The sequence below is a fragment of the Apodemus sylvaticus genome, chromosome 20, assembly GCF_947179515.1.
Source record: "Apodemus sylvaticus chromosome 20, mApoSyl1.1, whole genome shotgun sequence".
Taxonomy (NCBI): domain Eukaryota; kingdom Metazoa; phylum Chordata; class Mammalia; order Rodentia; family Muridae; genus Apodemus; species Apodemus sylvaticus.
Window position 1 is genome coordinate 4,558,238 of NC_067491.1, and position 69,798 is coordinate 4,628,035.

General features: G+C 48.2%; 3 protein-coding genes and 1 non-coding gene across 8 annotated transcripts; all 4 read left to right on the forward strand.

Moving 5' to 3' along the window:
• Nucleotides 1-12,883: 12,883 nt before the first annotated feature.
• Nucleotides 12,884-35,817, forward strand: Erbb3 (erb-b2 receptor tyrosine kinase 3). The gene is given in 29 exon segments (XM_052165720.1): nt 12,884-13,026; nt 13,028-13,082; nt 16,268-16,419; nt 17,384-17,570; nt 18,171-18,296; nt 18,871-18,936; nt 19,081-19,199; nt 19,307-19,448; nt 20,805-20,918; nt 21,024-21,144; nt 23,660-23,733; nt 24,110-24,200; nt 24,583-24,788; nt 24,960-25,092; nt 25,900-25,990; nt 26,169-26,323; nt 27,106-27,159; nt 28,836-28,971; nt 29,967-30,086; nt 30,218-30,316; nt 30,661-30,846; nt 31,047-31,202; nt 31,649-31,724; nt 31,890-32,036; nt 32,151-32,248; nt 32,346-32,534; nt 32,668-32,739; nt 33,096-33,396; nt 33,547-35,817. Coding segments are annotated over 29 exon segments (4,020 nt in total). The 5' UTR covers nt 12,884-12,999; the 3' UTR covers nt 34,074-35,817.
• Trnak-cuu (transfer RNA lysine (anticodon CUU)) lies at nt 23,145-23,217 on the forward strand. The gene has a single exon. It is a non-coding gene; the product is annotated as a tRNA-Lys (tRNA).
• A 1,317-nt stretch (nt 35,818-37,134) lies between the features above and the next one.
• On the forward strand, nt 37,135-45,428 carry Pa2g4 (proliferation-associated 2G4). The gene is made up of 13 exons (XM_052165198.1): nt 37,135-37,603; nt 39,554-39,682; nt 39,892-39,997; nt 40,087-40,156; nt 40,364-40,456; nt 42,121-42,184; nt 42,402-42,480; nt 42,920-42,998; nt 43,080-43,213; nt 43,640-43,734; nt 43,815-43,942; nt 44,057-44,110; nt 44,200-45,428. Exons 1-13 carry the CDS (start codon nt 37,516-37,518, stop codon nt 44,263-44,265), a joined length of 1,185 nt encoding a protein of 394 aa, XP_052021158.1. The 5' UTR covers nt 37,135-37,515; the 3' UTR covers nt 44,266-45,428.
• Nucleotides 45,429-50,987: 5,559 nt separating this feature from the next.
• Nucleotides 50,988-56,589, forward strand: Zc3h10 (zinc finger CCCH-type containing 10). Of its 5 annotated transcripts, none has more exons than XR_007974572.1 (4): nt 50,988-51,144; nt 51,459-51,481; nt 51,728-52,467; nt 52,606-52,620. XR_007974572.1 is itself a non-coding variant. In XM_052164797.1 (4 exons), exon 4 carries the CDS (start codon nt 54,654-54,656, stop codon nt 55,959-55,961), a length of 1,308 nt encoding a protein of 435 aa, XP_052020757.1. In that variant the 5' UTR covers nt 52,397-52,467; nt 52,606-52,991; nt 53,296-53,359; nt 54,605-54,653; the 3' UTR covers nt 55,962-56,589. The 5 variants fall into 5 exon arrangements, 4 of the variants coding, with proteins under 4 accessions (XP_052020758.1, XP_052020757.1, XP_052020759.1 ...); XM_052164797.1 differs by lacking the exons at nt 50,988-51,144; nt 51,459-51,481 and adding exons at nt 53,296-53,359; nt 54,605-56,589 and having other exon boundaries at nt 52,397-52,467; nt 52,606-52,991; XM_052164799.1 differs by lacking the exons at nt 50,988-51,144; nt 51,459-51,481; nt 52,606-52,620 and adding exons at nt 52,735-52,991; nt 53,296-53,359; nt 54,605-56,589 and having other exon boundaries at nt 52,398-52,467.
• The last annotated feature ends 13,209 nt before the right edge of the window (nt 56,590-69,798 follow it).

Here is a 69,798-nt window from a genome sequence, read left to right on the forward strand (position 1 = left end):
ACTCTGTAGATCAGGCTGGCCTCAGATTTGCCTGCCTCTACCTCCTGAGTTTTGGCCACAGACCAAAGACTTTGTAATCATGCACATTAGTTCCTAACTGAAGGTATTGTGTCACAGGGGGAAGGACTGTCACCCTAGGAAAGGCCTTCGTTAGCCTACCTCCTGGAGCTACACTGCACACAGCCCTGGATTAATTTGCTAGGGTGATGGAGAGGAAGAAGGATCTGTGCTGTGCATAAGGTTCAGCCTTTGTTTTGTAACACCCGAGCTTTAGATTTCACGAGGTGATTGTGTGTGATAAAAAGTAGAGATAGCGGGTTGGGATGCAGCAGGGCTAGCACAGCACTCACTTAGCACACACAATGCACAAAGCCCTCGGCTGACTCCTGGCACGGAGTAAAGTCATGCATGGGAGGGCACAGGCTTGTAATCCTAGCACTCACGTGCTACAATCAGAAAGACCAGACGCTCAAAATCAAAGTTCAAATGTATGATGTATGTGTGCTACAGTGTGTCAAGTATATGGAGGTTAGAGGACAGCTTTGGGGAGCACGTTCTCTCCTCCTGTGGTGAGTTTAGGGACTTGATGGGGAGCACGTTCTCTCCTCCTGTGGTGAGTTTAGGGACTTGATGGGGAGCACGTTCTCTCCTGTGGTGAGTTTACGGACTTGATGGGGAGCACGTTCTCTCCTGTGGTGAGTTTAGGGACTTGGCGTTGGATCATCAGGCACATGTGGAAAGCTCTTTACTGCTAAGCCAGCCCTGAGTTTTTATTAAGTTCTCTGCCTTCACAAAATTTTATTAGATATTATTAGAGATTAATATCTAATATTAATATAAGAAATATATTTAATTTATATTTCAATAAAAAAAGAGTTTTATTGCCTGGCATGGTGGTACATGGCTATAATCCCAGCAGGTAGGAAGTAGAAGCCAAAGAAATCAGGCATTAGAGTCTAGCCTCTGCTACAGTAGGGGGTTCTGAGCTTGCCTGGGCTACATAAGACCCTGAAAAACAAAACAAAGCAATAGAAGTTTTTTTTTTTTTATTATACTCATATCCAAAAGTATGTACACATAAAGCATTTACCCTTTTATATCTCTAGTATAAGACTACATTAAGGGCTGGAGAGATGGCTCAGGGATTAAGAGCACTGACTGCTCTTCCAGAGGTCCTGAGTTCAAATCCCAGCAACCACATGGTGGCTCACAACCATCTATAATAAGATCTGATACCCTCTTCTGGTGTGTTTGAAGACAGCTACAGTGTACTTATATACAATAAATAAATCTTTAAAAAAAGAGCACATTAAATATTTTCTGGGTCAGGTTGTTACCATTACTGTTCATACAGAATTGAAAAGCGACTCTGCTCACCACTATCCTCCCAATACTGCCCCTCATTTATATACTACATTGATCAAAACAACCTAACCAAAATCTGTTAGAAAAAAGATTTATTCAATTTATTTATTGATTAATGTTTCATCTGCGTGTATATCTGTGTACTAAATACTGTCTGGTTCCCTGGGAGGCCAGAAGAGATACTGGATCCTCTAGGACTTTTATCGATAGTCGTGAGCCTCCATGTGGGTTCAGGGACTTGCAGCCAGTGCTCTTAACTGCTGAGCCATCTCTCCAGCTCCTATGGTTTCTTGTTTTGTTCTGTTTTGTTTTAATTTTCAGTAAGTACGCATGTCTCTGCCCAGGCACAGGAGCAGAGGTGCCTGAGGAGCTTAGCCGAAGAAGTCAGATCCCCTGGAGCTAGAGTTGCTGGGAACTGAACTCAGGTCCTCTAGAACAACAAATACTCTTGCTGGCCAGTGGTGGTGCACGCCCTTAATCCCAGCACTTGGGAGGCAGAGGCAGGCAGATTTCTGAGTTCGAGGCCAGCCTGGTCTACAGAGTGAGTTCTAGGACAGCCAGGGCTATACAGAGAAATCCTGTCTCAAGAAACATTATTTTTGCATTTTGAAATATATGCCTCTATATAAAATATTTGTTGTGTGTGTTATCAGAAGTTCTTGCTTTTTTTTTTTTAATAAAGAATTTAATTGGGGGCTTTCTTATAGTTTCAGAGGTCAGTCCATTACGGCTCCATATTGCGGACATGAAACATATTCCTTTGTTCATAATGAGTCCTGTTTGTATTAATAAGATGAATTCTGCAGCAAAGTCTCTCCATAACCACAGAGCACTGGCCTATTTCCAGGGTAAACAACCAGGTAATTAAAGGTTGGGACGTTCAGTCCCAGCCTGGAACCTCCAGGAAGGGGAGAGGCACTACAGTTAACTTGCTCATCAATGGCCAACAGATGAAACTGATTGTATGAACCTGTGGCTTCGATAAAGCTCTGTGGCACCGGCAGTCTCTAGAAGCAAGACTTTATTTGAAGTTATGGTTCCAGGGGGGCTAACAGTCCATGACTCTCACAGTGGGAAGGTGGCGCTGGGCAGATGTGATGACCTAGACCAAAAAACCAAACCAACCAAACAAAAAAACCCAAAGGTCCTGAGTTCAATTCCCAGCAACCACATGGTGGCTCACAACCATCCATAATGAGGTCTGACACTCTCTTCTGGAGTGTCTGAAGACAGCTACAGTGTACTTACATGTAATAAATAAATAAATCTTTAAAACAAAATGGTTTTAGCCAGGTGTGGTGGAGCATGCTTTTAATTCCAGCACTGGGGAGAAAAAGAGAATTCTTGGCTGGACTGGTTTACATAGTGAGCTCCACGCCAGCAAGGCTACATAGTGAGACCCTGTCTCAAATAAACCCAATAAATACAATTTAAAAAATTAAAACGTATTAAATCTATGTAGTTGTGTGTGTGTGTGTGTGTGTGTGTGTCCATACACTCCCGACATGGCTTGTGTGTGGAGGTCAGAGGACTTCCTGCAGGATTCGGTTCTCTCCTCCACCTTGTGGGTCCAGAGATGAAAGCCCCTGCCTCAGGCGTGGCGGTGCCATCTCACTGGTCACAAAAGCCAGCTTCTTCTCAGGAAGAGTGTCACACATCTGTGCTCTGAAACTCTGCAGAAACTATAAATTCCAGAGTAGCCTGGGCAAGATGATAATTACCCCCACCCCAGCCCCACCCCCACATGTACAAACACAACTTCTCTGGGAATGCTGGAGATGAAATGAAGGGCCTCACACTAACGCTAAGCAAGAGTTATAGTCCTGAGCTGCCTCCCCTCACCCTTCAGTCCACCCCACCCCAACAGATAGATTCTCACTAAGTTGACTGGGCAGGCCTTGAACTTGTGACCCTCTTGCCTTAGCTTTCCAAATAGCTAGTATTACAGGTCAGGCTTTATAAAAATCTTTGCTATCAGAACAAACAGCTTTGTCCATCTTAGGAATTATACAGTTATTTTGTATTTTGTTAGTTTCTTTCTCTTCCTCCTGACAAAATGTCTTGCTGTGTGGCCAGGAGTTTAAAGACCAGACTGGCCTTGAACTTGCAACAATCCTCCTGTCTCTGTCTTTTAAGGGCTGGAGTCATGGATGTGGGCTTTGCAACTCCAGCTATGGTTTTACTAGTTCCTGCTCTTTGTTGTTTGCTTTCTTCTAGTTTCTTCAACTATACTTTACTCTTAAATGTAGCCCAGGCTATCTTGGAAATCATCATGTAGCCCAAGATGCTCTAGAACCTATAATCCTCCTACCTCTGCCTCCTAAATAATGTGTTTACAGTCATGAGCCACTACCTTTGACTCTCCAGACCTATCTGATTTGATTCTCAGCCCAGCCAGTTAACACAGAAGACCAAACTCTGTCTCTATTCCACAGAAAGCAGCAACAGTTCACATTCACTGCAAGAGACAACAGACCTCTGTGATCTTGGCCCGGGCTCTGTGAGCTCTCCTGTCCCCTACCTTAAAATGACCAGAAGGCAACTGACCAGAAGGTCATCTCCCAGAACCTAATTGATAGTGATAGCATCACACCAAGTACAGGCTGAACCAGGACTGCCAGACTCCTCAGATAACTTGGTAAGGCGTGCTGCGGAAGAACACCCTGCGGTCAAGCAGACTCTGTTCTGGTTTCTTCCCTCCTTTACTGTAACAGTTGATTCTTCCAAAGGCTCTTGTTCACGAATGCCCTGCACCCTGACTTTCCCCTGGGGCTGGCCTCCAGGAGCCTCCTGCCGTGACCAACAGAGAGCATCAAGCAGGCAGAAAGAATCCAAAAGAAAGTTGGGACTTTAACATGTGAGAAAATTAAGGTTAAGAAAAAAAAAAAAAAAGAAGTGCCAGGCGGTGGTGGCACACGCCTGTAATCCCAGAACTCTGGGAGGCAGAGGCAGGCGGATTTCTGAGTTCGAGGCCAGCCTGGTCTACAGAGTGAGTTCCAGGACAGCCAGGGATATACAGAGAAACCCTGTCTCGAAAAAACCAAATCCAAAAAACCAAAACAAAAAACAAAAAAACAAAAAAAAAAGAAAGAAAGAAAAAAAAGAAAAAAGAAAGAAGAAAATGTATGGAACATGGGACGGAGATGCCTCAGTGGTTAAGTTTACCACCAAACCTGAGTCTGATCCCTGAGAGCCGTATGATGACAGGAAAGAACCAACTCCTGGAAGTTGCTCTTGGGCCTCCGCATACTTTCTCTCTCTCTCTCTCTTTCTGTCTCTGTCTCTCTCGCTCTGTCTGTCTGTCTGTCTCTCTCTCTCTCTCTCTCTCTCTCACACACACACACACACACACACACGCACACGCACACGCACATGCATACACACAGATGATGCTCTCAAATGGACACACACAGGCATATACTCTCATACACACACCACATACATACATACACATGCACATACACCACACACACACACACACATACACGCTCTCGAATACACATACACATGCACATACAACACACACACATGCACATATACCACACATACATACATACATACACACACACATACACATACAGATGCTCTCAAACACATACACATGTACATACTCACAGACACACACACCACACATGCTCTCAAACACAAAACACACACACTAGTTATAATTTTTGTTTGGTTTTTTTGTTTTTGTTTTTGTTTTTTTTGAGACAGGGTTTCTCTGTGTAGCCCTGGCTGTCCTGGAACTCACTCTGTAGACCAGGCTGGCTTCAAACTCAGAAATCTGCCTGCCTCTGCCTCCCAAGTGCTGGGATTAAAGGCATGTGCCACCACTGCCCAGCATAATGTTTGTTTGTTTGTTTTTTATTTATTTTTTTGAGACAGGGCTCTTCTGGGTAGCTCTGGCTGTCCTGAAACTCACTCTGACCAGTATGGCCTCAATCTCAGAGATCTGTTGCCTCTGCCTCCCTAGTGCTGGGACCACAGGTGTGCCCCACCACCACCTGGCAGATCCCATCTCAAAAACAATCTAGGCATGGTAGCACATGCTTTTAATCCCAGCCCTTGGGAGGCAGAGGCAGGCAGATCTCTGTAAAATTGAGGCTGGCCTAGTCTATAAAGTGAGTCCAGGTCACCCAGGGGCTACACAGAGAAACCCTGTCACAATCAAACAAAACCAAATAAACAAAAAACACACAAAATGCCCAGAGGGGAGAGAGGATTTTCTAATGCACTTTACCTTTTTAAAGATTTATTTTTTATTTTGTGTATATGAGTACACTGTAGTTGTACAGATGATTGTATGGTTGCTGGGAATTGAGCTCAGGACCTCTGCTCATTCTGGCCCTGCTCGATCTGAGCCCAAAGGTTTACTTATTATTATATGTAAGCACACTGTAGCTATCTTCAGACACACCAGAAGAGGGCTTCAGATCTTATTACAGATCACATGGTGAGCCACCATGTGGTTGCTGGGATTTGAATTCAGGACCTCTGGAAGAGCAGTCAGAGCTCTTAATGACTGAGCCGTCTCTCCAGCCCAGCATTTGTACTTAATGGGAGCTATTTTATATAGAGAAAGCCAGAATATGCAGGAGAAGGGAGCACCCAGGAAAAGATCCTTGTGGACTGCCAACAGTAGAAGACACAGACAGTTCTTGTTTTCGTTTTTGAGGTGCTGGGGACGGAAGCCAGAACCTCGTGCCTGACAGGCAGGCACTCTACCCGTCTATGTACCTAATCCTCCTTTTCGGTTTTTAAATCTGTAGGAGTGTGTGCCACTGCATGAATCTGAAGACGGGACTCAGTCCTCACTTTGTACCCAGGAACTAAACTCAGTCGTGGTTGGCAGCAAGCACTGAGACATCTCTCTCACTGGCCCCTGTTTTTACTTTTAATTTTGAAACAAGAGTGACAATATGTTAATCAATTTACTCCACACACAAGGAAGACCTGAACCTGCAATCTTCCAGCCTAAGTAGCTGGGATTACAGGCATCCCAATGCCTGTAACAATTCATCTAGCAACCTAGGATGCCCACTGGCGTCCGGCTGCACATACACCTTATTTTCACCCTTGAGGTAAGTTTCTCCTCTCCTGCCAGCCATCAAGAACTCCCCCACCCCTTTGAGCCAGTAAATTTGACAAGGAGTTCAGTCCTCGGGACCCCACAGGGCAGGAGGTGAAAACTGACTCTTGAAAAATCATCCGTAGGCTCCCATGAGCACGAAATGAATGAACACACACACACACACACACACAATGATTAAATAAATAAATAAGTGTAAAATACTTTAATAAAATACTTGTAGGGACTGAAACGATGGATCAGAGGTTAAGATCACTGGCTGGCTGCTTTTCCGGAGGACCTGAGTTGCATTCCCAGTTCTTCCACAGTAGCTTACAACCTTCTACAACCCCAGTTCCTTCTCTGGCCTCTTTGGGCACCAGGTATGCATGTGGTACACATATTATATACAGACAAAACACCTGTAGACATAAAGTAAAATAAAAAATGTAATACCCTTTTCAAGGATAATTTCTTTCTTTCTTCCTTCCTTCTTTCCTTTCTTCTCCTCCTACTTCTTTTTGTTTTTTTATTGATTTTTTGTTTGCTTGTTTATTTGTTTTGGGACAGGGCTTTTCTGTTTAGTCCTGGCTATGTTTGATATCAATTTGTAAGCCAGGCTGGCCTCAAACTCACAGAGATCTACTTGCCTCTGCCTCTCCAGTTCTGGGATTAAAGTTCTGCACCATAACACCTGCATCATGAACAGTCCAACATAGTCTAGAACATATCTGGGTACAGAAGATAGACGGCTGACCTGATGCACACACACACACACACTAGTTTTGTGTATATGCCTGGTAAGTCAAGCTAGGTCTGCTCTCTGAGTGAACTGTAGAAGAAATTTTTGATTTACCATCTTATGCCTACGAATAGTTGGATGTGCACATGACTCAACTCAGACACATCAAGGGACGTAAGCAATAGGGTAGAGCTTATGTAAATTGTCAATTAAAAGAGAAAATCACCAAAATTATACCCCGTACCATTGAGCCTCTCTTTTCTTTAGACCCATAAAAGAAGCCTTCAGGAGCCCTGAAGTTCACCAGGAACCCTGAGTACTTTCACCCACAGGAGCTCCCTAGCTGTCCTTAGCAGCATTTCCGACATGAGCCACCACCTTGCCTTTGACTAACGAGTCTTCTTTATTATTTTTCATTTTTGAAATTATAATATAATTACATCATTTCTCCCCTCCGTTTCCCCTCTCCAAAACCTCCCATATACAACTCCTTGCTATCTTTCAAATTCATGGACTCTTTTTTTGTTACTTATTGGTTATTGCATACATCTATGTATACATATGTACATGCATATCCCTTAATATAACCTGCTCAGTCTGTAAGATGTTATTTGCACATACGTTTTCAGGGCTGGCCGTTTGGGATTAGATAACTTGTTCTCTAAGGAGGTTTCTCCCACTCTTGGCATTCCTCGGTTGCCTGAGGTTCTTAGAGTAGGGTTGAGGCTCCCTGACTTTCCCCTATTCACTTCAGCATGGCCACTGTTCGTTGTTCAACTTGTATTTGGGCCATGGTGTTGTTGAGACTGCAGATCCCAACATTACTAGGAGACAGGATTTCACGGTAAATTACCTGATCCCCCGGCTGTTATAGTCTTTACTCTTCCCTAATGGCCCCAAGCCATTTTGAACATGTATCCATTTCCAATCTGTGTGTACAACTGTTTAAGTTAAGACACTGTACTGGCTGGTTTTGTGTATCAACTTGACAAAAGCTGGACTTGTCACAGAGAAAGTAGCCTCCCTTGAGGAAACGCCTCTAAGAGATCCAGCTGTAAGGCATTTTCTCAATTAGTGATCAAGGAGGGGGGGCCATTGTGGGTGGTGCCTTCACTGGGCTGGTAATCCTGGGTTCTATAAGAGAGCAAACCTAGCAAGCCAGGGGAAGCAAGCTAGTAAGTAACATCCCTTCGAACATTCCTCCAAGAAACATCAGCTCCTGCTTCCTGACCTGCTTGAGTTGAGTTCCAGTCCTGACCTCCTTTGGTAATGAACAGCAATGTGGAGGTGTAAACTGAATAAACTCTTTCCTCCCTAGCTTGCTTCTTGGTCATGATGTTTGTGCAGGAATAGAAACCCTGACTAAGACAGACACCAAGAACCTGGAAACACCCATCCAGACCCTGACTATCGGTAACAATGATACTATCCTGTACAAGAGCTGAGACAGTAGGATTGCCATGATTTTCAGGTTTCAAAAACAAAAACGGGGGAGGGGGTTTGCTAATAAGATAGCTGTGTCACACACACACATCAACAAGTAAATGGAATTTAAAAATTAATAAAACAGGAAATAAGGTCTTGGGCCAGTGAGACAGCTTAGTGGGTAAAGAACCTGCTGCTAAACCTGACAACCTGAGTTTGATCCCAGGATCCTCAGTGTAGGCAGAGGTAACTGATTCCCCCAATCCAAGTTGTCCTCTGATCTTGTCGAATACATATGAATTTATGAGAGCGTGTATACACACACACACACATACACACACACACACACACACACACACACACACACACACACACGCCAACCATAAATGTCAGGGGGCTAGCCAGGCAGTGGTGGCACATGTCTTTGATCCCAGCACTCAGGAGGCAGAGGCAGGTGGATCTCTGAGTTCGAGGACAGCCTTGTTGTGTACAGAGTGAGTCCAGGACCACCAGGGCCACACAGAGAAAGCCTGTCTCTAAAAGCTAAAAGGAAAAACAAATACGTCAGGGGCAAGAGTGGGGAAAGTTAATGGGATGCAGGGCAAACAGAAAGCATTCACCAAGCCTCCCTCCTTTCAATTAATGTATTCATGGCAAGGATTAATTTATTCAAGGAAGCTCTTAACAAAGCCAGTCAGCAGTATGGCCGTTTTGTGCACTGTTTATATCCCGGATACTTAGGATGTCGCTTCACTTAGAGCAGAAGAATGAACTGGAGGGCCCACAGCGCATCTATCTTGGATCTAGCTGGGAGGGGTGGGGTTGAAGGTAACACAGCTAGCATTCACTAAACTGTTGGGAACAGCACAGTTACTGAAGACTCTTGGCTTGCCTCTTCCTCTTTTTATTTATTTATTTATTTATTTATTTATTTATTTGAGACATGATTTCCCTATGCGTAGTCTTGAGAGGTTTGGCACCAGCTGACTAGCTGTGTAACCCGGGCAGGCCTGGCAATCTTTCTGTCACTACCTCATCAGTGCTGACATTATAGGTGCGAGCCATTACATCCACACCTGCCTCTTCCTCTTAGGTCCAAACAACGACTGTATGAGTAGATGGCACAGGTTGTTTGTTTGTTTGTTTGTTTTCTCTCTTCCTGGGCTGTGAATTCAGGGCCTTGAGCATGCTAGGCAACCTCTCTCCCTCTGCTCTACACCCCAACTCTACAACTCCTTTTGAACAAGCAAACCTCTTTGAGAGAACAGGGCCTTGAATTGAACTGTCTTGGTTAAGGTTTCTATTGCTGTGGTCAAACACTGACCAAAAGCTAGTTGGGGAGGAAAGGGTTTGTTCAGCTTGCACTTCCAGATCCTAGCTTATCACTGAAGGAAGTCAGGACAGGAACTCAGGCAGGGAAGAATCCTGGAGGCAGGAGCTGGGGGGCGGGGGGGAAGCAGGAGCCATGGGGAGGGGGGAAAGCAGGAGCTGGGGGGGGGAAGCAGGAGCCATGAGGGGGGGGAAGCAGGAGCTGGGGGGGGGGAAGCAGGAGCCATGAGGGGGGAGCAGGAGCCATGGGGGGGGGAGCAGGAGCCATGGGGGGGAAGCAGGAGACATGGGGGGGGGAGCAAGAGCCATGGGGGGGGAAGCAGGAGCCATGGGGGGGAAAGCAGGAGCCATGGGGGGGTGCTGCTTACTGGCTTGTTCCCCATGGCTTGCTCACCTCACAGTGGGCTGGGCCCTCCCTCATCAATAACTAATTAAGAAAATGCCCTACAGCCTGACATTGTGGAGGTATTTTCTCAATTGAGGTTCTCTCCTCTCTGATGGTATTAGCTTGTGTCAGACATAAAACTATCCAGCACACTAAACTGAGGTGAATGTGTGGTGATGTGAGAGGCTCTTTGATCAGGGGATATATATGTGGAAAAGTAGACCCTTAAGTAGTCAGCACTGGGGGAAAAAAAAAGTAAAAAAAAAAAAAAGCTGGGTGGAGGTGGTGCACGCCTTTAATCCCAGCATTTGGAGGCAGAGGCAGGCGGATTTCTGAATTTGAGGCCATCCTGGTCTACAGAGTGAGTTCCAGGACAGCCAGGGCTACACAGAGAAATCCTGTCTCAAAACAAGCAAACAAACAAAACAACAACAACAAAAAAAGTAGTCAGTTTTGGTACTTGATGGGAGGTGCTCCTCCACTATTGTGCTGCCTATGAAACCTCAATCTGTGCCTATAGCTAAGCAACATTTGAATACTGAGTTACATCCCAGTACTGAAAGGAGTTTGAGCCTAGCTAGACGAAGCTCCAGTCTTTGTATACTATCTTAAGAAATCCTGGGTCAAATTCTGAGCCCTTCCCCTTCAATCACCAGGTAGAGAGAGACTTGGGGAGAATTCACCTTTCCATCTCTGAAAAGATGAGGTGACACCCTTAACCTACATGCTTTTGCAGGTTTGGATCCAGTATGGGAGATGGAAGCCACAGCCTCAGCAACACTAGGCAAACACCGGCCACACTTGCAAGTTTCTATTTTGAGACAGTGTTTCCCCAAGTCGTTCAGGATGGCCTTAAACTTGCTGGCCTCCTGCCTCTGCTGACCTTCATAAATGCTTTTGCTCTTGCTTTTACTAGTGTAACTATTTCACAATAGGTCCAGGAGAAGCCGGGAGTGGATAAGCACACCCGTACAATAGCAAGTTCAATGAATCGTTGTAAGAGGATGAGAGATGGAGCACGTTGGAGAGATGGTTCAGTGTTTGAGAGCGCTTGTTCTTCCAAAGAACCAGGGTGAGATACCCAGACCCACACGCCAGCTCACAACAATTTGTAACTCCAGTTCCCAGGGATTCGACGACTTCTTCTGGCCTCCACAGATACCTAAATGTGTTTGCAGAGAAAGCCTGGTGGTGACTTTGAGTTCCATCTCGCAACCCACGTAAAAATGGAAAGCGATAATCGACCTCCCCCAAAGTCGTCTTCCGGCTTCCGTACGCATGTTGTAGCACGAAGGAGCATGAACTATCATGTACACAGGAATAATATCATTTTTTTTAAATGTAAAAAAAAAAAATAACAGGAGAGCCGGACATGGTGACGCACATCTATGCTTGGCAGGTGTAAGCAGAAAGACCATTCCGAGTTCAACACCAGTCTCAGCCACATAAAGTATTCGAGGCCAGCCTGAGCTATACGAGCTATATGAGACTTTGTCTCAAAACCAAAAAACTAAACAAAAGAAAGGAAAGGATCGTAGCAGATAGCCTTCGCTGAGGGGGAGGGGACCATAAATTCTCAGGGCAAAATCTTGGAATGCCAATGTAAGGACTGCGAAATGCCAGGGGTTGGGCACCAGGGGGCGCCAGTCGGGCCCTAGCAACCCAGGGTCCCGGGGGTCGTGTGCGGTGACTTCCCCGCGCCCGTCTTCACTGTCGCCTCCCCGTGTGAGCGTTGCTGCGCCCTTTCGGGTCCGCGGAGGAGAGGCGGGAACCGCGGCCGTCCGGACGGCGCGGTCGGTCCCTCGGAGACAGCTGTTCTCTCGGGTGGCCGTGGGGGGCAGCAGAGGGGACGGCGACAGGTGCGGGAGCCCCTCCCCGGGGCAGAAGTGGGAAGGCGGACTCCGGGGTCTGTTCCCAGGCTGGAAACCGCCCCCGCCCCCCAGGCAAATCCCCCCGAGAGGCCGAGCCGGCGCCGGGTCTGCAGGAGGAAGCGGCCGGAGACAGTGCGATTTCACGCGGCCTCCGGGGCTCGGGTTCCCGAGCCGGGTACATGAGTTACGGGGCTTTGCGTCCCGGGGAAACTGAGGTGGCATGAACGCTGGGCTCAAAAAACAACCTCCCACTCGAAAAATAGAAATACTCACACTCCGAAAGGGGGAAAAAAATCCCTCAAGTGATCCAACCGGCTAGGGGAGTTGAGTGATTTGGTTAATGGGCGAGGCCAGCTTTCTGGGGGCTGGGCTTCGGAGCGCTCTCCCTACCCGCATTCGCTACCTTTCCCCGGCCTGGGGACATTTGGAATCTTGATCTCCTCTTAACCATCTCCGGGGGAAATTGCTGGAGTGAGACCCCTCCTCGACCCTCTTAGCCAAGCTGCGGGCCGGCGGGCACGCTTGGGCGGGTGTCCCGAGCTACAACCATCAGGACTCCAGCCTCGCACGGGAGGGGGCGCGGCCGTGACTCACCCCCTTCCCCCTTCCCTCCCTCCCTCCTTCCCAGACAGACACCCTCCCCTGCCGTCCCGCTCCGGACTCCGACTACGGCTCCGGTTGCAGTTTGCAGCCTCCGCTGCCGCCGCGGCCACCTATTTGCTGGCTGTTCAGGTGGCTGTCTCTTCGATGTCCTCCTAATCTTGGGGCCCCCGGGCCAGACTCGGCTGGGCTCCCTTCACCCTCCGCTGGAATCATGAGGGCGATTGGGACTCTGCAGGTGCCTGGGCTTCTTTCTCAGCCTGGCCCGGGGTTCCGAGATGGGCAACTCTCAGGCAGGTAAGCCGCGCGGGAGCCCCAGCAGCCTGGAAGCGGGGGGCGCGACCAGAGCGCTCGCAGACCCTGGGCAAGGAGTTCGGGTTCTGACGCTTTGAGCTGGGGAGTGCGATACCGGGTCTGCTCGGACCACCGAGGAGGGGACGGTGCGTCTAGGTTCTTGGAGTGGGCTGGGCAGGGACTGCATTCCTGGATGCCTACCGTCTTCCCGGGGCGTCGCTGACCCTCTAATTGGTCTTATTCTGATCTGGTTGGTGCTGAACAGTAGTTCACCCCTTGAGAGCCTTGGGAGTGGGGCGAGCAGGGACCCTTCTTTAAACGTATGGAGCCTTGCCTTGAAGGGTCTCAGTTTACTCTCAAGTTCTCTGGCCCTCCCACCCCTTCCCGGTTTCAACAACCCCCAGTTTTCGTTGTTTTGCCGACAGGGCGGGGCTATGCAAGGGTTGGAAGTTGTTGTTTTCTAATGCTGGAAAACAAGAATGGCACCTCCTCTTCCGTGAGTGGGGCTGTCCTGAGAAGGCTGAGTTTAACCTGAGGGCCAAGTCCAGGTGACATCAGTGAGAGGTCTGGCAGAGGCTGGCTTGGCTGCCTGCTATCCCATAAGATAAGTGGGTCCCCAACTTAACCAACTTCTCTTTATCAAGACCCAGGTTAATTAACATGTTGGGCATCTATCCCGTTCTATACTATTTCCAGGGTATACACCCTAAGCTGGAGCTATGGGGGAAAGGACAATCAGACCTATTTCTCTCTGCAAACTGAGGTCACCTCTCCCTCCCACTTTCTGAACTTTCTACTCTGTGAACTGGCTCCTAGACCCAACTTCTGCCCTTCCCCCATTTGGTGCCATCTGAGCCCGTTACTACGAGTGTCTGGGACTATGGACAACTCAAGAGCGCTGGAGTTTGTATCGTTAAGAGTCCTGTTCATCTTGCCCCCTCCCCCGACCCCCAGATCTCAACTAGGGGTTGGCACAGTCAGCGCCCCTTCCCCAGAGTGGGAGTGGGAGAAACCACCTGTGCTTCCCCCACAGTTGCTGGGCCTAAATTTAGCCCCTGGGATCTTGGGATGTGAACACTCCCAGCTGGTGGAGGGGGTGGTCCGGAGACTGCAGTGGGAGGGGTGAGGGGAGTGACTGGATCACCGTCCCGTGTGACGGTGCCCCCACCAACTAGGAACCCACGAGTCCAGGATTCCCACTCAAGAGGCAGGGAGCAGGCTTGCTGGGTTCTCTACCCTTTATCGCCATCCCCAGCCTCTGGGCATCCGGCCCTGTCTCAAGCCTTGTATAGCCCCTTTGTCCCCTTGTGTGTGTGGCTCCAGCAATAGAGGGGAGGCTTCTGAGGGCTGGAAGTTCTTGGTCTGCGCAGTCAATGCTCTCTACAGAGAAAGGCTCTGACTTTGAGCCTTTCCTCTTCTGTGAGCACAGTCCACCCCACCCCACCCCCACCCCCACCCCACCCCCAGTTCTCACTGCTTCCTTTACTGTGCTCCCCAAGTTGTCTGGTTCCTCCTAGGTAGTTGTTTATGCTCCCATCCTGCCCAGGCCCTTTGCCCCTGTTTGTGAAATATGGACTTTACCCTCGGGGTGGCAGGTAACTGACACAGACCGGCCGGGCCTTGCAAAGCACAAGACACAGAGTGTGCAAGACATTGTGGGCAGGTGGGATGGACTGGCCACTTGTAACACTCCCCATTACCGGTCCCAGGGGCAAACAATATATATATTTCTGCACCAGGGTAACCGTGTACATGCATGCGTGACAGTATGCACGCACAGGTACACATCACCTCCCTATGCAGATATCTTAGCTCCTCCCCTATCTGAGGGAAGGGTTGGCACCTTAACTTGGAAGAGGGGTGTCCTGCCAGGAAGGGGACAAGGGTGGGGCTGTTCCAGAAATGACTTACCTTCCCAGTCTTTTATTTCACCCCCAGGACCCTGGAGTTCCCAGGTTCCTCTGGGAGCTTCTAGCTTGTTTATGCCTCCTTGCTGGAACTGGCTCACTCCTTCCATCAGGGAGAGAGGCTAGGGAAGAGAATCTAGAAAGAAGGGCTCAGACAGGACATGTATCCAACAGGAGAAGCTGGGGCCTCTGACTCTCTCTCCCTCTGTTGCCTCCTGAGCTGCCTCAGGGAAGGGTGGTTAGAACAGGTGGCTGGTGGGGTACCCCTTACCCCACCCTACCCATCTGCTCTTACTACACCAGAGGAAAGATACTTAGAGCTCCTGGGAGGAAAGTGAAAGCCCAAAAACTGAAATAGAATGGCCTCTCCCCTGGGCTCTCCCCTGCAGTGTCTACTGGGGGAACCCTCTTTAGTTAGCGGTCTCTTTAAAGAATCCTTCCGACAATGAAATTGGGAAGAGGGCTTGGGAGTGGAGGCTCTGTTCTGTCTCTCTTTAGGCTTCTCTGTTTGGTGAAAAGCACTTTAGGACTGCACAGGGATGCCGGGGGTGGGGGCGTGGGGTGGGGGCGTGGGTAGCTGGAGCATGTTGGCTTAAGGGAAGGGAGTGAGGAGGGAAACCAGAGTTTAGGAAGGGGGAGGCCGCCAGTTCCTTATCGTCCAGCTTTAAAGACAAAGCTTCCATTGACCCCCCCCCCCACCCCATTACCAGGGTTTCTCCCTCCAGTGAGGTCACTTTTCTGAGCCCAGAGCTCCAGGGTAAGGGGGGTGCTACTGAGGATGGGGTGTCTGAGGCAGGGTGGGGCAGCCCCCTCCTCCTGGATAGAATTGCTTCATTGTGGGCTGAACTGTGGCCCCAGGCACTGCCCCCACCCTCTGCCCCCATCCCACCCTCTGTAGACACAATAGGGGCTGTGTGCTAGCCCCAAAGAGAGGTTTATTCCAGGGCCTAGAGAGAGGCAGGATGGGGGCAGAGAAGGTAGTGCCTTAGTGGAGGAAGAGAGGGTAAATGCTCCCTGCCTAAAGAGTATCCTTTCCAGGGCGAGGAAAAGTCCAGCATTTCTTCCTTCTGTATTAACCCCTCAGTGCCCACATCAGTGCCCCAAAGAGGTACAGTGGGGACTCCGATGAGGAAAAGTACACATTTCACCTTTCCACATTGTGAGAAGCAAGGGGGCCCTTGGAGGCCTGGAGGGCAGGGGTAGTAACTGGAGCAGGGCACTGAGAGGCTTTCCTGGAGGGCACACCCAGCTTACCTATGTGTCTCACCTCCACTTTTACAGTGTGTCCTGGGACTCTGAACGGGCTGAGCGTGACCGGCGATGCCGACAACCAGTACCAGACGCTGTATAAACTGTATGAGAAGTGTGAGGTGGTCATGGGTAACCTGGAGATCGTGCTCACAGGACACAACGCTGACCTTTCCTTCCTGCAAGTGAGTGTCCCCACTTGGTCCCTCCTACGCTTCCCATAGAAAAGGTTTTCCCTTTCTGCCATTCCTAAGACTTAGTAGTTCTGGTTGGTTGGTTGGTTTTGGTTTTTCTAGACAGGGTTTCTCTGTGTAGCCCCTGGATGTCCTGGAACTCACTCTGTAGACCAGGCTGGCCTCAAACTCAGAAATCCGCCTGCCTCTGCCTCCCAGAGTGCTGGGATTACAGGCGTGCGCCACCACCAACCACCCGGCTGATTTAGTAGTTCTTAAGGCTCAAACCTAGAGAGACAGTGACTCTCGTGGTGGTGATGGTAGGGTGTCCTGGTCCTATAACCAGGGGTGTGTAAAAGCTGGCCGCCAGAAAGGGACAGAACAGGTGGTGTTCTGTCGGTTAGTAAGCGACCTGAGGGCCCAGAGTCACCTGGAGAGGTGAGGAAGGGACTCCCCAGCCTTCCTCCTATTCTGACTCTGGGAAGAGATGGGGGGGGGGAATATAGATCTGTCCTCATTTCTGTGAGTTGTCTTTGCTCAGCAGAGTGGCACAGTACTGTGACAGCATACTCCCTACAAATCGGGGAAGGAACTCAGAGCTGGGGTTAGAGCTCAGTGGTGAGGTGCTTGCAGAACATACATGAAATCCTAGAATCAGTGTGCAGTATGGGAGTCGGAGGGGAAACGAAAGGAAATTCAGGGAGGCTGGACACGGGATTGGTGTCAGGCGGCAACGATGATACACCGGTAGAGAGCATTTACCAAACATTCAGGTCCTCATGTGGTGGTGCACGCACGCCTTTGATCCCAGCACTCGGGAGGCAGCGGCAGGCAGAGCTCTTGAGTCTGTGGCTAGCTAGCCTGGTTTACAAACAGTGAGAAACCCGGTATCGAAAACAAACAAACAAACAAACAAATAAGTTGAAGATGCCCCAGACCTTTGTCCCTTTCACGGCTGTGTTCTGCTCTGTCACAGTGGATCCGAGAAGTGACAGGCTACGTCCTCGTGGCCATGAATGAATTCTCTGTACTACCCTTGCCTAATCTCCGAGTGGTCCGGGGAACCCAGGTCTATGACGGGAAGTTCGCCATCTTTGTCATGTTGAACTACAACACCAACTCCAGCCATGCTCTGCGCCAGCTCCGATTCACCCAGCTTACTGGTTAGTTCCTGACGATCCCTTCTGGTCTTGCCCCTGAGCCTTCCTGCCGATAGGCACCTCCTTGGTGATGACCCAAGACGGCTCACTCTAAGTTCTTCCTGGGTGCCCACTACCTTGGTGTCTTAAAGTCCACTATTCTTTAAGCAGTAGAGAGAGGGTTGCAGGAGGGAGCTGGGGGCACCTGCTCCAGGAAGGAGGGACCTTATGTGATGGCGGGGTTGGACTGGGAATTAGATCTATTGGTAACCCTCCTTCCCTGGAATCTTACCATTGCCCCAGCCAGCTGGAGAATGTAGGGGTTAAACACAGCCTGGGCACTCTCTGCTCTCCCTGTCCCAGTTGCTTAGAAAACACTCAGGTAGGCCTAGGGGATTGAATCAGGACGTCCTGCCCCTCCCCCACCGGCTAAACCGGATCTGCACAGGTGTCTGAGGAGGCGGGAGTTTCTTTGGCCTGACTCCTCCTCCTTGAGGGCCAGCTTTTCTCGAAGCCTGAATCTGATTGGACTACCTGCGGCTGAGTGCTATTTTGGATTGGCGGGAAGGTGGAAGGGGAGTCACGCCGGTAGTCTTCAGCCTGTCGCTTCTCTTCCCACCACAGAGATTCTGTCAGGGGGCGTTTACATTGAGAAGAATGACAAACTTTGCCACATGGATACAATTGACTGGAAGGACATCGTGAGGGTTCGAGGCGCTGAGATAGTGGTGAAGAACAACGGGGGGAACTGTAAGTGGATGCAGCTCACCGCGCCGCAGCACACGGGAGCCACTCCTTTCCCATCCCTACTGCATTCCCTCATCTGATCCCACCTTCCCCGGGCTCCTCAGACCGCGTCAGAGCCTGCCAGCCAGGTCCGTCCTGGAACCCAAACCAGTGTATCAGGAAAAGAGGCAAACGTTGTCTTGTGTGCTAAGGAGACAGGCCAGATCTTTGGGCTAGCTCCCTGCTGCTCTTGCCAATATACTCTCTCCCAGCTGGCCTGAGCTAGCCTACTGCTCCTGTCCACAGAATCTGCTTGTCTGGAAGGAACGAAGTTCCTGGGATGGCACTGGGCTGAGATTGGCATCTGCCCCAGTCCCGCCCCTTCAGCTGCCCAGTGGGTAGTGTGGAGGAGTAGCCCCACCCCTTGTTGACAGGTTCACTTGAGCCCAGCCCTGCTCTCCAAGGGCAGGGAGGGACACTGCCCAGGGCTCTTGCTTCCTGGGATTGAGGTTCCTCTGTGCTGACATCATACCCTGTTGATCCAAGCAAGCCTTTCTCAGCTCTAATGGGCCTGTGTGTCCTTTCGCTTCCCAACCAGGTCCACCCTGTCATGAGGCCTGCAAGGGGCGATGCTGGGGGCCCGGACCAGAAGACTGCCAGATATGTGGGTTTGAATTTTCTTCTAAAAAATTAAAGCCCACACCGTCCCATACCCATTACCCATGCGATCCTGCCCGTGTCTGTCCGAACACTGAGAATGAGCGATGGCGTCTGCGTTTATCCCTGATCATCGTGTGTTCTCTCCTAGTGACCAAGACCATCTGTGCCCCTCAGTGTAATGGTCGCTGCTTTGGGCCCAATCCTAACCAGTGCTGCCACGATGAATGTGCGGGAGGCTGCTCTGGACCCCAGGACACAGATTGCTTTGTATGTAATGGTACCATCAGCCTGTGCTCTGACGCGGGGTTACAGGCTTTGGGGAGGAGACGGAGTCTATAGAAAATAGAAATTCTAGGAGTCTTTTATATTCCCAGGCCTGCCGACGCTTCAATGACAGCGGGGCCTGTGTACCCCGGTGTCCAGAGCCTCTTGTGTACAACAAGCTAACGTTCCAACTTGAGCCCAACCCCCATACCAAGTATCAGTACGGAGGAGTCTGTGTTGCCAGCTGTCCCCGTAAGTGTCTGGGGGCCGGGGGGGGGGGGGAGAACTATAGATTCAACACAAAAAAATTTGGTATACTAAAGGGATTAAGTTAGGTGATCATTGGGGGGAAACCTAGATGTGATCACGTGACCTCACCTAGTGCACCGCCCCCCTGCCGCCAGACTTCTGGGAGGGGTCACTTGGAACAACAAAGAACTAAGAGGCCTGGAGCACCTTGGTTGACAGTGCTTGCCTAGTAGTGTGTGTGAAGCCCTGGGCTTGATAATTCCAGTACCACAGACACTGGGTGCCATAGTGTACTGTGATACCAGCACTCTGAGGTAGAGATGGGAGGAGGATGAGAGACCAAGGTCAACCTCAGCTACATGAAGAGTTTGATGCCAGGACTAGAAACATGGCTCAGCTGCTGAGACCAATTGCTGCCCTTCCAAAGGACTCAGTTCTTAGCACCCATATCAGGCAGCCTATGACAGCCATAACACTAGTTCTTGGGTATCTCATACCTATTCTGGACTCCTTGATACCAGACACAAATGCACAAATGTGGTAGACATAAATATATGCACACACATATATGTGTATGTATGTATTGTGTGTGTATGTATATTGTATGTATATACTTACATAAAATAAATAGGAGTAAATCTTTTTTTATGAAAACCATCTTCTTTTCTTTTTTTTTTTTCTTTTTTCTTTTTTTTTTTTTTTGGTTTTTTGGATTTGGTTTTTCGAGACAGGGTTTCTTTGTGTAGCCCTGGCTGTCCTGGAACTCACTCTGTAGACCAGGCTGGCCTCGAACTCAGAAATCCGCCTGCCTCTGCCTCCCAAGTGCTGGGATTACAGGCGTGGGCCACCACTGCCTGGCCGAAAACCATTTTCTAAAATGTATTTATTTTTATTTTATTTTGCATTGTTGTTTTATCTGCATGTATTATGTCTTTGTGAGGGTGTTACATCTTGTGATAGGTCTGAGCTGCTATTTGGGTGCTGGGATTTGAACCTAGGTCTTCTGGAAGAGCAGTCAGTACTCTTAACTGCTAAGCCATCACTGCAGCCTCTTCAATCTTCTTCTTCTTCTTCTTCTTCTTCTTCTTCTTCTTCTTCTTCTTTTTCTTCTTTTTTTTCTTTTTTCTTCTTTTTTTTTCTTTTTCTTCTTTTTTAAAAAGGGGGTCACTTGAGGCCATCTTAAGAAAAAGAGACTAATTTGTAGGACATACCTGAGGAACCCTAAGTTATAGGTGGGGCAAATCCCAGGGCAGAGTGGAAGGTGCAGGGGGCACAAAGAAAAGGGCGGGGGCACAGGCGGGGTGGGGTGGTCAGTGGTTGTCTCTTACTCATTTCTAATGGTGTTCTTTTCTTTCCTAGATAACTTTGTGGTGGATCAGACATTTTGTGTCAGGGCTTGTCCTCCTGACAAGATGGAAGTAGATAAGAATGGACTCAAGATGTGTGAGCCTTGTGGAGGGCTGTGCCCAAAAGGTAAAGAAGTGAGGGGTGAAGAGGCAGGGACTGAGGAGAGCTTACAGCCAGCTTCTTCTATGAGGTGACTCAGAACCCAGCACTGAGACTGCTCTGTGTTTGCAGCCTGTGAGGGGACCGGCTCTGGGAGCCGCTACCAGACGGTGGACTCCAGCAACATCGATGGGTTCGTGAACTGTACCAAGATCCTGGGCAACCTGGACTTCCTCATCACTGGCCTCAACGGGTTAGAGATTCTGCTTTTTCACCCTAAATCCACAGCCCTATCCACCACATGGTTCATTTCAATGACTTAGATTTCTACATTCAGCTGACTAGAAATATTAATCACGGCCAGGTGCATGCCTTTAGCCCCAGTACTCAGGAGGCAGAGGCAGGTGGATCTCTGTGAGGTTGAAACCAGGCTGGTCTATAGTGGGAGTTCCAGGACAGCCAAGGATGCATAGAAAATCCCCTTCTTGAGAAACAAAAACCAACCAGACAAAAAAAAAATCCAATATAGAAATGTAAGTCAGGAAGTCTCATGGGGCTTAAAGGGCCCAAGAGAATCCATAACTCCACCTCCAGCTGGAGCTTGCATCCTCAAGGACATTCCCCAAGGTGCTCAGTCTTACCCTGAGAAGTGACAAGGTTCAGGTGTCCAGACCCGCAGTGGTTAAGACCATGCACCATTCTTCATCTGTAACTGCTACAATGTATCCAGCCTCAGTGGGCACCTGCATAAACCCGCAACTGAGAATAATAAAAACCATTGTCTATTTTTCACATCATTTTAATTTTATTTTTATTTTATGTACCTGAGTTTTTTTTGCCTACATGCACATGTCTGTGCACCAGGTGTTTACCTGGTACCCACGGAAATCTGAAGAGGCTGTTGAATCCCCTGGAACTAAAGTTACAGATGGCTGAGTCAACCCTAGCCTACTGCAAGAGCAGCCAGTGTTCTTAACTGATGAGACATCTTTCCAGTCTTATCTGGAGATTAATTTTTCCTAGTTTTTGTTTGTGTATGTGGACATGTATGTATGTGTATATGTAGACCTGTGTGTGTGTGTACATGCATGTATGGGACATACAATCATGTACTACAGCAAGTATGGGACTCAGAAGTCAGTTTTTGGAAATCTGTTTTCTCCTTCTCCCCTGTGAAGCCTGGGATTAACCCGATCCTAAGGCTCTGCCAAATCAACTCTCTCTGCTGAACTAGCTTGGTGGCCACCTCTTTTAATTTTTTTAATGTAGATATAACTTTAAAGGGGCATTTCAGTTATAAAAATGATGTATTTTCCATACATACTTTGCCTAGATTCCCCTAATAGCATAATATACATGCTTTTATTTAATTTTTTTTTTTTTTGGTTCTTCATAACAGGGTTTCTCTGTAGCCCTGGCTGTCTTGGAGCTTGCTTTGTGGACCAAGCTGGCCTCAAATGCAGAGAACCACCTGCCTCTGCCTTCCAAGTCCTGGGATTACAGCCAAGCACTGCTATACCCAGATACATAGTTTTGTTTGTTTTAATCATTTCTCTCTTTTCCTCTTTATATACATACCCCTCATCTTAATTTTGTTTTTGTTTTCTTTGATTAAATAATATCTATGCCGGGTGGTGGTGGCGCACACCTGTAATCCCAGCACTCTGGGAGGCAGAGGCAGGCGGATTTCTGAGTTACAGGCCAGCCTGGTCTACAGAGTGAATTCCAGGACAGCCAGGGCTACACAGAGAAACCATGTCTCGGAAAAAAAACACCCCCCCCAAAAAAAAACCAGAAAAATTAAATAATATCAACTGGGCGGTGGTGGCGCAAGCCTTTAATCCCAGCGCTTGGGAGGCAGAGGCAGGCAGATTTATGGGTTCAAAGCCAGCTTGGTCTACAGAGTGAGTTCCAGGACAGCCAGGGCTATACAGAGAAACCCTGTCTCAAAAAAACCAAACGCCCCCCCCCCCAAAAAAAATCTTCGCACACTGTAGCCCAGGCTGGCTTTGAACTTGCCACCCTTGTTTGTCCTCTCAAGTATTAGTGTTGGGACTATAGGCATGTGCTATTATCACCTCTGCCCTGGTGTGTTTGTTTTATGTACATGGATGGTTTACCCGCGTATGTGTCTGTGCACCATGTGCATGCCTGGTGCCTGAGACCAGAAAAGGGTGTCCCAGTGTTTGCAGCTGGAGTCGCAGACAGTTGTGAGCCACCATAGGGGGTTGTCAGGTGTGCATGGCCACCGCCACCCAGCTAGCTCAGTCGGTAGAGCATGAGACTCTTAATCTCAGGGTCGTGGGTTCGAGCCCCACGTTGGGCGGGTAATTTTGCCCAAAAGAAGTGGTCAGAAGTCTGGAGATTGGAAAGGATTAAGAAAAAAATTGGCAGAGGTCTGACAAAAAAAAAAAAAAAAAAGTCAGAATTCTAGGTGTGCATGGCCAGTGACATTACTGGCTGTGTCAGCCCTCGAGTATTCCTTTTCTTCTTGGCATAAGATGATCCAGGCCTCAGTATATTTATGTCCCCCCCCCCAAGTTCCCCTTCCCCACCACCAGCATTTCTCCAAGGAGTTCTGTTTCCTTAGGTGAAGACTGACTGAGGCTGTGTTAGTAATGCTGGCTTAGCATGGGCAAGGCCCTGGGTTTTATCCCTAGCACCGAGGAAGACATTGACATTTAGAAAACATGTTTTGAGGTGCGGTGTATTATTACCACTGAGTCATATCTCTCTCCTTTGTTGACAAGTTTTTACTGTTCCCTTAGTGACCCCTGGCACAAGATCCCTGCACTGGACCCGGAAAAGCTCAATGTTTTCAGGACAGTCCGAGAGATTACAGGTGAGGAAGAGAGCAGGCTTCCCCTGCTGGAAGGAGCAGGTGGCACATATGGGCACACCTTACAGTTTAAGCACTTAAGAAAAGTCACACTTGTGGGGCTTGAAAGATAGCTCTGTGGTTAAGAGCACTGTCTGCTCTTCCAGAGAGCCTGAGTTCAATTCCCAGCAATCACGTGGTGGCTCACAACCATGTGTAATGGGATCTAATGTCCTCTTCTGGTATGCAGACATACATGCAAGTAGAGCGCTCATGTATAAAATAAATAAACTCTTCAAAAAATGGAAAGAAAAATGAAAAGTCTTATTCCAGAGGCAGGTTACTGAGAACCTGGTGCAGGGGTTAAGACTCTGTTTATACACCTTTCTCCTACCCTCAGGCTACCTAAACATCCAGTCCTGGCCCCCTCACATGCACAACTTCAGTGTTTTTTCCAACCTGACTACCATCGGGGGCAGAAGCCTCTACAAGTGAGTACTGGGTGTGAAGGTGGTAGCATCCCTAGACAGTGAGGTGGGCATCTTGTTATGATATACAGGGTATTTCTCAACCAACGGGCCCTAACAGCCTGCTAGCGTAGTGGGGGAAAGGCAAAATGTCAGGGTAATCCCAGATGTGGTTAATTCCAACACCGACAGGAGGTTCACCAGTTTGGGCCAGAGAGCAAGTTCCAGACCTGCCTCAGTCATATACCTGTTTCAAAAAACAAACCTACCAGAAAAGTTAATTCCCTCTCCACAGGTCTAACTTAACCTGGAGCAAATTTGTTGAGTGAAAGTAAGCCCCCCATCCCCCCCGCATGTTTAATTTTCCCTTTGTGGTTTGTCTTCTAATTCCGACTCCTTATTCCAGCCGAGGTTTTTCCTTGTTGATCATGAAGAACTTGAACGTCACATCTCTGGGCTTCCGGTCCCTGAAGGAAATTAGCGCTGGGCGTGTCTACATAAGTGCCAATCAGCAGCTCTGTTACCACCACTCTCTGAACTGGACCAGACTGCTTCGGGGGCCTTCGGAAGAGAGACTTGACATCAAGTACAACCGGCCTCCGGGAGAGTGCGGTGAGAGGAAGGGTCTCCCGGGAGTGAGAACAGGGGTCGGGGCGGTGAGAGGATTCAGAAAGTAGAAGAGGTTTGAGGAGGGGCTGTGAGAGGGGAGGCCAGAAGGAAGAAGCCTTCAGAGGGCTTCGTGGGTGTCCATGGAGCCTTCCTAATGTGTCTGTTCTTTTCCAGAGGCCGAGGGCAAAGTGTGTGATCCGCTGTGCTCCTCTGGGGGATGCTGGGGCCCAGGCCCGGGTCAGTGCTTGTCTTGTCGAAACTACAGCCGGGACGGTGTCTGTGTGACTCACTGCAACTTTCTGCAAGGGTACAGTGGGGAGAAGGCCAAGAGGGTGGGTGGGAGTAAGGCCCAAGGATGGATGGAGTAGTTCAGGTTATTTATTTAATGTACATGCATACACCATAGCTATCTTCAGGCACACCAGAGGATCCCATTACAGATGGTTGTGAGCCACCATGTGGGTGCTGGGATTTGAACTCAGGATCTGTGGAAGAGCAGTCAGTGCTCTTAACCACTGAGCCATCTCTCCAGCCCTTTAGTCTGAGTTTCTTTCTCCCTTTCCATCTCCTTCCCTCTCCCTCTTCAGCTCCCTCCCGCCCCTCCTTCCAGCCTACTCTGTAATCCTTTTGCCTTAACCTTTTAAATGCTGGGATTATAGCTATGAGCCACCATGTGTGTTTGAGAGAACAACAGACAGAGAGACAGACAGGCAGGCAGACAGGCAGGCAGGCAGGCAGGATCTAGGTCCTGACCTAGAACTTACTATGTATACCAGACAGGATTCAAAGAGCTCTTCCTGCTTCTGCCTCCCGAGTGCTGAGATGAAAGGTGTGTACCATCACACCTGACCCTCTCTGGCTTTCTTGTTTGCTGCCCTGCCTGCTTGCTTCTGTTTTAGACAGCACCTCACTCTGTAACCCAGGCAGGTCTTGAACTCAGGGAAATCGTTCTTCCTTAGTCTCTAAAGTGCTGGGATTACAGATGTAAGCCGTCTCACCTGACTTTGTAGGCATCTTTCTGCTCGTGTCTTGGTGGGTGTGAAGTAGAAGGTCTTCATTGCAGGTGAAGGGGGTGAAGGGCAGAAGTGATCCCTCCCTGTGTCCCCCACTACAGGGAACCCCGTGAGTTTGTTCATGAGGCTCAGTGTTTCTCCTGCCATCCAGAATGCCTACCCATGGAGGGCACCAGCACGTGCAATGGCTCGGTATAGTAGCAGCCTTGGGATCTGCAAGGGAGATGGGGAAATACCAAACTTCTGTGTCAGCCCAGGGAGGTCAGATAGCCCTGGAGTTTGTACATGGAGGATGCCGAGGGGATGGGCCGGCCCTGACTGGAATTAACCCTGGCACTTCATTGTCAATTCTCCTCCTCCTTCTACTCAGGGCTCCGACGCTTGTGCACAATGTGCCCATTTTCGCGATGGGCCGCACTGTGTGAACAGCTGCCCGCATGGGATCCTAGGTGCCAAAGGTCCGATCTACAAATATCCAGACGCTCAGAACGAGTGCCGGCCCTGCCACGAGAACTGCACCCAAGGGTCAGTGAAGGGATGAAAAAGAGGAGGGGCGAGCGAGGGAGAGGTTGGGAGCCCAGACTTAGGGTGTGGCGCGGCAAGAAGACGGGTTGACTACTTAAGACTCACTCCCAGCTATAAAGGACCGGAGTACGCCATACTTAGGAGAAGCTGGGATAACATTGGCTCAGGAGTTTCCTTCAACAGAGGCTCACTAGTGAGCCAGACCCGGAGGATGAAACTATCAGGAAGGATGGGGTGGAGTCCCCTCTGTTGGGGGCTAGGATTGGGGCTTCAAGACGGGATGCCACAGTACGTTCGTTCTAAAACAAGCTTTTATGTATGGAGGTTCTTAGACTTGAGTCTCTATTGTCTTTGAAACTTTTTTTAAAGATTTATTTGTTTATTATATGTAAGTACACTGTAGTTGTCATCAGACACACCAGAAGAGGGCATCAGATCTCATTAAGGATGTTGTGAGCCACCATGTGGGTGCTGAGATTTGAACTCAGGACCTTTGGAAGAACAGTCGGTGCTCTTAACCGCTGAGCCATCTCTCCAGCCCGAAACTTTTTTCATCTAATTACTTTTCTTCACTGTGAATGTGGGAACTGTGTGTGAATGTGTGCTTCAGTGTGTATGTGGAGATCAAATGACAGCTTGAGGAAGTTAATTCTCTCCTTCCCTTGCATGGTTCCCAGGGATCAAGCTCAGGCCTTCAGGGGTGGCAGTGAGTGTAGTCACCTGTTGGTGGCCCAGTCCTCTATTGTCTACTTACTGTCTAAGAAGGGGGTTTTCTTTTCTAGGTGTAAGGGACCAGAACTACAAGACTGTTTAGGTCAAACAGAGGTATTAATGAGGTAAGATCGGCTTGGAGATTGTGGGATTCGGGAATGTTTGGGAGAAAGGTCCAGGGAAGAGCCATGCTATTCATTCTGCCTCTTAAATTTTTGTATGTATGTGGTTTTGTGGGACCGTGAAAGGTACTCTCACAAAACCACATACAACTGGTTGAGCGAGGCTTACTCCAGAGACCCAGTAGAATATCCTACAAGGGACAAAACCATGAGCCATGCCTGGACTTATGTCTCCGCACCAGTTGCTTGCCTAGTTCCTCTGGAGGCCAGAAGAGGGCGTGAGATATCTTGGAACTGCAGTTATGAATCTATGAGCCATTATGTAGGTGTTGGGAATTGAACATAAGTCCTTCACAAGAACAGCTAGTGCTCTTTTGTTTTCTTTTGTTTGGTTTGGTTTTTTGAGACAGGGTTTTTCTATGTAGACCTGGCTGTCCTGGAACTCACTCTGTAGACCAGGCTGGCCTCAAACTCAGAAATCCGCCTGCCTCTGCCTCCCAAGTGCTGGGATTACAGGCGTGCGCCACCACCGCCCGGCCATCCAGTGCTCTTAAATGCTAGCCTCTCTCCAATGGCCTACTCTGCCCTTTGAAATTTTATTTTTTAACCTGGTGATGGTGGTACACACCTTTGAACCCAGTACTCAGGAGGCAGAGGCAGGCAGATCTCCAAGTTTGAGGAATAACCAGGACTACAAAGAGAAACCCCAGTCTTGAAATAACAGCCATGTAAATAAAGAATATATTGAATAAAAAAAAGAAAAACAAAACACAAAAAGATAAAAAATAAATAAATAACAGCCACAAAAAGAATTTTTTTATATTTTTGTTTATTTTGTTTTTGTAACAGGGTGTCACTATATAACCCTGCCTGGTATGAAACTTGCCGTGTGAACTCCAGGGTGTCTGATAACTCACAGACATCCTCCTGCCTCTCTCTCCCAAATACCATACCGGGATTAAAGGCGTGTAACACTATACCTACCTTTAAAAAGTTATTTATTTTACTTTCTACGCATGAATAGTGCCCGGATGAATATGTGTGCCACTTGTGCCTGGAGCTCAGCGAGACCAGCAGAGGGCGCTGTATGCCCATGGATCTAGAGTTAGGATGGTTCTGAGCCACCATGTGGGTTCAGGGAACCAAACCTGGGTCCTCTTTAGGAGTTCTGAACTGCTGAACCGTATCTCCAACATCCGCCCCCTCCACACACACACACACACATACACTTTAAATAATATTTGTTACTTATTCTTTGGAAATGTAATATAGTTACGCGACATCTCTTGATCAGACCAATCCACCATTTTCTCCTTCCTGCTTACCCTTGTGCTCCCACCCCCCTTCCTGATTGCCTGTCCTCTTCATTGTTGTTATTAATAACACTCTGGGTTCATTTTGTGTTACCTGTATGCGTGGGTGTGGGACTGTCCACTAGGGGCATTCTTCCCTTTTATATATGCACTCCTCTAGCACTTGGCTCAAGAGGCCCGGCTTCTCGCATTCTCTTCCTAAATTAACTTACACTGGCTTAAAAGGGGAAGCCCCGGGTCTAAGTCGACCCCTTCAGTGCTCGTGGACATTCGTAGAAATGGATACTAACTCAGATGTACACCATAGAAGCGACATTTGCGAAGCTACTGTAAACACAGGATGCTGGCCTTTTCTGTATCCCACAGCAAACCCCATCTGGTAATAGCGGTGACAGTGGGACTGGCTGTGATCCTCCTGATTCTGGGAGGCTCTTTTCTCTATTGGCGTGGACGCAGGATTCAGAACAAAAGGGCTATGAGACGCTACTTGGAGCGGGGTGAGGTGAGTGTTTATTTAGCTTTACTCTGGCAGGCATACTTTACAGTCTGTTCCCAGGGGACAGTGAAGAACCTTGGTTCTCTTTCCCTGGAGAGGATGGTGTGGAGCTAAGGATACAGCTCAGTATGCTGATGTAACATGTATAAGGACCCAGGTTCAGTCCTAGCAACACACATGTACACATGCACATATATGTACATGCCAGTCCGAGGAGCGGGAAGATGGTCTCATCTTGTTCTTGCCAAGTGCCACAATCTGAAGAAACTGCTTTCCTTCTCTGCGGATCAGTTTATGTACCTTAGATACAGGTAGCATTCATCCTTCCATGGTGATGAGATAGTGGTCACGTGTGAAAGCTTTGGCATTTGGGTCCATGGCTGTAATTCTGGCATTCAGCCAAGGCAGGAAAGAGTGCCCTGAGTTCAAGACAACTCTGATCTACACAACAAGCCCTCATCTTAGAGGAAAGAGGGATAGAAAACAAGAACCAGCTAGACAATGGTGGCGCAAGCCTTTAATCCCAGCACTTGGGAGGCAGAGGCAGGTAGATTTCTGAGTTCGAAGCCAGGTTGGTCTACAGAGTGAGTTCCAGGACAGCCAGGGCTATACAGAGAAACCCTATCTAGAAAAGCCAAAAAAAAAAAAAAGGAAAGAAAGAGAGAGAGAGAGAGAGAGAGAGAGAAACAAAACAAAACAAGAATCAACTTTGTATGAAAGGACTTCGAGGTGGGGCACCACCATATCTCCTCTGCTCCCTCCTCCTACACAAAAGGAAACCAATCCTCTTGACCCTTCTCATCAGCACAGCTTCTTCAATCTTACTGTTCCTGAAGGGTCTGTTGTCCCTCAGTGAAACTTTGAAGCTTTCCAGGACTAAGGACTCCTCTTCTTACCCTGGGCCCTGAGCTCTGCTGCCCTTGGCCTCCCAGGGGCAGCAGGTGGGACTAGGTTTGCGGGAGTGGGCTTTTCTGATCATCTCCTCCCTGTCCGCTCCTCAGAGCATCGAGCCTCTGGACCCAAGTGAGAAGGCAAACAAAGTCTTGGCTAGAATCTTCAAAGAGACGGAGCTGAGGAAACTTAAAGTCCTTGGCTCCGGTGTCTTTGGAACTGTACACAAGGTGAGTGACTCTCTTCCCAGTCTGGAGAAGTGGGGACAAGATGGCCAGGGAAAATGGGAGAAAGATTTTGGCAAGAGACTGCCTGAAAAGAGTGATTTTTTTTAAACCTCCCTCTACCCCAAACTTTCCAGGGGATTTGGATTCCTGAGGGTGAATCCATCAAGATTCCAGTCTGCATTAAAGTCATTGAGGACAAGAGTGGGCGGCAAAGTTTTCAGGCTGTGACTGATGTAAGTTGAAAGAAGGGAATTCTTAGCTGGGCAGTGGTGGCACACACCTTTAATCCCAGTACTTGGGAGGCAGGCGGAGTTCTGAGTTTGAGGCCAGCCTGGTCTACAGAGTGAGTTCCAGGACAGCCAGGGCTATACCCTCCCCCCCCCCAAAAGGAATTCTTTATGCCACTAGAAGAGAGGCAGTGTTGGTTCTGGACATGTAGGCATATGATCTTGTGTTGGCAAATAGTGTGTTAGATCCATCTTAGGCATGAGTGTTAGGGGACCTCTGGATTGGGTGTGCTTTTGCGGAGTATATGCGAACCCATTACTTCCTGGCTAACACCTCTTATATTTTGCAGCACATGCTGGCCGTTGGCAGCCTGGACCATGCCCACATTGTACGGCTGCTGGGCCTGTGCCCAGGGTCCTCTCTGCAGCTTGTCACTCAGTACTTGCCTCTGGGCTCCCTCCTTGATCATGTGCGACAGCACCGTGAGACACTGGGACCACAGCTGCTGCTCAACTGGGGAGTACAGATTGCCAAGGTGAGGGAGTCAGGGCAGGCCTGTGATAGCAACCGCTTGGCTGGGGAAGGTCGGTTGGTCGGTCAGTTGGTCGGTCGGTCGGTCTGGGTCGAGGTAGGGGGATCAAGGGTTTGAGGTCACGAGAGCTGTCCCCAGGGTGTGGGCTGCTGCTATAGCTCAGCGGCTGACTTCCCCAACCCTGAGACCACCTCCTCCTCCAGGGCATGTATTACCTCGAAGAGCATAGCATGGTGCACAGGGACCTCGCGCTCCGGAATGTGATGCTCAAGTCACCGAGTCAGGTCCAGGTGGCAGATTTTGGCGTGGCCGACCTGTTGCCGCCAGATGACAAGCAATTGCTACACAGTGAGGCCAAGGTGAGGTGACAGCGGCCGGAGTGGGCGGGTGGTGTGAGCGTGGAATACAGAGTAGTCGAGGGGCTCTTTCTGGGAGAAGTAAATGAGTCGTGGCAGATTCAAGGGGAGGGAGCTGAGGATGATGGAAAACTTAATTCAGGGAGGAAAAGGGTGATGGAGAATTTGGGTTTTTTTTTGTTTTTGTTTTTTTTTTGGTTTTTTTTGTTGTTGTTGTTGTTTGTTTTTTGTATTTGGTTTTTTCAAGACAGCATTTCTCTGTGTAGCCCTGGCTGTCCTGGAACTCACTCTGTAGACCAGGCTGGCCTCGAACTCAGAAATCTGCCTGCCTCTGCTTCCCAGAGTGCTGGGATTACAGGCGTGCACCACCACCGCCCGGCAAACTTGGGGTTTTAAAATAAGAAAACTTGTGAAAATTAACGGGTAGCACCTTTATCTTTAATCTTCAGACTCCAATTAAGTGGATGGCCCTTGAGAGTATCCACTTTGGGAAATACACTCACCAGAGTGATGTCTGGAGTTATGGTAAGCACCCCTATGTCATCACCAGCTCAGGGTCCCCCCTTTTGTGTCTCCTCTTAGGAACTATATGCCCTTGTAATCCTTGTATTGAAGCGAGGCCAACCCTCCCTTCCCTTCGTGCCTGTTATCTATTTTTTGTAATTACTACTTAATTTCTTCCTGGGTCAGGTGTGACAGTTTGGGAGTTGATGACCTTCGGGGCAGAGCCCTACGCAGGGCTGCGACTGGCTGAAATACCAGACCTGCTAGAGAAGGGAGAGCGGTTAGCACAGCCCCAGATCTGCACCATCGATGTCTACATGGTCATGGTCAAGTGTGAGTCGCCTGCTGATCCTAGCGTTTCTAACCGACTCCCTCCTTTCTCTTCTTCCCTGGCTCTGTTCTCTCTTCCGGCTCAACCTCCCACATCTTCCCTCCCCACCCCCCCAGGTTGGATGATTGATGAGAACATTCGCCCAACCTTTAAGGAACTGGCCAATGAGTTTACCAGGATGGCCCGTGACCCACCCAGGTATCTGGTCATCAAGGTGAGTAGGGGCCAGAGGGTGTCAAAGTCATTTAGGGGAAAAGACTTAGGGAGAACTAGAGAACTAGAATCCACTTCAATGGACTTCTCCTCTGCAGAGAGCCAGCGGGCCTGGTGTACCTCCTGCGGCAGAGCCCTCTGCTCTGAGCTCCAAAGAGTTACAGGAAGCAGAGCTGGAGCCCGAACTGGACCTCGACCTAGACTTGGAGGCCGAGGAGGAGGGCCTGGCGACCACACTGGGTTCTGCCCTCAGCTTGCCTACGGGAACGCTTACCCGGCCACGTGGGGTAAGATATCTGCTAAGGGCACCAGGTTCTGCTTCATGGACCACCATGAGCCCACTCAGAACCACCACCTATCCGCCTCCACACTGAGAATTGATTTCTTCCTTCCTTTTAACCCTTTCTTTTCCCATCCTAGAGCCAGAGTCTTTTAAGTCCCTCATCTGGATACATGCCCATGAACCAGAGCAGTCTCGGGGAGGCTTGTCTGGTAAGATGTGCTGGCAGAGGGTCTAATGGGCTTGGAAGGGGTTATAGAAATATGGAGCTCTTGTTCCTCATCCTCTCTCTCTCCCCATTCCCCTCCTTGCTCGCTCTCCTCTACTCCTCTACTCTCTCTCTCCCCCCCTCTCTTTCTCTGCCTCTGCTCCCTCAACTCCCCTCCCCATGCCCTGAATAAGCTCTATTCTATACGAAAAAGAAAAAGATGTTTCAAATCTTGTAGGTTTAATAAGCATCCTGCAACAGAGACAGCCCTCCCTGAGCAACTGCACCTCCCTCTAAGCCTTTACATTTATACACTCTGTCTAATCCCTTGTATTGCTACCTGTGACTTTCCCTCTTTAGGATTCTGCGGTTTTGGGGGGTCCTGAACAGTTCTCACGTCCCGTCTCCCTGCACCCGATTCCACGGGGGCGTCTAGCATCGGAGTCATCCGAGGGCCACGTGACGGGCTCTGAGGCCGAACTCCAAGAGAGAATATCAGTGTGTAGGAGCCGGAGTCGGAGTCGGAGCCCACGGCCACGTGGGGACAGTGCCTACCATTCGCAGCGACACAGCCTGCTTACTCCTGTCACCCCGCTCTCCCCGCCGGGGTTAGAGGAAGAGGATGGCAATGGTTACGTCATGCCAGATACGCACCTCAGAGGTACCCTGCTCTTCCAGCATTTCCCTCAAATCTTCTTCTAGTCTTTGTCTCCGAGTTCCCCTTAGTACTTTCATCTTCTCTGATGACTCACTCACCCCCATTCCTTCTGGTTGTTTCTATGGAATTCTTAAGAATTTCTTTCAACCACAGGTACATCCTCCTCCCGGGAAGGCACCCTTTCGTCAGTAGGACTCAGTTCTGTGCTGGGTACCGAAGAGGAAGATGAGGATGAGGAGTATGAATACATGAACCGGAAGAGAAGGGGTAGCCCAGCTCGGCCCCCGAGGCCTGGCTCCCTTGAAGAGCTGGGTTATGAGTACATGGATGTGGGTTCAGACCTCAGTGCTTCTCTGGGCAGTACACAGAGTTGCCCACTCCATCCCGTGGCCATCGTGCCCTCTGCTGGCACAACTCCTGATGAGGACTATGAATACATGAACCGCAGGCGCGGTACGGGTGGCGCCGGAGGGGATTATGCAGCGATGGGGGCCTGCCCGGCAGCTGAACAAGGGTATGAGGAGATGCGAGCTTTCCAGGGGCCTGGACATCAAGCCCCCCATGTCCGTTATGCCCGCCTCAAAACTCTGCGTAGTTTAGAAGCCACTGACTCTGCCTTTGACAACCCTGATTACTGGCATAGCAGGCTTTTCCCCAAGGCTAATGCCCAGAGAACTTAACCTCTACTTCATGAGACTCTTGGGGACATTTGATGGCAGCTAGTGCCTCTCTGAGGGTACCCTTCCTCACCGTCTCTCTGAGGTCCCACCTCCATTTCTCCAGTCCTACACAATGCCATCCATTTCTTGGAGACTCTCAACATATCCTCACAAACTTTTGCGGTACACAGCCAGCTGTGTCTGTGCACGCTCTTCTCAGCCCTAGGAAAGAGAAGGTTCCCTTTGTATCTCCTCTCCCAATCCCGCTCGCTCCTCAGCTTCCTCAGGGAGACACCCTGGAGATATGAAGGATTGCTTCCAGACCCTTTCACTCAGGCTCTTACTCACTGGGATTAGACTTTCTTCCCCATCAGACTCCAAAGAAGGGGAGATCAAACAGAAGAGGAAAGTAAACTGTTATCTATGAGACTTTTAATCCCAGGGGAAGATTGAGAGAAGCTTAATGCTTTGAAGAGTAAAGAGCAGACACCAGGAACTATGACCTGAAGGTGCACTGTGAGCCAGGCGTCTTCCTGCTGAACTCTGCCTGCATTGTCTCAGTTACAATCTTTCCGGTTTTGTGAGGTAGAACCCACCCTGTTTCACCAATATGGAGTCTTTATGAGTGTTCCAAGAAGTATTTTAGTTGGTATACAAAACTGAATTCTGTGTTCAGTGGCTTTTCCATCTTAACTAAGAACTTCTCATTATTTTTAGTTTGAGGTGCCACAGCAGAGGTTGTACTGATTTTTCTATTTTTCTAATTTAATGGATTTGTTATTATAGACATTACCATATAATACCCCCCCATGTGAAGTCAAGAACTTCCACCTTTTCTCAAACAAACAACAAAAAACACTCCTCTTTGACACATCTGAATTGTCAGCATGACAACTCTTGCACTTTGGGCCCATTTTTAGGTAAAATGAGAGTCTTTGAACACAAGTACTATATGATATCGCTGTCAGTCAATCTCATAACCAGGCAGGTGGTTAAGTGACCAAAGAGCAAATAGGTTATTCAGTGTGGGTGCACTAGGCAGAGGGATGATTCATCCACCAAGTGGAACAGGAAAGGGCGGCTGTGATTTCATCATGCTGCTCGGAACGGGTTCTATGTAAACTGTAGGGATTATTTATTTCAGGAACTTGTCGTTCAGCATTTTCAGACTGCAATTGATCACAGGTTACTAAGACTGTGGACAGCAAAACCTCAGAAAACGGGGGTTGAGCCTTGAAGAAGTAAAGCCACAGGTTCAGGATTCAAAATCTTCCCAATTCCCATGCCTGTGCCCTTACTATAAAGTGGGGTGTGTGTGTGTGTGTGTGTCTGTGTGTGTGTGTAACTATGTACCCCAAGATAGCCTGGAACACTCAGCAATCCCGTCTTCACCTCTCAAAGGCCGTGGCAGCTACATGAGTGAGCTACCAGACTCCTTTTGTTTATGCACTGAATCAAGCAAATGCCGCCAGCCACATTTTCCTCCAGGCCTCTCATCTCAGGAAGGAGTGGACACAAGGAAAAGTAACTGGACATTTCTGTACACATTGCAGATATATACTCCTTACAAGCCAATTCACAAAGGATCCAAGACTCATTTTAGGAGCTATTCTCAACCAGTAATGAGAAACTTCTGGTGAGATAGAGGATCCAACTTCAGACCTCAAGTCTTCCTGGATGGGAACTGGGGGTGTAAAGGTCTTCTTGTACCATTAAAGTTTTTTGTTTTGTTTTTATACGTGTCCAAATAAAAATGTCAACAATGTTTTCTTGGTTTGTTTTTGTGGGTTCCTGTAAAGTGAAAAGTGCAGGAGACCATCTCTTTGCTTTACTTAACAATGGGTGGCCTCTCTGCTTCTGTCGTTCTGTCTTGAGTAAAGGTAATCAAGCTTTACTTGTGTTTTAAGATTTTAATTGTGTGGGAGAGAGTGGGAGTTTCAGAATGGTGCTATGTGCATGTGAGTGCAATGCCCACAGAGGCCAACGCAATGCTAGAGTTACAGGTGATTGTAATGGACTTGACTTGGGTGCTGGGAACTCCCTTCCCTCTGCAAGAATACCAGCTTATAACAATTAAACCATTTCTTCAGACCCTGTTTACATTCTAATCTTGCTTTTTTTTTTGTTTTTTGAGACAGGGTTTCTCTGTGTAGCCCTGGCTGTCCTGAAACTCACTCTGTAGACCAGGCTGGTCTCGAACTCAGAAATCTGCCTGCCTCTGTCTCCGAAGTGCTGGAATTAAAGGTGTGCGCCACCACTGCCCGGCTTCTAGTCCTTTTTACTAAAGGTTTTTACAAGGGATCAGTACAAAGGAGCAAAGGTGTGAACAATTAGAAACAAAACCCCCAAACCCCTGTCTGGAAAAACTGAAAAAGCTCCTGCCTTGAGTTGTTTTTATTTTTTCCTACACAGGATACTGAAAACTTTTTTTGGGGGGGGGGTCTCTATGTAGCCCTGGCTGTCCTAGAACTCACTCTGTAGACCAGGATGGCCTCGAACTCAGAAATCCCCCAGCCTCTGCCTCCCAAGTGCTGGGATTAAAGGCACGTGCCACCAAGCCCGGCTGAGGTACTGAAAACTTGAGATGATTCAGAACTCATTTTCTTAAAAGTGACCAAATCCCTCCTCAACATTTCCCTTAAATGCTCCCATCAAAACCCACCACGGTTGGAACAATAGTGCCATTTTATTCTAGTCTAGTAGGAAGTCTGCCCTTTATATTAGCAGCCATGGTACACGTATAACCACCCAGATCGTCCCTTCAGTGCTCACTCCCAGCACCCAAGGACTTCCACCTCCGCTCAGCCACTCCCCATTCCTCCAGGATTTGACCAGCCAGGCCGGTCGCGCCAGCCGACCCGGGAATCAGAGGCTACACACAGGGACAACCGCCCAAGATGTACACACACATTGACCCTGGTCCTATGGCTCCACCCTGCTCCACCCTGTTCCACCCTGCCCAGCAGCCTCTCAACCCTTTACGCCGTGTAGCTCCGCCCCTCCTCGCTTGGCCCGCCCCTCGCTGTTACGAGCTCTGGGTCGGCGTGAATGAGAGGCTTTTCCCGGAGAGACCACGCTTTCCCTCAAGCTCCCCAACGGCTCCGCCTTCCCGCCGGAGCCAGACTCTTCCCAGCGTGCCCGGCGACTCCGGCGTGCGCAGACTTGGGAGGGCAAGGCCCCCAGGGCCTGGCGGAGGGGCGCGAGGAGCAGGCTGGGAATTGTAGTTCTATAGCCCACAAGGGCGGCTGGAGGCCGGCCGCCAGCAGGACTCATTGTCCCAGGGTGCCTTGCGCCTCAGCCCGCGCGCTCGCTGCTTCTCGCTCCCTCTGCCCGCCCTCCCGCTCCCTTGCTTGCTCGCGCTTTCCTCGCGGATCGAAGAGACTGTAGCTACAGCTTGTGGCTGGGAAGGGAGACGGAGGCCGCAGCTCAGGGAAAGTGAAGCTGCAGTAGTGGCAGTAGGAAAATGTCGGGCGAAGACGAGCAGCAGGAGCAAACTATCGCCGAGGACCTGGTCGTGACCAAGTATAAGATGGGGGGCGACATCGCCAACCGTGAGTGCGGCCTCGGGGGTCTTGGAGGAGTCGAGGCTGAGAGGGAGAGGTTTGGGGCTGTCTCCGGAGGGCTGTAGCGGCTGGGTCTTGCGGAGTGAGCCACCGAGGGGCGCGTGCCGACGGCCGGGGGCGACGCGGTGGGGAGATCTGGTGTCGCCCTGGGGACTGAGCAGCCATGCCTAGGCTGGAGAGTGGAGGTGCGGGCCGGCGACCGCGAGGAGCGCAGAGAGGGGCCCAGGCATGCTCCGACCCTAGGCGGTTGGTAAGGAGGCAAGGCGCGTCGTCTTCTGCCCAGCACTCTTCGCGGTCCGGATCTTTGCCCCTGACTGGCAACAGTGAGGCCACCTCGAAAAGGAAGCGGCCAGCTGTTGGCGACGGAAGCGCCCCTCTGCCCGTCGCGGCTCTCGACCCGCGGGAGTCGAGCCGGCACGTGTTGCCAGGTCCCTGTGCGGTTCGCTGACTCCCCACTTCCTCTCCTACCGAGCTTCCCCACCACGTGCTTTGCTAGAGTCTTTAGGTCTTCTTAGTGGGGGGCCCCCTTCTCCCCCCCGACCTAGCTCGAGGGACCGTTGGAAGATACGTCTGGAGCTTCTAACACAACTCTCAAAGATACCTGGCTTTCCTGGATGACTACTGCCCCTGCCTGTGAAGGCGGCCTTTGATTTTTGTTCTTAAAGCCTTTACAGTGTTTCGAGGTTCTGCTTAAGACAGCTGGGCAAGCCTGTCAGTAATAACGAAAAGGGGTGCAAAGGGACACAGATTTTATGATTATAAGCATTTCTTATGTGACCTTTACTCGCTTTAACAGGTGTAACAAATAACTTTCCTGTTTTCTCTTACCAATCCCTTCCCCTCTGCTTGTTTTCCGGGGCTTTCTGTGTAAGCCCTGGCTGTCCTGCTACTCCCTTCTTAGACCAGGCTGGCCTGAGAGAGATCCGCCCACCTCAGCTTCCCAGAGTGCTGGTATTAAAGGCGTGTGCAATCCCGCCCGGCTCTTTTCCATTTCTAAAAGTCACTTGAGATAAAAACTGTCTTAGGTCTTTAGAATGGTCTTGAACAAAATACTTTGGAAGATAATTAGAATGTCTTTGGTTAAATCTGAGTTCTTCCGGACTTCAAAGAATAACCAGAACACATAAGAAATCATCAAACCTATAATTCCCATGTATCAAAAAGACATATACAAAATAGTAACCTAATTTGGGGTGATGTTTTAGTATTTGATAATTGGTTTGAATCAGACAAAATTTCCATTCCCACAGGCAATTGTGACTTCATATAATAGTTTTGAAATAGTTACATGTTTTCTTGATATACTGGAAGTAAACTTTTAGCCCTCTGAATCTTAGGTTAATCTGAGACTTTAGGTTAATACCCTTGGGCTTATATACTTAGATGTGGGGAAATACAGCCACATAAATTATGATTACTACTTAGTGTCTGGAGAGGGAAGAAGGTAACATTTAACAATGCTTCAACTTTGACTCAGCAATTCTCCACCTTCCCATTGTCCCTGACGCCTATAAATGTCTTCTGGTCTGCTCGAGAGTGGGGTGTCTTGGGGCAGAGTTCCCTGACTGTCCTGATTCTGTATTATCATAACATCCTTGGAATGTGTGAGACCTAAGGCATATACCCAAGTGTCAAATAATTGAAAGGAGAGAAGTGAGTGCTAACCTTTTTAATTTTGGAAGGAAAGGTAGAAAGTAGAGCTGGGTGTGGTGGCTTACCTTTAGTGCCAGCACTTGTGGGGAGACAAAGGCAGGCAGGTCCACATAGTGAATTCTGGGACAGCCAGGGGCTTGTCTCAGAACACAGACATTAAAGATGGGTAGATTCTTCCAGGACATAGGGGAATGGATGAATGGCATTAGGGAGTATTAGAAACGAAGTTCCAGTGTAATGAGGTGATGGGTGCATGCAGGGCTGATGGGACTCCTCTGTCCCCAGGGGTGCTCCGGTCTTTGGTGGAAGCCTCCAGCTCAGGGGTGTCTGTGCTGAGCTTGTGTGAGAAAGGCGACGCCATGATCATGGAAGAGACAGGGAAGATCTTCAAGAAGGAAAAGGAGATGAAGAAAGGTAAGAAGGGTAGAACCCCCTCTCCCGCACCCTTCCCTCCCCGGTCTCTGCTTAAGCTATTTGGAAATCTGCCTGGCCAGGGGGATGGGGAGTTTCCTTCCCAGACTACACTGAGTGCTCTTGAAGGCCAGCCCCCTTCGCCTCTTCTAAAGGGCAGGAGGTGCTCCCAGGCCAGAGCAAGGCAGTAAGGTTGATGGTTCTTTTTACAGGTATTGCCTTTCCTACCAGCATTTCCGTAAATAACTGTGTGTGTCACTTCTCCCCTTTGAAGAGTGACCAGGACTATATACTCAAGGAAGGTGACTTGGTAAAAATGTAAGGCTAAGCTGTTCTGGAGTCTTTGTCATTTTCCCACGTGCTCACTGCTAGTTGCTAATGCAGTGGTGCTCTGTTCTGCCTTCCAGAGACCTTGGGGTTCATGTGGACGGCTTCATTGCCAACGTGGCTCACACTTTCATAATTGGTGTAGCTCAGGTGGGTAGTGTGCTTTTGAATGTTGCTGTCTTGATAAGGGGATATACTGCCGTTTGTTTTTAATCTCCGTTGTAATGCAAATGACAAAATTTGGTCACACATTAGTGGATTTTCCAGAATAATACAGGTTATATTTCCTTTTTTTTTCTTTTTCACTGAATATAATCTTCATTTACATTGCAAGGGGCTATATTTCTTTATTTACAGGGGACCCAGGTAACAGGGCGGAAAGCAGATGTCATTAAGGCTGCTCACCTATGTGCTGAAGCTGCTTTACGACTGGTCAAGCCTGGAAACCAGGTAAGGTACTTCCTTGAAATTCCAAAGCTTGACGGAAGGAAGGATGAGTCAGGCACTGACAAACAGCAGTTAACTGAGTGGCTACCATCCATGTGAGGCATAGGGGATGTAGTTTCTTCCTGTGGAGCCTATAAAAGCCATTCTTAGATTTTTGTTTGTGTGTTTTGACCCCAAAATAATTTGAGGTACATAACTAAAACACAGTTTTTCACAGTTGTGTGAGTGCCCGGTGTGGTGGTGTGTGCCTTTATGTCTTCACTTTTCTTTGTGCTTCTGATAATAACTTCAGAGTTCTCTAGCACTTCGAAGGTACCTTGCCTGTAATAAGTTAGGCTAGTTATTCCCATTTTTTATATTTGATTTTTTTTTATTGGCTTTTTGCATGATGGTTAGTCTACAGCTGTTACATCAGATGCAGTCTATGAGCTCAATTCCCCCTCCCCCCCCCCCCACAGGGTTTCTCTGTGTAGCCCTGGCTGTCCTGAAACTCACTCTGTAGACCAGGCTGGCCTCGAACTCAGAAATCCGCCTGCCTCTGCCTCCCAGAGTGCTGGGATTACAGGCGTGCCTGTAATCCACCGCCCAGCTGAGCTCAAATTTTTTTTAAAAGTCATCTCTTCCTCCCTGGTGTCCCTGACTCTATCTTTTTCTCCTGGGATCACTGTGTGTGATCAAATGTGTCTGTAAACTAGGAAAAGTGTCTGAGGGACTAGCTTGGATGGGGAGGACTGTGAGGGTCAGCAGGATGTCTCAGTGGGTAAGGGCCCTTTGCCTTCTGCCTGCTGGCCTGTTTGATTTCTAGGACCTGCCTGATACAAAGAACTGTCTCCTAGAAATTACATTTATTTAGTAACAATAAATGTATGCACATAAACACACTAATATGTTTTCTTTTGCTTGTCTTGAAACAGCTTGTATATTGTGTATGCCATGCTAGGTTCACCTGCCTCTACCTCCCAAGTCCTGGTAGTAAAGGCATGCACTACTTTGCCCGGCACCTTTTTTTTTTTTTTAATTAAGAATAAACTTTGTTTTTATTTGTTCTCCAAATGCCAAGGCCAGTGATTCTCATACAACCCCATCATTTCTACAAACAAACTTATATCCAGGGGAGAGTGGTGTATACCTTTATTCCCAGCACTCAGGAAGCATCCGACTAGGCATCTAAGAATGACCTTTATAGGTTCCACAGGAAGAAATTATATACCTAGTCTTGTTAAATTCTTGCTTAGATTTGGGTAAATCAGTTAACCTCTTGGAGTCTGTCTCCCTGTCCTCTGAGTTGGGGTATTAAAGAACCACTCTGTTCTTGAAGACAGTGTGAGTGCCGGGTGTGGTTGTGTGAAGACACTCTGTTCTTATGTTGTCTACTTGGACCATGTTTATGAAAGCAACTTTTTTGTGGGGTGAGACAGGGTTTCTTCTGGGTAGCCCTAACTGTCCTGGACTCAATCTATGTAGACCAAGCTGGCCTTGAACTCAGAGATCCTACCTCTGCCTCCCAAGTGCTGGGAAAGGGTATATACCACCCTCCCCTGGATATAAGTTGTAGAAATGATGAGGTTGTGTGAGAATTGTTGGCATTTGGTAAGGGGATGTTAGAAAATCTGTCATGAGAAAACGAAGCAGATAATCTCACCTTTCGTTTGCTCTTGTACTTCTAGAACACACAAGTGACGGAAGCCTGGAACAAAGTTGCTCACTCATTTAATTGCACACCAATAGAAGGTGAGACCTCGATGACAGTGTCTAAGGTCTGAAGATAAGCAGTGTAGAACTAAGGATCCATCCTGGCTCTGGCTTTGTCTCAGACTGAAACCTCTCCATGCCTTGTTTTCATAATCATGTATAATTGCACCATCAAACTACTTGTGTGAGTGGCTTTGGAAGCCATTAGGGCCATATACCCCTATAGCTGGTACCATGAGTTTCATCCTGTCTGCAGGTATGCTGTCACACCAGTTGAAGCAACATGTTATCGATGGAGAGAAGACCATTATCCAGAATCCTACAGACCAGCAGAAGTAAGTCCCAACCCATTTGTCTTTTACCATACTGCGTCCCAACCCATTTGTCTTTTACCATACTGCGTTAACTGTCAGGTGTTGTCCGTCAGTGCCCATCCTTTGATCAAGGGTACCTTCTCCAGACTCTACAGGTTACTGTGGACTGTTTTTGTTTTGTTTTGTTTTTAAGGATCTTAATTACTATGTCTATGTGTCTGTCTACTCTTGGAGCTGGAATTAAAGGCAGTGGCAAACATACCTGGTTTGGGTGCTGAGAACTGAACTGAGGTCCTGTAAAGAAGATGTTTGCTCTTAAATACTGAACCATCTTTGAGTTTGGGGGAGCAGGTGTCACTGTGTAATATGACTGGCCTAGAACTTGTGCCAGTGCTTCTGCCTCATGATGCTGAGGTCATAGGCTTTTGTACTCTTAGGGCTCCCTCTCTGTTCCTTTTAGGAAGGACCATGAGAAGGCAGAGTTTGAGGTGCATGAGGTTTATGCTGTGGACGTCCTCGTCAGCTCAGGAGAAGGCAAGGTAACGCCAGAGTCAGCCAAAGGGGGGACTTGGAAGATGTTCACCAGACCAAACCTGACCTGACCGACTTCATTCTCTTAGGCCAAAGATGCAGGACAAAGAACCACCATCTACAAGCGAGACCCCTCTAAACAGTATGGCCTGAAGATGAAAACTTCACGTGCCTTCTTCAGTGAGGTGGAAAGGCGCTTTGATGCCATGCCCTTCACTTTACGGTACTTGTGTGGCAGGGACCAGTCTGATTCAGTCTGTACACCCATAGAACAACCCCAAACAATTTCTGCACAAGGAGAGCAGTGATTTAAGGGCATTCGTGAGTGTGATGGCAAATGCTTGTCATGCCAGCACTCCAGAGGCTGAGGCGGGAAGAGCAAGAGTTTTAAGGCAGCCTGAGCTACACTGAGCAAAAAATCCCTGTCTTAAACAGTAGGGCTGTGTGAGGTGTACCCAAGATCTGTGTAATGCTGCCAGGCCGTGTCCAACCCCTGAGTAGAAGGGAACCAGCCGCACACAGTTGCCCGGCCTCCACTCCTATACTCTGACCCCTCAGCCCATCATGCATGCAATCCCACCCACACTAATAAAAATAAATGGTGACGCCTGACAGGTGTTAAGGACACCTGAATCCTCTCTTTCCCCAGAGCATTTGAAGATGAGAAGAAGGCTCGGATGGGTGTGGTAGAGTGTGCCAAACATGAGTTACTACAGCCATTTAATGTTCTCTATGAGAAGGAGGGTGAGTCCTAAGAGTTTTCATTCAAGAGCTCCTTCCCTGCAACTTCAGACAAAACTAAGTAACTTTTTGCTTTCCCATAGGTGAGTTTGTTGCCCAGTTTAAATTTACAGTTCTACTCATGCCCAATGGCCCCATGAGGATAACCAGCGGTCCCTTTGAGCCTGACCTGTACAAGTCTGAGATGGAGGTTCAGGATGCAGAGCTAAAGGTTAGTGTGAAATGGACGTGAGCCTGGGACACTTGGGGGCACCCTGGAAGATACCCCAAGTGCTGCACTGTACTATCCCACATTGCTCAGGATTTGCCTTCTCCTGTTTTCCAGGCTCTTCTCCAGAGTTCTGCAAGTCGAAAAACCCAGAAAAAGAAGAAAAAGAAGGTGTGTTGTTAATAATGGGTGGGGTGTGAGCTCACCCCCTGCCCCGACTGAGACCAGCACACACTTCACTTGTCTTTCTCCTTCTGTAGGCCTCCAAGACTGCAGAGAATGCCACCAGTGGAGAGACATTAGAAGAGAATGGAGCTGGGGACTGAGGTGGGTCCCCTCCCCAGCTTGTCTTTCCTGCCTCACCCCCTCCCACCGCACCCCAGGCTCTGTCAAGTGCAGTTCGTCTTCACCACCCAAGACAACCAGCAGAGCAGGGGTCTTCTGCCCTCATCCTGGTCCCCCACCCACCCACCCACTCCTTTCAACGAGAAAACCAGCTCCGACTGACTCTGGTGTTGGGAGGCCAGGCTTCCCAGCCACCGAAGACTACTTTTAGTAGAAAAAGAAATTGAATAATAAAATCAGGAGTCAAAATCCACCGTCGTCAAGCCCCTCTTTCTAGCCTTTTCTACTCCACTTGGTCAAGGTTTATGGCCCTACTACAGAACAGAAAGGAGGCGAAGTTAGCCGCCAACACTGAAACCTCAGCTGAGACTTTTATGTCAGTGATAGCATTTCTCATTCTTGGGGTTTGGTTTGTTTTGTTTTCTGTCCCATTCCCCCCCACCCCATCTGTCATCAAGTGACTTAATCTGCCCTCAAAGAGGGCTGGCTGTGGCAGATTCCTTGTGACCTGCTTAGGCAGGGTATCTGTTTAGGCCCTTCCTATTTCTAGAAGCTGAATTCTCCATTAAGAGATTTTTATCTATTGAATGGATCCTCGTTTGTAAAATTTTTAGTCATTTTTGTTATGTGGAGTCCTTCAATCTTTCCACCCGGTTTTCACAAGATTGTGAAGTAATTCATACCAACCATGTTTCCCACTCTGGATCCAGTGCATCTTCCCTCACTTGATTTTAGGCCCTACATTGAAAATCCCAGTGGGTTTTTGTTTCCTGTTTAAATTGTTTTGTGTGTATGGTGGGGTGGAGTTGGTTTGAAACAGTCTAACTAACTCCCGGCTGGCTTCAAACTATGTCAACCAGGCCAGCCCTCACAGATATACCTGCCTCTGCCTCATGAGTGCTAGAATTAAGGGTGTGTAGCAGCACACCCAGCTACCTATTTTTGAGTTAACCTCCCTTGAAAGAAAAACCAGGAACCAGAGGAGTAGACTGAAGAGAACTGGCTTTCTGAAGCTGTGGACTTGGATGCTTGCTGGGGGGTTGTAGAGAAGGGTTACAATTTGTACCTCTGGCATGCTGTCCCAGGGAACCAACGCTGAGGTTTATGAAATGACATGCATTAAAATAAATTTGGATTTGCTCACTGTTATGTGTTCTCTTTGTGGTGGGGTTGGAGCAGTTTATCTAAGACAGGATTTCTCTGTAGACCAGGCTGGCCTTGGACACAAACACATACACACAACCCTTCTGCTTCCTGAATGCTGGGACTAAATCTAAGTAAGCATCACTGTCCCCCTGAGCTGTCTAAGGCTTTTCCTGTTCTTTGATAGAGGCTGAAAGCATGTCGCCCAGGAAATGATCAACTAATGGGGGCTTATGAGTGACATTTTTTAAAACAATTTTCACTCTAGCCCTGGCTGTCCTGTGTTCATGTATGGACCAGGCTGGCCCTGAACTCTCAGACTGACTGCCTCTGCCAGTCTCCTAAGTGCTACATTTAAAAGCAGATGCCACAAAACCTGGTTTTAGAATCTCAAAAACGAGTACTTCTGTTAATATGAAATACAAGCATTGTTAGGACTGGGGCACTTCTATGCACTATAAAAGCGAGGGCCTGGGCTGTAGACATGTGCCAGTCATGTTGCAGCAGTAACAGTGCAGTGCCTGGGATCTTTTTACATGCTAGGCAAGCTCTACCATCCAAGTGACAGCCCTGCTCACCCAAGGTGTCTGTTAGATCAGTTTTCAGTGTGATTGTAGTAACTATGGTGGTTGGAGTAACTGGTTAAAATGGTTTCTGTGTTAGATACAGAGCACTGCTGAGCCATGAATACTTCAGGCAGCAAAGCATGTCCTCTAAAACAGGCAGCAGGTTTGGTTTTTGTTCTGGACTCCTGAAATAGCTACTTTATGAATTATGTTCTTAAAGTCATGGTAATAATCCTCTTGCCTCAGCCTCTGGCCCGGGTGTTCTCTGTGTGCCACCACACCTGATTGGCTGTTGGCTGATAGTGGGCAAGCTGATTGACACACTATGGAGACTGGGATAACCTGCAGAAATCTTCCTCAGTTTTTCTGCAAACCCCAAACCACCAGAAGCAAGCTAAATATGAGCCAGATTCCTTCAGAGTTCGTGTAAACTGCTGATACGGATGGGTTTCTAAAATGTTCTTTTCTCTTAGTTTGAGACACTAGCTCAGACTGTAAAATCATCCTGTTGGGATTTTTATCTGGATTTTTAAAATGTCCGTTGGAGGTGGAGCTGTGGTCCAGTTAACAGTGCTTATCTGGTATACATGAAGCCCTTAGATTGAGTTCTCAGTTCTGCATAGTGCATGCCCATAATCCCAGTATTCAGAGACATCCTTAGCTATATAGCAAGTTTGAGACCCATTCAGGATACATGAGACCTTGACTCAATAGAAAACAGGAGGTTAAGGCAAAAGGGTCCTGAACTCAAATCAGCCTGAGTAATTTAGCTAAATCCCTTCTCAGAATGTGAAGGTTTATCCATTAATCAGAAGTCAGAAACAGATGGATCTCAGTGAGCTAAGAGGCCTGTTCCAGGAGAGCCACGGCTACACAGAGAAACTGTCTCCAAACATCAAAATAATAAGTTTGAAAGGCTAAACTGGGTGTAAAGATACCCATCATTCATCACAGTATTCTGGAGGCAAAAGCAGATCTTGAGTTCCAGGAGAGACAAGGACTATTTTTCAGACCTTTTGTCAGACCTTGTGAAGAAGGAAATTTAAAGGGCTAAATTCAGTAATAGTCCAATCTCAGCAGTTTGTCCTCTGACTTTTGTTTTGTTTTGGTTTGGTTTTGGTTTTGGTTTTTCTCCAGACAGGGTTTCTCTGTGTAGCCCTGGCTGTCCTGGAACTCACTCTGTAGACCAGGCTGGCCTCGAACTCAGAAATCCGCCTGCTTCTGCCTCCCAGAGTGCTGGGATTACAGGCGTGCGCCACCACCGCCCAGCTTTTGTTTTTTGTTTTTGTTTATTGAGTCAGGGTTTCTCTGTGTAGTCCTGGCTGTCCTGGAACTCACTCTGTAGACTAGGCTGTCCTCGAACTCAGAAATCCGCCTGCCTCTGCCTCCCAAGTGCTGGGATTACAGGCATGAGCCACCACGACCAGCTGACTTTTTGTTTTTAAGACAGGGTCATTTTGCCTGGCGGTAGTGGTGCATGCCTTTAATCCCAGCACTTGGGAGGCAGAGGCAGGCGATTTCTGAGTTCCAGGCCAGCCTGGTCTACAAAGTGAGTTCCAGGACAGCCAGGGCTACACAGAAAAAAAAAAAAAAAAAAACCCCGCTGTCTCAAAAAAACAGAACAAAAAACAAACAAAGACAGGGTCATTTTCTGAAGTTCTAGTTATCCTGGAACTCATCGAGTAGACCAAGGTAGCTTCAAATTCAGAGATCCATTGAGTGCTAGTTCTGTACACGACTAGTTGACTACAATAAGGAACCGTTAAACCATGGAAAAGGAAAGATTACAACTAACATAAAAATTTCGTAAATTTAGAGCCAAGTGTGGTTGTGCACAGTTTTAGTCCCAGTGCTTAATCTGGCTAGATTAAATTGACTAATCTCAGTGGGGTGGTAGTGGCCCACACCTTTAACTCCAGCACTCTGGGAGGCAGAGGCAGGCGGATTTCTGAGTTCGAGGCCAGCCTGGTCTACAGAGTGAGTTCCAGGACAGCCAGGGCTGCACAGAGAAACCCTGTCTCAAAAAAAACAACAACAACAAAAAACAAAACAAACAAACAAAACAAAACACCCCAAACAAACCAAACCAAAACAAAAAACAGTGAGACCCTGTCTCAAAACAAAGATCTCTTAAATATTTTGACATGATGAAGTCTATACTTAAGTTTTTGGTTTGGTTTGTTTTTTTTTAATGCAGACTGGCCTTGAACTTGCTAGGTATCACAAGTTAACAGAATTTATGATTCTCCTACCTCAGTCTTTTCTGTGCTATACTGCCTGTTTTCCTTTTCTTGGGACTAAAGACATAATACCATAAACAGCCTTTTGTCCCTTTTTTTGTTTGTTTGAGGGGGTTGTTTTCTATGACAGGGTTTCTTTGTATAGTTGTGGCTATTCTAAAACTAGGTCTGTAAACCAGGCTGGCCTCCTTACAGAGATCTGCCCTGTTTCTGACTCCTGAGCACTGGGATTAAAGGTGTGGGCTACCTCCACTTGTTCTCTCTTCCTTTTTCAAGTCTTAACTCTTCCATAGTTTTGTTTGTTTCATTGTTTTTGTTGTTACTGGTTTCCTTTTTGAGACAGGGGTTCTCTGTGTAACAACAGTACTGGCTGTCCAGGAACTTTGTAGACCAGGCTGACCTTGAACTCAAGGAGACCTGTCTGTCTCTAACTCCTGACTGCTGGGATTAAAGGCTGTGCTACCACTACTCAACTAGCCTTCAGCTATTTAGCAGAGTTTTGTGGTCAGAAACCTCTAGTGACATTTTTCCTCAAAATAATGAATGAGGATCAAAGTTGTTTACTGCTTGATTCTCTTCTAAAGAACTAATCTACCCAGTGGTGGCACACACCTTTAATCCCAGCATTTGGGAGTTTGGAGGCAGAGACCATCTCTGAGTTCAAGGCCAGTCTGACCTACAGAGCTAATTCCAGCACAGTCAGGACTATACGTTGAAACCCTGTTTCAAAAAGACCAAACAAACAAACAAACAAACAAAATAAAACAATTGATTTACCACGTGTGATGGCATCTTGGTTGTCAATTTAACTACATCTGGAACTAAAACCCAAAACTGGAAAGCATATCTGTTAGGGTTTTGGGTTTTTTTGTTTTTTGTTTTTGGTTTTGGTTTTGTTGTTTTGCTTAATTTGATCCACTTATAATCTTGGTCTTTGAAGTAGGAAAGCAGACCTTTCATCTAGATCAATTGAACTGGGAAAATACACTGCTTTAATCTGGATCTTCTGTTGAGAAGACACACCTTAAATCCTAAATCCGGATCATTAATTCAGATTTAATCTGGGCCAGGACTACTAGAATCATATATAAGAACATGGAAGAAGGAAGCTTTTGCTCTTTGCCAGTCTGCCCTCACCTGCTGCCAAGTCTGTTCCTTCTTTGGGATTCCAGCTTATACTGAAGAGGAGGTAACACATCCAGCCTTGCGGCCTGAGCAACTACTGGGTTTTTGGACTTTTTGCTCACCCTTAGCCAACTTGTAAGTTATTCATTTTAATACCCTTTCTCTATATATAGATCTATAAATTCTATAAATCTGTAAATTCTGTTGCATTTGAGAACACTGATTAAAACACTACTATAAAGGGACTTAAGGGCTTCTTCTTTTTTTTTTTTTTTTTTTTTTTTTTTGGTTTTCTCAAAACAGGGTTTCTCTGTGTAACCCTGGCTGTCCTGGAACTCACTCTGTAGACTAGGCTGGCCTCTGGGATTATAGGCCTGCATCACCACTGCCCAGCAACTTCAAGGCTTCTTAACTTATGAGTTCTAAACCCATGAGCCCCTCTCAAAGTAGTAAGTGACAGGTATAGTCCAGAGGTCCTGAGTTCAATCCCAGTGACCTAAGTGCAGGTCAGGCAGCTCACAACAACTTGTGAAAAAGACTCAAGGGATTCAATGTTCTCTTCCTGCTTCAACTAGTACCAGCATGTCCTTACATCCATACCAACATACAGACACAAATTAAAAAAAAAAAATCTTTTTTTTGGCTAGGTAAAATGGTTGAAAACCAAAATACCAGTACTATGTCTTCTTGTAGTATGAAAACTTTCTCAGCTTGCCATTTTACATCCTCCGGTTTCTGAGGTTTTTTGTTTGTTTGTTTTTTGTTTTTGGATTTGGTTTTTTTTCGAGACAGGGTTTCTCTGAACAGCCCTGGCTGTCCTGGAACTCACTCTGTAGATCAGGCTGGCCTCGAACTCAGAAATCTGCCTGCCTTTGCCTCCCAGAGTGCTGGGATTACAGGTGTGCGCCACCACTGCCCGGCAGTTTTTATTTTTCAAAATCAGGGTTTCTCTGTGTAGCCCTGACTATTAACTCATGATGTTGGCAGGGGTGACCTTGAACTCAGAAATCCTCCAGCCTCTGCCTCTGGAAAAAGGGTGCACCACCACCTCCTGGCTCTAAAATTTTAAATCCTTTAGAAATTCTGAGGGTGACTGACACACAGTTTAACTGGGGTGCTGGCAGAGGGATCAAACAAATGATAATTACGAGTTATTTGTTTTTGTATTTATTTATTTTAGGCAGGGTCTCATTATGTAGATCGGATTCACAGAGATCGGTCTGCCTCCCAAGAGTTAGTAATAAAGACGTGCGCCACCAAGCCAGGGCAAAACTAGTACTACAAGCCACACCTATTAATAGTAAATGGAGGTATTTACCAAGAAACTACAACTCCCATGAAGCAACGAGGGAAAGACGGAGTTTTGTTTTTTTTCCGGATACTTTTTCTCAGTTCCATACTGGAAACAGGTGCTCGTGCTGAAATAATACAATATCCTTAAAATAGTAGGAAAGGTGGGGCTTGAAAATACGCGCTCAAAATACTTTGTAACCTCTAGTGAGGCAGCCGGAAGTCCTTACTGTCTCGAGCAGCCCCGCCCTAAGGGAAACCGAAGGGGCGTCCCGGAAGTGACGACACCGAGCACGCCATTAAATAGCAGTAGGCCCACCTCCCCGCTCTCTCGGTCTTAGCGCCATCTTCCTTGGTGAGTCTCCTTGTTAGCTAGTGTTCCGGACTTCGAGTACAATCCATAAACATCCGACCTCCACGCTTACTATCATCACAGCGGACTAACGGCAATTTTCCCCCCTTTCTTTCTAGAGACTCCTGCGCCATGAGAGCGAAGGTGAGCGGTTCTTGGCGGTGAGCTTGGGCGGTAGGGAGGAATCGGGAGGCGGAAAGTCAGGCAGTCCCCGCCCGCCATGGTTCCTGTGCGAGTTTCAGACGGTTTGCTCCGGGCGTTCGCAGACCGAGTAGAGGCTCAGGCCCTTGTTGGAGAAAGGACGGGGTGGGAAAGCCAGGGATTCGGGTCTAACGTTGAGCCGGTGTCGCACCACCTACGATCCTTTGTCAAACCCTGTTTTCTCAGTAGTTTAGTGGCCTTATCCACGCCTATTGCTAAACATTTTTTTTTGTCTTCTCACATGATCGGGTTTTCAGTGGCGGAAGAAGAGAATGCGCAGGTACGTTAATTTTAAAGACTACGTTGGGGCAGTGGGACGGAGCTTGGTGTCGGATGTTTTCTTATGATCAGAAGGAACTTGATGTGAAAGTGTCCGGCGTTGAGGAACCAGGTGTTTAAAGCACAGTACAGCCGACAGAACTGGTGCTTGTTAAACACATCGTCGTTTTGTACTAAGTGCAGATTGATAGATGTACAAAGGAAAAAGAGAAATCAACTCAGTTGTTTTGTGTGCTCTGCATTCCAGGCTGAAGCGCAAGAGAAGAAAGATGAGGCAGAGGTCCAAGTAAACCAGCTTGTGCACCCACGAAGCCCGCAGGGGCAGAAGTAAGGGATGCCGAAAGCCGGGACACCGGAACAAGTAGTTGGACTGTATATGCTGCTGTCGGTAATAAGTCTCCGTAGACCTGGAACGCCACCGCCGAGATCACCTGGGGAAATGACCGCCTTTGTTACATCCGAAACAGTCCCTCTGGCTGGACCTCCGCCCCGGACCTTTGGCATTCTGGACTAGTTCTGTTCTCTTGTGTGGCCAAGTGTAACTCGTGTACAATAAACCCTCTTGCTGTCAGCTGAAGAATCAGATTGCTGTTGCGTGTATTTTGTGGCTCCTTTGGGTGGGGACTTGAGTGTAGTGCTGTGTGTTTGTGATCTGCCTGGAACTAGGGGGTTTAGAGTGCGCCTGAGGTTAAGTTGCAGAGCTGCTGCGGTCACCGCGCCACTCGTACGTTTCTGGGGGCACCACTGCGCAGAAACTGACGCCGTGGGAGTTCCGGGTCCTGCGGAGTCGTGTTGCCATGGTGACGCGCAAGGCTTGCTGGGAGCTTCCTGTGGCTAGAAGCACGCGAATTGGACCATAGAGTGTGTTTCCGGGTCTGGCGGCTAGAGCGTCTTTCTTCCGCAGGAAGCGGAAGAACCGTAGGGTGGGCGGCTCTTTGTCGAAGCTAGAGGACCGGCAGGCGGCAGCAGCAACTACGGCGGCGGCAGGTGAGGGAGGCGGGAGACTTAGGTGGAGGCCGCGCCCGGAGGGGAGGAGTCGGGGATGGCCCAGCGCCTGGGCTCTACCGGGCCACACGAGCCTCCGCGAAGCCCCCCAGAACCGACCTGGCTGCTCTCGTTACCCAGAACAGAGCCCTCTTTCTGACTGACCCCGCTTCCCGAGCAAACGCCAGCTCCGTGACGTCACAGCCCTGCCCATCCCCTCGGCTTGATGTCACCCTGAGCCCCCTCCCCTTTCACGCTCCGCTTCCTCAGTGTCCTGGTCACCTGGTCCACGGCTGAGCGCTGGCACCGCATCACGGAGCCGGCCGGGCCAGAAGACTTCCAGGGAAACTCGTAGGACTTCCCGCGAACTCTGCGGAGCTGGGGGCCGTCGTAATCGCCGCCCCCTAGGCTCGGCTCGCCTTCCCACTGACACTAGTCAGTTGTTGCCCTTGTCCAGCCTTCAGGTTTGGCTTTCCGAACTCCAACCCTAGATCGGACTCTGAACCCCATATCCTTCTCATCTCGAGGTAAAGCTCCCCCAACCCTTCCGTCACCAGAAACTGTTTTGTTTTTCAGTTCAGCTTCCCAGTCTTTATTGGTTCGTTCCAGCCCCTATTCTTAATAGGTGCCTACACCCTGTGATAGGTGACGTTTGCGTTGACCTCTTAAGGGAGCCTAAAAGCCACAAAGCTCTTATGGTTTTGTCAGAATTCATTCCGGGGTACAAAAACCACCTCATAGCTCTTTGACGTCTTTTTTTCCCCTTGTTTTACTCAAATCTACGTGGCTTTTTTTTTTTTGTCTGTTTTTGTTTTTGTTTTTCTTGTTCAGAATCCAGCAGTGATGTGGAGGTGGAGACTCACGGGAGCCCCGGACTTCACCTGAGCTACCTCAGGTATTAATTCTGGGATAATGGGATGAAGAAGACTTAGCATATCCAGTTATCTGCTTCTGGTGGGACTTCTAGTGAAGGCATTTAGCCTTCACCTGGTCGTCGTTTATTATCTTTTAGTAAGGACTTGCTTCTTTTATTCTAGGGCTACTCTTCCCATCTTGCATATTCTTGTGTATCTCTGGCTTCTAATCTGGTTGTCATTTAGGGAGATCTAAAGTCGAGGAAACGGTGTGAATGGGATAGGTCAAAGAAATCAAGAACGGTATCTTTATTCCCAAAGGCAGACTAGGAACATTTTCTATTTGAACAGTAGAGGGAGCCTGAGTCCTATTTAGGGAACATTTAGAAGATTAGACACGTGGTAGCAGGGACTCCCAGTCTTACTTAGAGGTAGAGAGAAGGGAGGGCTAGAATTAGGGCAATAGACTGACATTCCAGAGCTCTCTTGAGAAACAGGAGACTTAAAAAGCTTTTATAGAGTCTATAAATAAAGATGATTTTTATGGGGTAAGGAGTGCTATGGTTTGATATCAGTGGGATTTTCACGAAGTGGGGTGGAGAATGGGAAAAGAAAGGTCACCGTTCCTGTGAAATTAACTCCTTCCCACCTTGACCTTTCCACTTGGAAATCTTGGGGATCTAGAAGTAGAAAGTTCAGCTCAGAACTTCTTTCCCTGAAAATAAGGATGTTTGCGTGTGGAGCAGGCTGAGAGATGAACAAGATTTGGGTTGCCCTGTACCTAGTGACACCATCTTTTTATCAAGGATTTCTAGAATATGTGGAGACTTGAGCTGCATTTACATAGAAGAGGGATTAAGGGAAGTTCTGTTTCTGGTGTCCCTTCATCCACACCATCCTCAAAGCCAAACAGCCCATGTTGGAGTACTATTTCCAGTCTCCATCTGTTCACACACCAACACCTGTTTTAGTTTCTCTCCCACAACTTAAGTGGGAGAAGGTAAAAATCTAACACTACCCCTCCCCTCCCCCCCTTGGCTGATCATCATTAGTAAGATGAAGTGGCCTCAGCGCTCCCTCTCTGTTGGCCAGGCAAGTGTGAATCACTCCAAACAAGACCAGGTGCACAAGGGCCTGGGCGGGACTTCTGGCAAGTCAGCTGGGCCAGCTAGAGTCTCCTTGGATTCTCCATCTCCAAAGCCATTGCCCCAGAGGCCCGCCCGCTGTGTAGTCAGGAGTGGAAGCTTCCCGGAGGACCCCTGTCTGACAGTTCTCTTTTTTAACAGTCGCCAAGGGTGGCAAGAAAAGGAAGACCCTGAGCTGGGGGGGACCAGGATGCCTGACCGGGACAGCTATGCCAACGGCACCGGGAGCAGCGGTGGAGGCCCTGGAGGAGGTGGCAGTGAGGAGGCCAGTGGGGCAGGGACAGGCAGTGGGGGCGCCACCTCGGATGCCATCTGTAGAGACTTCCTGAGGAACGTCTGCAAGCGAGGCAAGCGATGTCGATACCGCCACCCAGACATGAGTGAGGTGTCCAATTTGGGGGTAAGCAAAAATGAATTCATCTTCTGCCATGACTTCCAAAACAAGGAGTGTAGCCGCCCCAACTGCCGTTTCATCCACGGCTCCAAGGAGGACGAGGATGGCTATAAGAAGACGGGAGAGCTGCCTCCTCGGCTGAGACAGAAAGTGGCCGCTGGGCTGGGTCTCTCACCCGCCGACCTACCCAACGGTAAGGAGGAGGTCCCTATCTGCCGCGACTTCCTCAAAGGTGACTGTCAGAGAGGAGCCAAGTGCAAGTTCCGCCACCTGCAAAGGGATTGTGAATTTGATGCTCGCAGTGGAGGAGGCGCTGGAGGCGGAGGCTCAACAGGCTCTGCTCCTCCAGGACGACGCCACGATCTCTACGACATCTACGACCTCCCAGAAAGGGGCTTTGAGGACCATGAACCAGGCCCTAAGCGCCGGAGAGGTGGCTGCTGTCCTCCTGATGGCCCCCATTTTGAGTCCTATGAATGTAACTTGGCTCCGCTCCGTGGGGTTGAGTGCAGACTGCTTGAGGAGGAGAACGCCCTGCTCAGGAAACGTGTGGAGGAGCTGAAGAAGCAGGTCAGCAACCTGCTGGCCACCAATGAGGTACTTCTGGAGCAGAATGCCCAATTCCGAAATCAGGCCAAGGTTATGACCCTGAGCTCCACTGCGCCCGCGACTGAGCAGACCTTGGCCCCCACTGTGGGCACTGTGGCCACTTTTAACCACGGCATTGCCCAGACTCACACGACTCTGAGCAGCCAGGCTCTGCAGCCTCGGCCCGTGTCCCAGCAAGAACTTGTTGCTCCTGCTGGAGCACCAGCTGCACCCCCAACTAATGCTGCGCCTCCTGCTGCTCCACCACCCCCACCTCCACACCTGAATCCAGAGATCACGCCACTGTCAGCTGCTTTGGCTCAAACCATCGCCCAGGGGATGGCACCCCCGCCTGTTTCCATGGCCCCCGTAGCCGTATCTGTGGCTCCCGTGGCTCCTGTGGCCGTGTCCATGGCCCAGCCCCTAGCAGGAATCACAATGAGCCACACTACTACTCCTATGGTGACTTACCCCATTGCTTCCCAGAGCATGCGCATCACAGCCATGCCACACTGACAGGACTGATGGATACTCCACTCCCTGTTACAGCACCTGAGGGCTGGGGTCAGGGGCCCTTCCCCATCTGCATAGCCTTCCCAGACTCTGTCCAAAGGGCCACTCAGAAACTAGGACAAGAGACTACAAGGAATATTCTTGGTAGGAGCATCTCTTGAGGCAGGGCTGTGCTGGTGTGTTCTCCCCACTCTTGAGAGGGTCCCTCCTTCAGGCCTCAACTCACAGGCTTGCATAGTAGCTGAGACTGAAACCAGCAGAAAGGAAGGACTAAGGGACTGTCTTTCCTTAGAGGGGTCGGGGAGTCCCTGGTCTTGTTTTCATTGTGAACAGCACAGATTCCAGACTGGTGTGGGAGAGAAAACTTCCCCATCCAGAGAGAGAGCCAGGAACAACCAAGAAAGTGAAGGTTGGTGGTCAGGAGCGGAGACCTCATACGAGCCTCCAGATGGTTCGGGGCCCAGAAACCCTCCTGGGCCCCTGAGAAGACTGGGACCATAGTACTCCAACCCAGAGTAGGGGAACATCACTTACCTCGCTTGGCCTGGAAATCTGTAGGGCAGTGCCCACTACTTTCCAAAGAAATAAAAGTATGTTATTTTTTAACAAAAGTAAAATTGCTTTGATGGCAGTTGGGGAAGATTGGAGCAGAAAGTAGATCTCATGCCAAAAAAAAAAGGGTAAAGACCTCCCCCCCACCCCAGGTAGCCTGGGTAAGCTGGGACTCAGGGTGATGAAGTCAAATGGCCAAATGGGGCTTTGGTTTGGGGAAGGCGCTTTCTGGGATAAAAGAAATGGAGCCACCTAGTCTAGTTTAAAAATAGCCCTGTCTGTTTCTAGTCTCTGTCTTCATGTGCTATTCCCAGGTTGCCTTGGTAACCAGGGCTCTTAGGGTCATTCAGGGGGGCAGGCACTAAGGAGGGTGTATGTTCTAAGAAATGGGGATATGGGGTATTGTGTAGTTAACAGATGCCCTTGTTCAAACAGCAGGACAGGTGGTGCCGCCTCTCCAGGTTGTTGATGGCAGTTTGTCTTTCTGCTCCAACACATCTTGAGGGCTTTCAGCTTTCCGGGCTGCAGAAGTGCTAGGCCAAGATAGATGTGGCTCTAATCCTAGCCCTTGGAAGGGGATGGGACCTGGGGATCAAGAGGTGGAGGTCAGCCTCAGCCACATAATGAACTCCAGGTCAACCTGAGGCCTTACTGTAATAAAAACAATAAGGGAAAGGTATTAATCCTTTCTCCGTGTCTCTGTACATGACCAGAAGGCTTTAAAACACTCAAGGGTTGCTAAGGCCAATGGCCCCATCTATGGCTAATGTAATAGGGGAGCAAACTTGGTATAGGCATACTGGGCTGTTACATCCCTAGTTACCTATTGGCTCTCCTGTCTGGTTGATCAGAGTGGTCACACCAGGAATCGGAGATGGGTGCTAGGCCATGCTCAGTCATTGAAAAAGAATGTTTTAAAATTAAGGAATTGCCAGGCAGTGGTGGCGCACGCCTTTGATCCCAGCACTTGGGAGGCAGAGGCAGGCGGATTTCTGAGTTCGAGGCCAGTCTGGTCTACAAAGTGAGTTCCAGGACAGCCAGGGCTACACAGAGAAACTCTGTCTCAAAAAACAAAAACAACAAAAAATAATAATAAAATTAAGGAATTCTGTAGCACATGCCTGCAGTCCCAGCTACTCAAGGCTGAAGTGAGGGAAGTAAAGGAGAGATGCCCAGCAGGTAAAGACACCTGCTGCCAGCCATGCTATGTTGCCCGAGTTCTACACAGAGGACCAGGGACTGGAGAGATGGCTCAGTGGTTAAGAACACTGCTGGCTGCTCTTCCATAGGACCCAGATTCAATTCCCAGCACCCCTGTGGTAGCCCACAAGTGTCTGAAACTCCAATTCCAGGGCAACTGACACCCTCACACAGATAATACATGTAGGCAAAACATCACTGAACATAAAAATAACATAATAAAAAAAAAAAAAACAAATCTAATAAGTTGGGTTTTGACCTTCACACATACCAGAGCTTGACACATGCTCTTGCTCTCTCTCTTTCTCTCTTACACACTTTAAAAATTTGATTTATTAATTTTTTTACTTTTTTTATTTAAAGATTTATTTATTATATGTAAGTACACTGTAGCTGTCTTCAGACACTCCAGAAGAGGGTGTCAGGTCTTGTTACAGATGGTTGTGAGCCATCATGTGGTTGCTGGGATTTGAACTCAGGACCTTCAGAAGAGCAGCCAGTGCTCACAACCACTGAGCCATCTCTCCAGCCCTATTAATGTTTTTGAGACGGGGTTTCTTTGTGTAGTCTTGGCTGTCCCAGGCCTCCCTTTGTAGACTAAGCTGGCCCCCAGTTCAGAGACCTACCTGGCTGCTTCCACGTGCTGGGACTGAAGGTATGCTCGGCAGATACAATTCTTTTAAATGGGTAAACACTGTTTCATGTATTCTAGAAACATCTTGTTAAACATGTTTGTCTTTGACACAATTTTAGATTATTAAAAGAGACTGCTTATGAATGGTTAGGGATATTATTACCTATACCAGCATGAATTCTCAAATTGGGGTGAATATTATCTACCCCACCTTAGATCATTTAGTTCCCAAATGAAAAAACATAGAACATATATATATATGTATACACATATATATATATGTATACACATATATAGATGTGTATTTTATATATATATATATATGTATACATATATATATATATATATATATATATATATATATATATATATATAATAAACCTTAAAGCACTTGAGCTCGACAGATACCAACTCTATGCTATTTTGTCTACTTGTTAATAACCCCAAGATAATACTTGCCATGCTCCTTCTGGGCCGCTCCTGCTCCAACTGGCCGCCATCCACGGCCACGTGCTCACAGCCACCGGCCACGTGGAACCTTTTACCTTCTGCTCCCCTTTCATGGTCTCTGCCTCCAACCCCAAGCCCAGGAGCCAAAGCCCTACCTCCTACCTCCCTTCTGTCCAGCTACAGGCTTTATTAACCAATCATGGAAAACCTGGGGTGTGTGTGTGGTAGGGGTGAGGCAAGGTCTATATAACAAAAGCTGGTATTATGTGAGGCTCGCCTCAGCTTGAGATAATTAGACCTTAGGATACAGAATTTAGCATTACAGCACAGCAGTGGACCAAACCTCAACATCCTTTCCTTTATGCCTTAAGAAGAAGTAAATTTGGTAACTTAGATACCAGATACCTTGTACGAATACACTCCAGCTACAGATCACCAGCAAGACACATGCAGTTGACCATGTTGGGTTTAATGTTTCATTGCAGTGGAAGAAAAGGCGTACCATTCATTGAACATCCGAATGTGTTCCGACGTGAAGGTGATAGAGCATAGAAAGGCGGGGGCACGATAGCACAAACTTGTAATCCCAGCACTTGGAAGGAAGAGGCAGAAAGGGCTCTCGCAGGGACCTAAGTTCCCAGTAGCCACACTGGGCAGTCACAACCACATGTAGCCCATTTCTGGAGGGTCTGACATCTGCACTCCAAACACCTGCACTCCACGTGCACATACACACGGACTCGCAAGTCATACACCCATACATACATAATTTTTAAGACAGGAGAGGTGATTTGGCATTTGGGGGAAGTGAGTGTTCTTCTGGATCAGGTGTTGTCAAAGGCAGGGTCATCCCATAAGCAGGCATCTTTAAGAGAGCAGGCCTCAGGGACGCTGAAGTGATGGAGCAACCATCACTAGTTCAGAGGCAGACGTTTGCTTCTCTGTGGCTTGGGCACTACCCTTGTTCTGTGCTTAAGACTGTGAATTACACTGGGCAGTGGTGGTGCGCACCTGTAATCCCAGCACTTGGGAGGCAGAGGCAGGTAGATTTCTGAGTTTGAGGCCAGCCCGGTCTACAGAGTGAGTTCCACGACAGCCAGGGCTACACAGAGAAACCCTGTCTCGACAAAACCAAATCCAAAAAATAAAAATAAAAATGTGAATTAGTTTTATTTTTTTGTCTTCATCATTAAGATAGCCTTGCGCTGATATTTTGTATTTGGTTCAACATCAAAACTGTGACTGTGGGCCCATGAGCTCAGGGATGAGACTTGGCTGGCTCTGTCTGGCCAGTTCCTAGATGTTGGGCAGCAGGGAGGGGTTGTGTGTGTGTGTGTGTGTGTGTGTGTGTGTGTGGTGTGTGCGTGTATGTATGCGCGCGCATAGGGAATTGGGAGCAGCTTTCTTCTCAGTGCTTAAGTCATTCAGATAAAGAGTGCTTGCCTGTGTCCATGGGTATTGAGCCTTGGAGAAATGGATTAAAAGCATTTGCTGCTCTTCAGAGTTCAACAGAGCAGCTCGCAAGGGTGTAACTCCAATTCTAGTGAATTCTAATGCCCTCTCCTAGCCTCTGAGAGGGCCAGACACGCAAATGGTGCACATACATACATGTATGCAGGCATAAACATACAAATAAGAATCGATAAATCTTTAAGGAAAAAAAACTGTTGTGGGGGCTAGAGAGATGGTTCAGTGGTTAAGAGCACTGGCTACTCTTCCAGTGGTTCTGAGTCCAATTCCCAGCAACCATATGGTAGCTCACAACCATCATAATGGGCATCTGATGCCCTCTTCTGGCACACAGGTTGTATATGCAGGCAGATAGAACACTCATACAATAAATAAATCTTTAAAAAAAAAAAAGAAAAGAAAAACAGCCAGGGGGGTGGTGGCGCATACCTGTGATCCCAGCACTCTGGGAGGCAGAGGCAGGCAGATTTCTGAGTTCAAGGCCAGCCTGGTCTACAGAGTGAGTTCCAGGACAGCCAGGGCTACACAGAGAAACCCTGTCTCGGAAAAAAAAACAAAATCAAACAAAACAAAACAAAAAAAACAACAACAACAACAACAACAAAAAACCAACAACAATGAAAAACAAAAACACCCTGTAAGGCAGATAAATAGTATTTGAAGAATAGAAGAGAACACAATGTTGTTGCAAGTAGAAGATTGCAAGTTTCCAGTGATGAGCCCAAGAGCCCTTTAATTAAAAGAGAAACAGACAACAGATGGCTCTGGACAGATGGCTCAGAGGTTAGGTGTATATACTGCCTTTGCAGAGGACCAGAGTTCAGTTTCCAGCAGCCGTGTCAGGCAGCTCACAGACACCTGTAACTCTAGGACCAAGGGGAATGGACACCTCTGGCCTTCACAGGCATCTGCATTCACGTGCACATACCCACGCACATATACATGTATTCAAAAGAAAAAGGGAAAGGCTGCCCTGGGCTGTGGATGTGGCTAAGCAAGCAGTAGTGTGTGCTTGGCAGGCACGAGGCCCTAGGTTCCACCTCATACACTTTTTTTTTTAAAGAATTTATTTATTATTATGTGTAAGTACACTGTAGCTGTCTTCAGACACACCAGAGGACATCAGATCTCATTATAGATGGCTGTGAGCCACCATGTGGTTGCTGGGAATTGAACTCAGGACCTTCAGAAGAGCAGTCAATGCTCTTAACCACTAAGCCATCTCTCCAGCCCCCACCTCATATACTTGAGTGTGGTGTCCTGAGCTCATCATAATCACAGCACTGGGGAAGGGGGGGAGGCAGAGAGTCATAAGTCCAACGTTGTTCTCAGCTACCTGTGAAGTTAGAGGCTGATGTAGGCTACAGGAGACCCTGTCTAAAAAACAAAACGAAAGAAAAATCTAAAAATAAGTAAGAGAAAGGCAAGCACGCCTTTAACCCCAGCTCTCAAACAGAGGCAGGTGGATCTGCATAGCAAGTTCTAGGCCAGCCAGGGCTACAGAGAGAAACTCTGCCTTTAAAAAGAAAGATGAAAAGAAACAAATATAAAAAATAATAAAGCCGGGCAATGGTGGAGCACGCCTTTAATCTCAGCACGTGGAGGGAAGCAGAGGCAGGCGGATTTCTGAGTTCGAGGCCAGCCTGGTCTACAGAGTGAGTTCCAGGACAGCCACAGCTACACAGAGAAACTGTCTCAAAAAATCTAAATAAATAAATAAATAAATAAATAAATAAACTATTCTAGATTAGATTATAAAAACCCATCTGGGCAGTGTTGGTACATACTTTTAATCCTAGCACTAGGGAGGCAGAAGCAGGTGGATCTCTGTTCTACAGAGTTTCAGACAGCCAGAGCTACACAGAGAAACTGTTTCGGGGCTGATATATATATCTCCATATATTCATATCTCCATATATTCATATTTCCATATCTCCAGATATTTGTATATTCATATTTTGTAGATTCATATTTTTGTAGATTCATATATTCACACACACACACATACATATATATATATATATATATATATATATATATATATATCAATTGAAGAGTTAAAGTGAAGATCAATAATAGGCTGTCTGACTAGCATATATGAGGCTCTCATTGAAAAGGAAGGAAAAGAATTTTGCCAACATGAATACAAGGATTGCCTAGAGCAGTGGATCTGCCGAGCGCCGGTGCTCACAGCTGCACCCGCAGTACTTGAAGGTGAGGGTGGAGCTCAGTCCCAGCACCTACTCAGTGTCTCCTAACCGTCCATACCTGATGTTCAAGGGGATCTGACACCCTTTTGTGATCTCCTGGGACGCCTGAGGCCAGCTGGGGCTACAGAAGACCTTGTCCCAAAACAAAGCACCAGACAAGGGCCTGGAAAGATGAGTTCAATTCCCAGCAACCGCATGGTGACTCACAACCATCTGTAATGGGTCTCTGACGCTCTCTTCTGGTGTGCATGAAAACAGAGGGTTAGACATGCAGTTCCGGTGTTAGCCTAGTGTACAGAAAGTTCCTCCTATGAAGAAAGTGGGTATATTACTACACACCCAAAGCTCCTGCCCTCAGGTGAAGGCAGGAGGAACAGAAGTATCAAGGTCATCCTTGATTGCATAGTGAGTTTGAGGCTAGTGTGAGCTGAGATAATTTAAACAAACAAATAAGGGCCAGCAAAATGGCTCAGAGGGTAAGTGGCTCAGTGCTACCAACCTGACAACCTGAGTTCATTCCCCAGGACCCACACGGTGAAGGAGAGAACTGACTCCTACAAGTTGTCCTCTGACCTCCACACACAAAATAAAATATAATTTAAAGGATTAACAACTCCATAGATCTGGAGGCAGCCTGGTCTACAGAGCAACTTTTAGGACAGCCATAGAGAAACCCTGTCTTGAAAAACCAAAGAAGCCCGGCGGTGGTGGCACACACTTGTAATCCCAGCACTCTGGGAGGCAGAGACAGGTGGATTTCTGAGTTCGAGGTCAGCCTGGTCTACAGAGTGAGTTCCAGGACAGCCAGGGCTACACAGAGAAACCCTGTCTCGAGAAAAAAACAAATCCAAAAGAAAGAAAGAAAGAAAGAAAGAAAGAAAGAAAGAAAGAAAGAAAGAAAGAAAGAAAGAAAGAAAGAAAGAAAGAAAGAAAGAAAGAAAGAAAGAAAGAAAAGAAAGAAAGGAAGGAAGGAAGGAAGGAAGGAAGGAAGGTAGGAAGAGAAAGACCAAAGAACACAAACTCTTCTGGTGTGTCTGAAGACACTGGCAGTGAACTCACATACATAAAAATAAAAACATCTTTAAAAGAAAAAGAGTTCAAGGGCTGGAGAGATGCCTCAGCTGTTAAGAACACTGGCTGCTCCTTAAGTGAGGAACTGGGTTCAGTTTCAAGTACCCACATGGTGGCTCACAACCACCTATAGTTCTAGTTCCAGGGAACCTGATGCCCTCTTGTGCCCTACACAAGCACAAGGCATACATGTGGTGCACACACATACATTCAGGAAAAACATTCATACATTAAAAAAAATCTTTTTTTTAAAAAAAAGGTCAAGCTGAATAGTGGTGGCACACATCTTTAATCCCAGCACTCGGGAGGCAGAGACAGGAGGATCTCTGTGGGTTTGAGGTCTACAGCCTGGTCTACAACACTAGTTCCAGGACAACCAGGGCTATACGGGAGACCTTGTCTCAAGAAAAGAAGGAGGAGGAAGAGGAGAGAGAGAAGGAAAAAGAGGAAGAGGAAGAAAAAGAGAAAGAGGAGGAAGCAGAAGAAGAGGAAGAGGAAGAGGAAGAAGAAGAAAAGAAGAAGAAGAGAAAGAGGAGGAAGCAGAAGAAGAAGAAAAGAAGAAGAAGAAAAGAAGAAGAAGAAAAGAAGAAGAAGAAGAGGAAGAAGAAGAAGAAGAAGAAGAAGAAGAAGAAGAAGAAGAAGAAGAAGAAGAAGAAGAAGAAGAAGAAGAAGAAGAAGAAGAAGAAGAAGAAGACCTGGAGAAACGGCTCAGTGGTTAAGTGCACTGGTTAGATTACTCTTCCAGAGGATGTTTTGATTTCCAGCACCCACAAGGCTGCTCACAGCAGTCTGTAACTTCAGTCCCAGAGGTTTCTCCAGCCTCTTCGGACTTTAGTAGGTTCTGTAAACAAGTGGTGCATGGACATGTATGTACTCAAGAACACACAAATACCCATAAAATAAATTAACAACAATGAAGGATACAAGGTCAACCTTAGCTACTTAGCAAGTTCAAATCCAGTCAGGACTAACTACATGACCCTGTCTCAAAACTACAAGAAATCACACTTATGTAAACTCTTCTTGAGAAAAGGTGGACAATCCTCTATTCACCTCAGCTGGGGTATGAATGACAAATCATGGTTAATGAACCACTTGAATCTAACCTGATAAACCAATGAGTTCTTTGGGTTTTACTGTAAGGATCATAAGTGATACCCAAACAGCCAATGAGCCAAAGTGTCACCTCAACATGCACGATGATTTGGAGAGTTTGAAGTGGGTGGCAGGGTATACCAGCCAGGAGAACCCTGTAACAGAAGTCCTGAGGGAGACTGGTGACCTGAGTCCCCTTTGCTGTGTTAATGGGCACCTCGGTTGGCCCATTCGTCCCACGTTTGACACCTAACAAAGAGTGCCTGCTGTTCTTGTTTTGTTTTGTTTTTTGAGACAGGGTTTCTCTGTGTAGTCCTGGCTGTCTTGGAACTCACTCTGTAGGCAAGGCTGGCCTCAAACTCAGAAATCCACCTGCCTCTGCCTCCTAAGTGCTGGGATTACAGGCGTGCGCCACCACCGCCTGACAATGCCTGCTGTTCTTGTACAGGAACCAAACTACCACCATCTTCAAGCATTCTTGGGGAGCCTGCTCACAGAAGCTCATCACAGCTGGGCCTGTTGACCATTTCCATCCCCCCTAGAAGGCAGGAAAGTTGTGGGACCCTCACCTGAGTATCCAGCCGATCCTGCTAACCAACTGCATGCAATTCTGCCCTAATTGCTTTGGGCTCAAGATTCTTGGGGGAGGGGCTAGAGGCTATAAGTGGGAAAGGCTGAGGGGAAGGGCCTTCTCTCTGCATCTGGAGAAGCCATCATCTCTCCTAGGTGCAGAGCTAGGGTGGTTGCTTTAAGGTCATCTGTGCTCCTACTCATAACTCTCACTCGCTGCTCTGTAAGTAAGCCTAATAGTTCACTGGTTCCCAAGTGAACTTTGGTGGACTTGTAGCTTAGTTTGTCTTTGGAACTTTAGAATGAAGAGTAGACACCGTGTGTATCTCCCCCCAGGGAAGGAGTTTTTCCAACACTTGGAACATTGTGAACCAGACAGCTGAAATATCACTGTCTGAAGATAGACCCATTGCAGAGGGAATTTTGACACGGTGGCCTGACTCTGTAGCATTTGTGGTGGATATGGACTCATGTAACTGTGGTCACTTGCAGACACTTGAAGGTAAGGTGGGACATCTGGAGGGGGGGTCCCTACTGGCTGCTTCTGTGTGCTACAAGGCAGCACGACTGTTTGAGAAGTGGAGTCCACCCCAGGCATATGGAGATAGCACCCCAGAGACTAGGGAGCCGGAAGTGGCTGCAGAGATTACTGGGACGCTGCTGGGGGTAATAGGAAATAAGTTCTGCGCCACACATGGTGATACACGCTTTTTATCCCAGCACTTAGGGAGTAGAGGCAGGTGGATCTCTATGAGTTTGAAGCCAACCTGGGCTACACAGTGAAACCCTCAAACAACCCTAACAACAACAAAAAGAAGAGGAAATAACTTGTAGAGCCCAGTTCAGAGCGAGAGGGATGCATTTAAGGAAGGGATTGCACACACACAAGGCTTCTGCCGTGAAGTTTGAGTTCCTTTGAGTTGGCAGGGAAAGTGGGCGGAGAGGATGATGTTGCTACTTTGTTTCCAACCCAAATTACCTGGTAAAAGAAGTCTCAACTCAATCAGTAACAATACAAGCTACAAGCCTAGATTGGGCAGATCTGCCACTACACTACTCTATTCCCATCTATGTTATCCCATAAAACTTGTGGTTTCTCCAGGCCACGAGCTTCTCTCCAACCTCTCCGTCAGGTCCCGTAGCTCCTCCCCTTCCCCCTCGATCCTCTGTAGCTCCTCCCCCTTCCCCCTCGATCCTCTGTAGCTCCTCCCCCTTCCCCCTCGATCCTCTGTAGCTCCTCCCCCTTCCCCTCGATCCTCTGTAGCTCCTCTCCTTTTCCGGTTGATCCTTTTCTCCTCCTCCAAACCCTCAGCTCCTCTTTCTTCCTCCTGCCCAGTCATTGGCTCAAGCCTTTATCTGAAAAGTTAAGGTTGGCTTGCCAGTTCTCATAGCGGGGAGGTCAAGGGTTAAAAAGCAACCACAAACCAAATCTGTTTCAGCAAACCCTTTTCCTGGAACTCCCAAACCCAGAGGCCATGGGAGAAGTTAGAGGGAGAAGGAAGGATCATCGCTGGAGCCCCCCTCACGTCCAACCTTTGTTACGGAGCAAGATGGAATCAGGATACAGCATGCACAGGGTCTCAGCAGCACTCGGTGGAGGACACCGTGGTAACCAACATTCAGCACTGGGATTTCTGGAATTGGGGAAAAGCTTTAAGCCAGTAAGGTAAAAAAAAAATCTCTCTTTGGCTCATGAGACAAACAGGATCAGTCTGGTGCTGTGGAAGCAGAGAAACTGAGCAGTGTGTATCTGTCCTTGAGGAGACAAGCTGCATAATCCGTGGACGCTCAAGAGAACCAGTCACTGAAGGACTGCCTGCCTCTTAGGAGCCATTGTGGAGACTGATGATCAGCAGTGAGACTCCCCCCTCATCCCCCAGCCCCCACCCCCGCCCCCAGGGGTGTCAGGGGCAATGGAGACAGGACAGGCACTTCTGAGGGAGAGGACTCAGTATCAAGGAAACAAAGCAAAGCAGTCAGTGGCACTGAGAGGCTGGTGTGCTGGTTTAACTTGACACAGCTAGAGTTCTGTAACAGAGGGAGCCTCAACTGAGATAGAGCCTCCATAAGATTAGGCTGTAGGCAGGACTGTAAGGCATTTCCTTATTAGTGATTGATGTGAGACAGCCCAGCACACTGTGCGCGGTGCAAACCCTAGGCTGGTGGCCCTGGGTTCTATAAGAAAGCTGGAGAGTCCTCGAAGAGTTAGTGATTAAGAGTACTGACTGCTCTTCCAGAGGTTTTGAGTTCAATTCCCAGCAACCACATGGTAGCTCACAGCCATCTGTAATGAATGCATTCTTCTGGTGTGTCTGAAGACAGCAACGCTGTACTCACATATAATAAATAAATCTTTAAAAATAAAGAAAGAGCCAGGCGGTGGTGGCACACTCCTGTAATCCCAGCACTCTGGGAGGCAGAGGCAGGAGGATTTCTGAGTTCAAGGCCAGCCTGGTCTACAGACAGCCTGTCTCCAGGACAGCCAGGGCTATACAAAGAAACTCTGTCTCGAAAAAAACCAAATCAAAACAAACAAACAAACAAACAAACAAAAGACCAAAACAGAGAGAGAGAGAGAGAGAGAGAGAGAGAGAGAGAGAGAGCAGGCTGAGCAAGCCATGGGGAGCAAGCCAGTAAGCAGCACCCCTCCAAGGCCCTCCAAGGCCTCTGCATCAGCTCCTGCCTTCAGGTTTGTGCCCTGCTTGAATTCCTGACTTCCTGTCTTCCTTTGTGGTGTACAGTGACGTGGAAGCTGAATAAAGTTGACCAAGTTGCTGTTGGTTGACAGTGTTTCACCACAGCAATAGAAACCCTAAAACAACAGGCGTGCACCAGAGATTTGAGGAGGAGCTGGATTACGGGAGGACCACGGGGCTGGCATGGCTCAGCCTTGCTGAGCCCTTCAGGGCACAGGATCCTTACAGCAGACAAGGCTCTCGACGTGTAGCTCTCACCCTTCCTATGCTGTGACCCTTTAACACCATGCCTCATGTTGTGGTGACCCCTAACCTGAAATTATTTTCATTGCTACCTCATAACCGTATTTTACTTCTGTTATAAATTGTAAATATCTGATATTCAGGATAAATGGTATGAGACCTCTATGAAAGGGTCACATCACCCCCCCCTTAAGTGGGTCATGACCCACAGGTTGAGAACCCCTGCTTTAGAGGATTTAAGTAACTTACACCTGCTTATAAAGGTGTCCATAAAAGGATAGAGCATACTAGAAGTCTGATTAAGAAGCACAACTATGGGGCTGGAGAGATGACTCAGCAGTTAAGAGCATTGACCAGAGGTCCTGAGTTCAAATCCCAGCAACCCCATGGTGGCTCACAACCATCTGTAACAAGATCTAACTCCTTCTTCTGAAGACAGCTACAGTGTACTTACATATAATAAATCTTTTGGGTTTGTTTTTTTTGTTTGTTTGTTTGTTTGTTTGTTTGTTTTTTTTTGGATTTGATTTTTTCCGAGACAGGGTTTCTCTGTATAGCCCTGGCTGTCCTGGAACTCACTCTGTAGACCAGGCTGGCCTCGAACTCAGAAATCTACCTGCCTCTGCCTCCCAGAGTGCTGGGATTACAGGTGTGCGCCACCACCGCCTGGCATAAATAAATCTTAAAAAAAAAAAGAAAAGAAAGAAAAGAGCACTGTGAAAGGAGCCAGGCTGTCTCCCGAGAGGCCCTGTCAGAGCCTCACAAATACAGAGTTGGATGCTTGCATCCAACCCTTGGACTGAGCGCAGGGTCCCCAGTGGAGGAGCTAGAGAAAGGACTGAAGGAGCCAAAGGGTTTGCAGCCTCATAGGAAGAGCAACAACATCAACCAACCAGACCCCTGAGAGCTCCCAGGGACGAAGCCACCAACCAAGGAGTACACATGGCTCCAGCTGCATATGTAGCAGAGGACGGCCTTGTCAGGCATCAGTGGGAGGAGAGATCCTTGGTCCTATGAAGGCTTGATAGATACCCCAGAGTAGGGGAATTGACAGGGAGGTGGGAGCAGGGTGGGTGGAGGAACACCCTCAAAGAAGCAGGAGGACGGTGGATGGGATAGGGGGTTTCTGGGGAGGGGGAAACCAGGAAAGGGGATAAACATTTCAATGTAAATAAACTATCCAATAACAGAGAAAACGCCCATCTAGGTTACTTGAAGGCAAATGTGGTAAGCTTTGCACTGAGCCCATGTTTCTAGGGAAGAAACTGGGTGCTAAGGGGCTTCAGGAAGACCCTGGTGATGAAACTGCACAGGTGCAGAGCAAACTTGTCCTGGGGACATGCAGCTATAACCCAGCCTAACCTGCAAAACGTTGTATCAGGGATATCGATGGATTCCCCAGCAAAGGCATCTCCCAGAAAGCCAGGTGCGGTGGGCTGTAGTGACAACTCACTCGGAGCCTATCTGACCCAAAGACCCAGCCTGAGCAGCAGGTGCTGCAGAGGGAGTAGGACCTTGTGATGGTTTGTATATACTCAGCCCAGGGAGTGGCACTATTAGGAGGTGTGGCCCTGTTGGAGTAGGTGTGTCACTGTGGGCGTGGGCTTTAGTACCCTAGTCTTAGCTCCCTGGAAGCCAGTGTTTTGCTG

What these genes read in the sequence shown, in the direction of transcription:
- Pa2g4 (XM_052165198.1), top strand. Translation starts at nt 37,516, where the DNA reads ATGTCGGGCGAAGACGAGCAGCAGGAGCAAACTATCGCCGAGGACCTG. An exon ending in GGAAAAGGAGATGAAGAAAG is followed by an intron (nt 39,683 to 39,891) that starts GTAAGAAGGGTA and finishes TTCTTTTTACAG; the next exon opens with GTATTGCCTTTCCTACCAGC. An exon ending in GAAGGTGACTTGGTAAAAAT is followed by an intron (nt 39,998 to 40,086) that starts GTAAGGCTAAGC and finishes TCTGCCTTCCAG; the next exon opens with AGACCTTGGGGTTCATGTGG.
- Zc3h10 (XM_052164798.1), top strand. Translation starts at nt 54,654, where the DNA reads ATGCCTGACCGGGACAGCTATGCCAACGGCACCGGGAGCAGCGGTGGA.